At 48.4% G+C, this 71,716-nt stretch overlaps 3 protein-coding genes across 3 annotated transcripts; 2 read left to right on the top strand and 1 right to left on the bottom strand.

The window, feature by feature from the left end:
- Window positions 1–28,630: 28,630 nt before the first annotated feature.
- LOC125507319 (uncharacterized) lies at window positions 28,631–35,165 on the top strand. Its single transcript, XM_048671936.2, has 5 exons — window positions 28,631–28,870; window positions 30,282–30,325; window positions 30,414–30,534; window positions 30,715–30,901; window positions 33,668–35,165. The coding sequence occupies exons 1-5, from the start codon at window positions 28,631–28,633 to the stop codon at window positions 33,820–33,822; spliced, it is 747 nt and encodes a 248-aa protein (XP_048527893.2). The 3' UTR covers window positions 33,823–35,165.
- Window positions 30,916–33,654, top strand: LOC125510415 (noroxomaritidine synthase 1-like). The gene has a single exon (XM_048675586.2). The coding sequence runs from the start codon at window positions 31,142–31,144 to the stop codon at window positions 32,741–32,743; it is 1,602 nt and encodes a 533-aa protein (XP_048531543.1). The 5' UTR covers window positions 30,916–31,141; the 3' UTR covers window positions 32,744–33,654.
- Window positions 35,166–35,636: 471 nt separating the features above from the next.
- On the bottom strand, window positions 35,637–38,106 carry LOC147972692 (uncharacterized). Its single transcript, XM_087524430.1, has 3 exons — window positions 37,608–38,106; window positions 37,071–37,243; window positions 35,637–36,608 (listed from the first exon to the last, which is right to left on the bottom strand). The coding sequence occupies exons 1-3, from the start codon at window positions 38,104–38,106 to the stop codon at window positions 35,637–35,639; spliced, it is 1,644 nt and encodes a 547-aa protein (XP_087380556.1).
- Between the last annotated feature and the right edge of the window lie 33,610 nt (window positions 38,107–71,716).

Below are 71,716 nucleotides of genomic sequence, written 5' to 3'. Positions count from 1 at the left end.
GTGACATTCATCGCAGACATAACAACTCGGTACGGCGTGCCACACAGCATCATCACCGACAATGGCACGAATTTTGCCAAAGGAGCCTTGGCACGTTTCTGCGCAGCCCAAGGTATCCGGCTGGACTTAGCGTTCGTCGCCCACCCGCAGTCAAACGGCCAGGTCGAGCGAGCCAACGGCCTCATCCTCTCCGGCATCAAGCCCCGACTGGTCGTACCACTGGAGCGTTCAGCCGGCTGTTGGCTCGATGAGCTGCCAGCTGTCCTCTAGAGTCTGCGCACTACCCCAAACAAGTCAACCGGCTTCACTCCTTTCTTCCTCGTGTACGGTGCCGAGGCGATCATCCCAACCGACATCGAGTTCGACTCGCCCCGGGTAACCATGTACACGGAGGCGGAGGCCAAGGAAGCACGAGAAGACGGCGTCGACCTGCTGGAAGAAGGCCGGCTGTTAGCCCTCAGCCGGTCTGCCATCTACCAGCAGGGTTTGCGCCGCTACCACAGTCGGAAGGTCAGGCCAAAATCTTTCCAAGAGGGCGATCTTGTGCTCCGGCTGATCCAGCGAACAGCCGGCCAGCACAAGCTCTCGGCCCCTTGGGAGGGCCCCTTCGTCATCAGCAGAGCTCTAGGAAACGACTCCTACTACCTAATCGACGTGCAGAAACCAAAGGCACGAAAGAGAGACGACTCCGGCAAGGAGTCGGAATGACCATGGAACGCCAACCTCCTTCGAAGATTTTACAGCTGAAATGCAGTATGTATCACGCTAACTTTTGTACTAAATACGAGATAATAGGCCCCCCGAGGAGGGCTCGGGGACTGCCATCTTTTATCTATGAATGAAAAGTATCATGCTTATGACCTTGTCATTTCATTTACTTGTTCCGTCCGGCACCGGGTTCGACTAGTCGGCCCGGGGACTGGCCGACTGGAGTTATATTAGAAGTCCTACCCGCAGTCAGACAAGTAGGGTGCCGACACCCAGGCTTAGCTCTTGCCAAAGTCGCAGTTCGAAGAACTGGCTGTCCGGCTGGCAAGAGTCAAAAGCAGGAAAGGATGCCCACACGAAAAATGGCCAGGGACCAACGGACTAATATAACGAAAGCCGGTTTGCCGCCTACCACCGACCGACTACCAGAGTAGCCAGCCGGCCAGTTTCCATTCACTTCACTTCAATCCAAGAAAGCTCGAGTACTTGCCTCCCCAAAGAGGGAAGGCGACAAAGGAAAAAGCCTAAGGATAAAAAGCATACGCGAATGGAAACCAAACATGCACATAATAATATTTACATAAAAGACCTCCAAGAGGCCAGCATTCAACATAGTTTGGATACACCCCTAGTGGGTGGAACTGCGAAAGCTTAATAAAGATTGTTCAAAAGGCAACAAGCAGGAAAAATAAGGACGGCAGGTCAAGCTGGCGGAGCGACCGACGAGCCGGGCTGGTCGGCGGAGACGGTTGTGCCGGCTGAAGAAGTGGCCGGCTGGCGAACCTCGGCTTGATCACCGCCTCCTGCAGAGGGCGCGCTTCCACGCGCCTCGTTGCTGGAGGCACGGTCAGCCTGAGGCCGGCCGGTTGTTCCACTAGCCGGCTCGATGTCTTCACCGTCCTCTTCTTCGTCATCCTCGCCCTCGTCGCTGGAGGCGATCTCCTCTACCGAGTCCTCGCCCACCGCCGGGTTCAGCCCGAACCACTCCTCCGGCTGCGCAACGCCGTCATCATTGATTTCAGGTGCAAAAACGCTGATGTCGGTGCACTCGGCGATCGTCGAAGCACGCCGGGCGATAGCCGGCCGCACCTCCTCCAGCTCCGCATCGGCCTCCAGCCGCCAAGTGCGCAGCTGGTCCAGGTTCAGCCCTGGGTACCAAGCTCGAACAAACTCCAACGCCCGCCCGGCTCCAAGACGGGCCGACGACGCCTTCCAAGCTTCAAAGCGACCGACTGCGACCTCCAGCCAGTCGGCAGTCCGGCTTCGCGTGCGGGGGATCGTCTCGCCGGGCCAGAGGGCGGCCAACACCTGCGCCCCGGCACGTTGGAGCCGGCGAAGCATCCGGTGAGCCGGCTACAGCCGCGCTTGGACAGCCAAGAGCTGCTCCTCAAGCGTCTGATTCACGTCCGGCGCGATGTTGACCCCCGCCTGACGGCGCGCCTCGCGATGGGCCTCGATGGTTCGGGCGGCGAAGGCGGAGTAGCCGGGAAAGTAGTCTGCACAAGAAAAAAGGCAGCAGCACAAGTCAGGCCAAAAACCAGGCGGCAAGGGGCAGGAGAGGAGCGAGGAAGGCGGCTTACCGTCGATCAAGTCCTCGATGCGGCCGAAGCCTTCATCCAGCGCTCGCCGGGTCTCAGCCCAGCTCGCTGCCTCGGTCTCAAACTCTGCCTTCAGGGCAGCCTCGCTATCCCGCGCTTTCTGCAGGGCCGCCTTGTGGCTCTCCTCTTGGTCAGCCAACTTCTTGGCCAGGCAGTCATGCTCCTGGACCAAGTCAGCGTACTCAGCATCCTTGGTACGAAGGGCGGCCTGCGCTTCGCCGAGCTCCCTCCTCAAGTCAGCGTTGGCCCCTGAAGGCACGAAAGAAAAAAAAACCAATAAGGAAAAAGTCATCAAGGAAGATCCGACCCGACTGCGCAGCAGTCGGCCCGAATCTCGGGGACTACACCCAGTGGGTGCGATGACACGCCCCCACAGGAGACAGACAAGATCAAGCACTTACTTCGGCTGTTGGTCAGGTCGTCGGTCTTCCGACCCAACTCCTGAGCCTGGGAGTCAAAGGCGGCAGCACGGGAGTTATGATATTCCTGGAAGTTCAGACAGGAAGCAAAAATAAGGTAGTCATCAAGAAAGATCCGATCCGACTGCTCAGCAGTCGGCCCGAATCTTGGGGACTACACCCAGTGGGTGCACTGACGCGCCCCCACGGAAGAAATCAAGAGACCAAAGCGGCCAAGAATGAAAGACTTACCCGGATGGCGGCCCGCGTCGACAGGAACTCCTGGGTGTACTGCTGCAGCAGGGTGGCCTGAGCTTGAAGCCGGCTCCGGACCTCTTGAGCCGCCACATTCAGCTTGCCAGTCCCCCCGCTGGGAGTCCAGTCGGACGTGGCGGTGCTGGCCGCCTCCAGAGCCTCCGCCGACTGGCCGGCGCCCGCAACTCGGCGCGACTCCGGCGGAGCGGCGCCTCCCCCTGCGCGCCAATGCGTCACCGGCTGCACCTCGAAGCCGGCTCCTTCCTCCGGCTCACCCCCGGTCAGCTCCTCTGGCGCCACTGACGATTGGCCGCCTTGGCCCGCTCCGGTTGGCGCTGCCGGCGGCGCTCTCCCCACGAAGACCACGAGGTCCTCCCTCCTCTCCATCAGCGGCGGGTCTTGGACGATTTCCTCCGCCAGGGGCAATGGGGTGTCAGGGGCCACGGCTTGTAGGGGAATGGGGAGCAGCGGAGGCTGGTTACGTGAACCCTCCGCTTCCGTTTCCGCGGTCGCCGCCTCCGCCTGGGCCTTGGCTGCCGCGTCGGCCTGCTCCCTCGCCGCCTGGGCGGCCGCTTTTTCCGCCGCCTCATGCCCCTCCCGCGCCTCACGGGCGTTCCGCTCCGTGGCCTCCCTGAGGTCGGTGCGGGGGTCCACGCGGCGGGAGCCCGAAGACCCTCCAGTCGGCCCAACTACGGAGCCGCCCGGACCCCGCTCAAGGGAAAGCGGCGCCCTGTCCAGCGAGCGGGAAAAGGTTAGGAAGAATGTTCGAACAAGAGAGAACGATGAAAAGCATGCGACCAGGCAATCGACGACTTACACTGAGACCGCCTGAGGCTGCTTCACCGCCTTGCGGAAGCGGGCCGCTTTCGCGGCCGCCTCATCTCGTTTGGTCGCCGCGGTGGCGCCTTTGGACTTCTTCGGCCGACTGCCGAAGAGGGTTGACGCGGCCCGGCGCTTCTGTGTGCCGCCGCTGGCAGCCGGCGCGGTGGACAAGCCCGCGCCCTGATGGTCGGCCGCCGGCTGGCGACGCGGGGCGACTTCGGCTTCGGCATCATCCGGCCAGTCATCGAAGCTGGCGGTAAGCCCTGTGCCTCCGGTCTCGGCGTCGTCCCCCACGACGGCGTCTTCCATGGCGGCCGCCCCCAAATCCGGGTCGTCGACGTCGTCCACCGTGCGGTCGGGGACGTACTGGCGTTCTATCCCTGCTGCCCTGGTCGTCGGCGGAAGAAGGGAGTTCTGCTAAGAAGAACCGACCGATCAAAAGCCGGCCATCATAAAGCCGGCTACCAACCAAAAGAAGAAAGAGAGGAAAGCTTACCACGGGCGGAGGGTTGGCGCGAGAATACGGCACCTTGCCGTATCGCCAGTCCTCGGCGAGCTTGCAATTGGAGATATGATTTACCATGTACGACACCTCCGCATGAGGCATCTCCCTGGTGCTCAGCCGGCTTGGGTTGAAGCGGCCGCTCATCTGACACATCATGTGGGGCCGGCTTTGGAGAGGAAGTATCCGGCGCTCCACGAAGGCGGCCACCAAGTCGGCCCCGCTCAGTCCTTCTGACTGGATTATCACCCGAAGCCGGGAGACGGCAGCGTTCCCGGCCTGAGATAGTGACCTGGACCGGAAACTCCATGAGGGCTGCCTCCCAGCTGGCGGGCCGGCTACGTAAGCCGGCAGGTTGACGTGGTCTCCTTGCTGGGCGACGTTCTTCACGTAGAAGTACGACTTCTGCCAGATCTTCACCGACTGGATCAGGGGGATGGACGGAAACGGGTTGTTCTCGCCCGACCTTCTCATGGTGATGAAGGCCCCGCAGGGGGCGGGCACGCCTGCGACGACGTGCCGAGTTTGCTCTGGAAGAATTCCCCCCAGAGCTCCAGCGTGGGGAGCAGCCCCAAGAAACCTTCGCAGAGAGAGACGAAGGCCGACGGCAGCATCACCGTGTTGGGCGTGAGGTGATGCTGCTGAAGATTGTAGAACTCGAGGAAGGAGCACAGGAATCCACTCGCCGGAAGGCCGAAGCCGCGCAGGAAGTGCGAGCGGAAGACGACCCGCTCGCCCTCCTCCGGTGCCGGCGAGATCTCCGTCTCTGGCGCCAGGCGGACCCGCACGAGGTTGGCGTCGGGCAGGCGCCGAGTCTGGCGGAGGAACTCAACATGGTCCTCATGGACGTTGGAGCCGTCCCACGAGCTCGACAGCGCCATGGGAGCAAGACGATGTGGTGGCGCGGCGGCGCTGAGACGGGAGGCTGCGGCGGCAACGAGAGGAAGAAAGGAGGACGAGAAGGGGCGGAGCGAGAGAGAGCGTGCGAACCTCTGTCTCTCCCCCTCCTCCCCCTACTTATAGGCTCGCGTGGCGGAGCCGAGGAGGCGCGGCGTGGGGAAACGTGGGGATCGATCGTGCCCACTCCCCCACGTCCCGCGTTTATTGCGCCCTAACGGCGAAATAAAATCGCCAGGGGAAGGCGAACGGTCTACCTGGGCCGCAGAAGATCAGCGTTCGGGCCGAGGCCTAGGAGTGGCGGGCCCGGGCCTGCGGCGGCATCCCGTCGCGCGCGTGCGCTGGCAGGGTCTCACTACCACGTGGCCCGCGGGAGGGCCCGCGGTCAGCACGCGGGTCGACCACTTTCCCGCCTGCGAGACACGGGGCTCCCCGAAATCGGCATACACCAGCAAAGCCGGCTCTTCAGGGTAGGAAGCTGACCAAGCTTCTCGTCCCTTTGTCCGCCTCGAAGCTCGATCAGCTTCGGGGACTACTGTCGGAGTAAATAGCCATGGGTAGCCTAGCCGGCTTCCCCTGGCCCTTCTGAAAAAATTACGAGCCCGTCCGGCTCTCAAGAATCCAAGACATGGGGCCGCCTTCCCCTTGCTGGCTGTCACCCAGGCCGGCTATCGGAAGGCGGCCCGACTTTAGCCCTTGCAAAAGAAGCCACGGGAGGGCCGGCTTCGAGAAGCCGGCCGCGAGAAGGCCGACTCCAAGAAGCCGGCTCCCACAAAGCGGTCGAGACCGTACCCTCAAAGTTTGCATCCACCTAACGGCGATGTGACAGGGCGCGGCTAAAGTAAAGCCTGCCACCCCCAAATCCCGGAGCACGACCAGTACAGTGCGCCGTACGGGTGACCATGACCTGTCCGGCGCAACACTGTTGCCATGCTGACCCTGATGCCATCCACGATGGGCTGCCAGTACGGCCCACGGGCGGTGGGCCCCTTCGGGCAGAGAGACACCCGAAGGCGGCCACGCCTCCCCCAGTCGGCCCAAGACAGAGCCGGTTCCCCGCAGCCGGCTTGCCGCCTCCCTCGAAGGAGACGCCCCATTAAGGAGACAAGACGCGGTGAGGCTACAGCGATCGCCCGCTGGGCGGCGGCACTGTAGCCACGCCTACCTCGACGAAGCCCACGTCACCAAGATGGGGCAACAGTAACCAGCCACCGACCAGGTCCTGGACAGTGGGGCCTGCCTGTCGACCAAGGGGCCGGCAGCAGGCGGGACCCACCAGTCGGCGGGCCCCAGCAGCCGGCGCAGAAGCCGGCGAGCGCAGTCACAGATGGCTGGGCCCCGCGCCCAGTCGGATTACCATTGTACCCCTGGGGGTAGGCCTATATAAACCCCCCGGGGCACCCATGCAAAGGGTTGGACCCCCAGCTAGTTTTAGACACCACACAAGGAGAAGAAGCAAGCTAGTCGTGCCCTTCTTCCTCCTCCCACCGAACAGCTCAAGGAGCATTGTGTAGCTACTTGTCCATCTAGTGATCTTGCGGAGACCCCGCAGAGCAGCAGTAGGAGTGTTATCTCCACGGAGAGCCCCGAAGCTGGGTAAGATTCGCCGGCGTGCATGTCTTCGCCTCATCCCGTTTCCAGGCACCGGCGACGTCTTACTGGCTCCCACAATGATAAGCCACCCGTTGGCATATGTCGCACCTACCACCCGACACAAGGTGCAAGTTTAAAGAGCAATCATCAAAATCACGGAAACCTAGCAAATCACACAAAGTCTTTGGAATCGTGGAAACACTAGCACCCAAATCACACAAAGCATAGCATTCATGATCTTTAATTTTAATTTTAATAGTAGGTTCCCACTCATCATAAAGTTTTCTAGGGATAGAAACTTCCAACTCAAGTTTTTCTTCATAAGATTGCATCAAAGCATCAACGATATGTTTAGTAAAAGCTTTATTCTGACTATAAGCATGAGGAGAATTTAGCACGGATTTCAACAAGGAAATACAATCTACCAAAGAGCAATTATCATAATTAAATTCCTTGAAATCCAAAATAGTGGGTTCATTAATATTTAAAGTTTTGACTTCTTCAATCCCACTTTTAACAATTTTAGCATCAAGATCTAAAGACTCCGAATTTTTGGAACGCCGTCTAGGTAAAGGTGGATCATATTCAGTCCCATCATTATCGAGATTCATATTGCAAAACAAAGATTTAATAGGGGACACATCAATAACTTTTAGATCTTCATCTTTATTTTCATGGAAACTAGAAGAACACGCTTTTATAAAAGCAATCTTTCTTAGCACGCATCCTACCGGTTCTTTCTTTGCACTCATCAATGGAAATTCTCATGGCTTTGAGAGACTCGTTGATATCATGCTTAGGTGGAATAGATCTAAGTTTCAAAGAATCAACATCAAGAGAAATTCTATCAACGTTCCTAGCCAACTCATCAATCTTAAGCAATTTTTCTTTAATCAAAGCATTGGAATTCTTTTGCGAAGTAATAAATTCTTTAATATTAGTTTCAAAATCAGGGGGCATCTTATTATAATTTCCATAAGAATTGTTGTAGGAATTACCATAATTATTAGAGGAATTACTAGGATACGGCCTAGGATTGAAGTTTCCTCTATACGCGTTGTTACCAAAATTATTCCTACCAACAAAATTCACATCCATAGATTCATTATTATTCTCAATCAAGGTAGACAAAGGCATATCATTGGGATCAGAAGAAACACTTTTATTAGCAAATAATTTCATAAGTTCATCCATCTTTCCACTCAAAACATTAATTTCTTCTATCGCATGCACTTTTTTATTAGTAGATCTTTCAGTGTGCCATTGAGAATAATTAACCATAATATTATCTAGGAGTTTAGTAGCTTCTCCTAAAGTAATTTCCATAAAAGTGCCTCCCGCGGCCGAATCTAAAAGATTTCTAGAAGCAAAATTCAATCTGGCATAAAAAATTTGTATAATGATCCACAAATTCAAACCATGTGCAGGGCAATTACGTATCATTAATTACATCCTCTCCCAAGCTTGTGCAACATGTTCATGATCAAGTTGCTTAAAATTCATAATATCATTTCTAAGAGAGATGATCTTAGCGGGAGGAAAATACTTAGAGATAAAAGCATCTTTGCACTTATTCCACGAATCAATACTATTTTTAGGCAAAGACGAAAACCAAGCTTTAGCACGATCTCTAAGCGAAAAGGGGAATAGCTTCAATTTAACAATATCATTATCCACATCTTTCTTCTTTTGCATATCACATAAATCAATGAAGCTATTTAGATGGGTAGCGACATCTTCACTAGGAAGGACGGCGAATTGATCTTTCATGACAAGATTCAATAAAGCAATATTGATTTCACAAGATTCAGTATCGGTAAGAGGAGCAATCGGAGTGCTAAGGAAATCATTGTTGTTGGTATTGGTAAAGTCACATAATTTAGTATTATCTTGAGCCATCATGACAATCAAGCAATCCAACACACAAGCAAACAAGAAACGGGCAAAAAGAGGCAAACGGAAAAGAGAGGGCGAATAAAACGGCAAGGGTGAAGTGGGGGAGAGGAAAACGAGAGGCAAATGGCAAATAATGTAATGCGGGAGATAAGGGTTTGTGATGGGTACTTGGTGTGTTGACTTTTGCGTAGACCTCCCCGGCAACGGCGCCAGAAATCCTTCTTGCTACCTCTTGAGCACTTGTGTTGGTTTTCCCTTGAAGAGGAAAGGGTGATGCAGCAAAGTAGCGTAAGTATTTCCCTCAGTTTTTGAGAACCAAGGTATCAATCCAGTAGGAGGCCACGCACGAGTCCCTCGCACCTACACAAACAAATAAATCCTCGCAACCAACGCGATAAGGGGTTGTCAATCCCTACACGGTCACTTACGAGAGTGAGATCTGATAGATATGATAAGATAATATTTTTGGTATATGTTAAAGATGCAAAGTAAAATAAAAGGCAATAAATATAACTAAGTATTGGAAGATTAATATGATGGAAAATAGACCCGGGGGCCATAGGTTTCACTAGTGGCTTCTCTCAAGAGCATAAGTATTCACGGTGGGTAAACAAATTACTGTTGAGCAATTGACAGAATTGAGCATAGTTATGAGAATATCTAGGTATGATCATGTATATATGCATCACGTCCAAGACAAGTAGACCGACTCCTGCCTGCATCTACTACTATTACTCCACACATCGATCGCTATCCAGCATGCATCTACAGTATTAAGTTCAAGAGAACAGAGTAATGCTTTAAGCAAGATGACATGATGTAGAGGGATAAACTCATGAAATATGATATAAACCCCATCTTGTTATCCTCGATGGCAACAATACAATATGTGCCTTGCTGCCCCTACTGTCATTGGGAAAGGACACCGCAAGATTGAACCCAAAGCTAAGCACTTCTCCCATTGCAAGAAAGATCAATCTAGTAGGCCAAACCAAACTGATAATTCAAAGAGACTTGCAAAGATAACCAATCATACATAAAAGAATTCAGAGAAGATTCAAATATTGTTCATAGATAAACTTGATCATAAACCCACAATTCATCGGTCTCAACGAACACACCGCAAAAGAAGATTACATCGAATAGATCTCCACAAGAGAGGGGGAGAACTTTGTATTGAGATCCAAAAAGAGAGAAGAAGCCATCTAGCTAATAACTATGGACCCGTAGGTCTGAGGTAAACTACTCACACTTCATCGGAGGGGCTATGGTGTTGATGTAGAAGCCCTCCGTGATCGATGCCCCCTCCGGCGGAGCTCCAAAAAAGGCCCCAAGATGAGATCTCATGGATACAGAAAGTTACGGCGGTGGAATTAGGGTTTTGGCTCCGTATCTGGTAGTATGGGGTACGTAGGTATATATAGGAGGAAGGAGTACGTCGGTGGAGCAACAGGGGGCCCACGAGGGTGGAGGGCACGCCTGGGGGGGGTAGGCGCGCCCCTCTACCTCGTGCCCTCATCGTTGATTGCTTGACGTAGGGTCCACGTCCTCTGGATCATGTTCGTTCTGAAAATCACGTTCCCGAAGGTTTCATTTCGTTTGGACTCCATTTGATATTCTTTTTCTGCGAAACCCTAAAATAGGCAAAAAAAACAGCAATTCTGGGCTGGGCCCCCGGTTAATAGGTTAGTCCCAAAAATAATATAAAAGTGTATAATAAAGCCCAATAGTGTCCAAAACAGAATATAATATAGCATGGAACAATCAAAAATTATAGATATGTTGGAGACGTACCAGAGCCCGGGCGACATCTTCAAATTTGGCAACTTCCTCCCGATGAGCATGATGCTGCTAGGCGTTTTTATATATCTAAAGGGGCTTATCAACCAATCTTAAAGCCACATGAGTATGAATTTACTGGGACAGGGGCTGGCCGTAGGCGATTTCAAAGTGATTGGTTCACGAATCATTGGTGGTTGGAGTATTCACCTCTAAAAAATTGTGCCTATTGTTTGCCTTGTTTTCTCTTCTCAAAGAAGCCAATTGGGAAGTGTGGTTCAGATACGTTCACAGTGAGCGGATTTGATAAGTGGAAGAAAGTTAACAATGGAAATAATGTGCTTTTCTCAAGCATATGGGCACTACTCCCAGCTCGGCTCACAATTTTGCAGCTCGGTGTTATGAAAACTTGAGAAACAGAATTAATCATGTTGATGAGGTGATGAAAAAGCAAACTAAGAAGCGGGTTCTTAATGCAAGACTAAGGCTAAAGACTTCCATTGATGCCACGAGGTAAGCAAGAAGTATTTAATTTCGAACATTAAGAATTTCCTTATACTGGACATCTAATAATTATTCTATGTTGATTGCATCAGGTGGCTAATGTTTCAAGCATGTCCCTTCAGAGGAAATGATGAGTCTGAGGATTCCAAGAACCAAGGTAATTTCAAGGAAATGATTAAGCTTTTAGCTTATTACAACAAGGATGTACATGAAGTTGTACATAATGCTCCAAAAAAATGCAAAGTACACCTCAGCAACTATTCAAAAGGAAATTGCTAGCATATTTGCTGGAAAAGTGAAAACCTCAATTAAAGAAGAACTTGGTAATAGAAAATTTTCTATCTTGGTTGATGAATGTAGATATGAGTCTAAAAAAGAGCAGATGGCAGTAATTCTTCAATTTGCAAACATAGAAGGGGTGATAAGAGAACATTTTCTTGATCTTATTCATGTTAGAGACACTAGTGCTTTGACTCTCAAGAACACAATTATTGTCGTCCTAGTTGATAATGGGTTGAATGTGCAAGATATTAGAGGCCAGGGATATGACGGGGCAAGCAACATGAGGGGGCAGTGGAATGGGCTGAAAGCTCTAATTCTCAAAGAGTGCCTTATGCATACTATATCCATTGTCTTGCACATCAACTCCAATTGGCTCTTGTTGCTGCCTCAAGGGAGGTACATGAGGTCCATAATTTTTTTCAGCATGCAAATTTCATTGTAAATACAGTTAGTGCATCTCCCAAACGCAATGATGAGCTGTTAGAAAATCAGGCTGCTGAAATTGCTAGTGAGATTGAATTGGGAGAGCTTGACACAGGAAGAGGGGCCAATCAAATAGGTTCTTTACAAAGGGCCGGAGACACGAGATGGAGTTCCCACTACAAATCTATCAAAAGTTTGTTAAAGATGTTTGCCACAACTGTTACAGTGCTAAGAAGTGTAGCAGCTGATCGTTGAGCTACAAGGAACTCAAGAGGTGATGCCGGAGGTGCGTTGAAAATCCTACTAACATTTGATTTTGTGTTCATTCTACACTTAATGGAAAGAATCATGAAAATCACGGATGTCTTCTATCTCAAACTTCAACATAAATCTTTGGACATTGCAAATGCATTAGATTGTGTTTATAACACAAAGGTGTTGCTTGGTGAACTAAGAGAAGATGGATGGGACAACCTTTTTGAAGATGTGAAATCCTTTTCTGTGAAACATGAGATTGACATCCCGGACATGGATCAAAAGTATGTATCTTTTCCTATCTCTTTATGATTATATAAATTACAATGTAGAGATTTAGCCACTTACATACTTCTCATCAATGTTTAGATCATGCAACCAATTCTTATTTTTTAATATATATTAATTTTAGGTATGTTGATGTGACAAAATCTCGAAATAAACATGACAACACCACATTTATCCATCATTACAAAGTAGATGTGTTTAATGTTGCAATAGATCAACAAGTGATAGAGTTGAATGATCAATTTAGTTCTCAAGTTACTGAGCTTCTAGATATTTGTTCACCATTGAACCCGAGGCATGATGCCTTCAGCAAGTCAAAGATATGCAGACTAGTGGAGAAATTCTATCATGCAGATTTTTCTAGTCAAGAGAGAGATCGGTTGGAGTGTGAGCTACCACATTTCCAGCTTGATACATTCAACCATCTAGAGATCAAGAACTGCAAATCACTTGCTGATCTAACAAAAGGGATAGTTAAGACTGGCAAGTCTTCTGACTATCCAATGGTTGAGAGGTTGTTACGATTGGTGATAACTCTTCCGGTGTCAACTGCAATAGCAGGGCGAGCCTTTTCTGCAATGAAACTAGTCAAGACGCGGCTTCCAAGCAAAATGGGAGATGATCTTATTTGTCATTGCAGCTAGTTTACATTGAGAAGGAACTTGTAGCCAAGTTTAGCTCTGAAGAAATAATTGATATCTTCGATACGGGTGCTCGTAAAGCAGAATTCAAATTGATAGAAATGTAATTTATTCTTACTATTGAACAACAGAGATATATTTACTATCTAGATGTCCTAAATCCTATTACTGACTATGTTATCTTTTCATATATCCTATGATTCTTTTACGGCAAATATATCCTATGATTTTGAAGCTTTTGGTTCTTGCCCCCCCCCCATCTCAATTTTCTGGCTCCGTCCCTGCCGGTGATGACTATAGTTCGAGGAGTTCATGTATTCACTAAGTGTTAATGCTTTGTTCCGGTACTCTATTAAAAGGAGGCCTTAATATCCCTTAGTTTCCAATAGGACCCCGATGCCACGGGAGGGTAGGACAAAAGATGTCATGCAAGTTCTTTTCCATAAGCACGTATGACTATATTCAGAATACATGCCTACATTACATTGATGAACTCGAGCTAGTTCTGTGTCACCCTATGTTATAACTATTGCATGAGGAATCGCATCCGACATAATTATCCATCACTGATCAAATGCCTACGAGCTTTTCACATATTGATCTTTGCTTAGTTACTTTACCATTGCTACTGTTACAATCACTACGAAACCAATACTATTACTTTTGCCACTGCTACCGTTACTTCCATATTACTTTGCTACTAAATACTTTGCTGCAGATATTAAGTCTTTCAGGTGCGATTGAATTGACAACTCAACTTTTAATACTTGAGAATATTCTTTGGCTCCCCTTGTGTCGAATCAATAAATTTGGGTTGAATACTCTACCCTCGAAAACTGTTGCGATCCCCTATACTTGTGGGTTATCATCTATCGGTGGAACCGGTCTCATGAACGTGGTCATGTAAGGTTGCTCTAGGCCGCTTCATCCAACAATACCGTCGAATCAAAATAAGACATTGGTGGTCAGCAGTATGACTATCACCGCCCACAACCCTTTGTGTTCTACTCGTGCATATCATTTACGCATAGACCTGGCTCGGATGCCACTGTTGGGGAACGTAGCATGCAATTTCAAAAAAATTCCTACGCTCACGCAAGATCTATCTAGGAGATGCATATCAACGAGAGGGGAAGAGTGTGTCCACGTACCCTTGTAGACCGAAAGCGGAAGCATTTGTTAACGCGGTTGATATAGTTGAACTTCTTCACATTCCGACCGATCAAGCACCGAATGTACGACACCTCCGAGTTCTGCACACGTTCAGCTCGATGACGTCCCTCGAACTCTTGATCCAGCAAAGTGTCGAGGGAGAGCTCCGTCAACACAACAGCATGGTGACGGTGATGGTGAAGTGATCCGTGCAAGGCTTCGCCTAAGAACTACATGAATATGAACGGAGGCGTAAATTATGGAGGGGGCGCCGCACACGGCTTGGAACAATTGATGTGTGTCGTAGGCGCCCCTCCCCCATGTATATAAAGGAGGGAGGGGGAGGATGCCAGCCCTAGGCGCACCCAAGTAGGAGGAATCCTACTTGGGCTCCTAGTTGGATTCGGTCCCCCCCCTTTCCTTTTACCGGAGGGGGGGAAGGGGAGAGAGGGGGGGAGAAGGAAAGGGGGGCACCTCCCCCTCTCCTAGTCCTATTCGGCCTCCTTCCCTGTGGGCGGCGCGCCACCCCTTTGTGGGCTGGTGTGCCTCCCTCCTATGGCCCATATCTTCCCCCGGGGGGTTTCGATAACCCCCCCCTCCCGGTACTCCGATATGTACCCGATACATTCTGGAACACTTCCGGTGTCCGAATACTATCATCCAATATATCAATCTTTACATCCCGACCATTTCGAGACTCCTCGTCATGTCAGTGATCTCATCTGGGACTCCGAACAACATTCAGACACCAAATCACATAACTCATATAATACAAATCGTCATCGAACGTTAAGCGTGCGGACCCTACGGGTTCAAGAACTATGTAGACATGACCGAGACACCTCTCCGGTCAATAACCAATAGCGGAACCTAGATGTTCATATTGGTTCCCACATATTCTGCGAAGATCTTTATCGGTCAAACAGTAATGACATCATACGTCATTCCCTTTGTCATCGGTATGTTACTTTCCCGAGATTCGATCGTTGGTATCTCCATACCTAGTTCAATCTTGCTATCAGCAAGTCTCTTTACTCGTTCCATAATGCATCATCCCGCAACTAACTCATTAGTCGCATTGCTTGCAAGGCTTATTATGATGTGCATTACCGAGAGGGCCCAAAGATACCTCTCCGATACTCGGAGTGACAAATCCTAATCTCGATATATGCTAACCCAACAAACACCTTCGGAGATACCTATAGAGCATCTTTATAATCACCTAGTTACGTTGTGACATTTGATAGCACACAAGGTATTCCTCCGGTATCCGGGAGTTGCATAATCTCATAGTCAAAGGAATATGTATAAGTCATGAAGAAAGCAATAGCAACAAAACTTAACGATCATTATGGTAAACTAACGGATGGGTCTTGTCCATCACATCATTCTCTAATGATGTGATCCCGTTAATCAAATGACAACACATGTCTATGGTTAGGAAACTTAACCATCTTTGATCAACGAGCTAGTCTAGTAGAGGCTTACTAGGGACATAGTTTTTTGTCTATGTATCCACACATGTATCAAGTTTCCAGTTAATAAATTCTAGCATGAATAATAAACATTTATCATGATATAAGGAAATATAAAATAACAACTTTATTATTGCCTCTAGGGCATATTTCCTTCAGCAAGATAGAGGTGCTCGGAGGCAGGCGCATTGACCTGGAAAGTTCACAATTTCCCCAACTCCACTGGTGGTACTTGATGTAGATTAGATGTCAACTAGGCTGTCAAAATTCAGAATCATTGGTCGTCCTCGGCGCACGGGAGGGGTGGGGGACATGCTGCCTCATCATCAGAACGCATGGGTTGCGTGTGCATCGCGTCCATGGTGCGCCGCCGCATCGGATAGCTGCACGGTAGAGACAAAATGAGGGGGATTTGTGAGAAGTACGCACTAGGTACGCAGCTGCATCGGATCCCTAACCTCAGCTACCACCGACGAGCCTCTGGTGCATCTGCCGCCTGCTATCCTTGCCCGTCGTCGCCGCATGAGAGAGGGGGAGTGGGGAGAATGCGCGTGAGAGAGAGAGAGGGAGTGGGCCGCCTATTTTGTGGGGTCATATTGCCACGTTGTCGTGGACTGGTCAAAACCGCGCCTAGTCTGCACCCAGACCGGGTCCGCCGAGAGAAGGGACAGATTTTGTCTCATTTCGTAAGTTTGGGATGCACTTTGTCCAGTATTAGAGTTGGGGGACGAAAAAAAGACTCAACGAAGAGTTGAGGGACGAAAAGTATACTTTTCTCTATGTAATATGTAAGTGTTAACAGTTTGTCAACATTGTGTTGTAATGATATACCACAACTTACATGCAAAGCACGTGCAACTCACTATTACTTTAAAGTTGCTAATGATGGTGCCCTCAGTGGCACCACTGTGCCATGACAATTCACATTTTCTTAGAGTTGTCGACTTCCGCTTCTACTAGCTCGTTCAGATCCAACGATAGTCGGTCAATGGCACACACGTGCAGCTTCTATCTCCGATCTTCCTCTTCCTCCTCCTCCTCCCGCAAGACACATGTGCCGGCCATGTTAGAATCCCTTTCCAGGCTAGCGAGACATAAGGACCCAATCCAATCTGGAAAGGAATCCGCGAAAAAAGAGACAAGAAAGCAAAAACTTCTCGTGGTTCATGGCAAATTGAATTAGCTTAACAGAAAGCTCCCGTCTTTATAAAATCAACGATGATTGCACCGCAACAAAAATACAAAATCATTGTACTATAACAACAAACTAGATTGAATGGTCGAGAAATTCGAGCAAAGATTCCAATGACAAAACACAGGGGCATTCATCATGTTGCTTTGTTGCATCTTCTTGAGCGTGTCATTTGTGCTCCGCGCGGTCTCTAGCCATATCTTCAATAACCTACCCAGTGATTGATAATGGTGACTTGTTTGGGAAGTTGTCAGAATCATCTACATAGTAAATGCCACTACTATTTAGGAACAAGTCTTCTTTTCTTTGTTCACTTCTCTGCTGACAAAAAGGAAGTTTAGAATATTTAATATCTAGATCCATTGGGGAACAAGATAAGCTTCGGTAACCCACAAATAACTTGGCGCATATTGAAACAATAAAGCCCTTTCAAACCATGGGCATACCTATTCGTTATAAACAATGATAAACAACAACATCTAGGATGCCCATATAAGAAGATAACGGCAAACTGAATGTAATCTGATCACATACCTTAGAACTATTGTCAAGTTGATGAAAATAGGAGCGGCAAGGGCAGACTAAATACTCCAAAACCATCTGCATTATATTAAACTATATAAGGGCTATATCTTTGATACAGTCTTTGTCGTGCATGTTGTTGCTACTTCTTGAGCTTGCGTTAATTTTTCTCTTGAAGAGGAAAGGGTGATGCAGCAAAGTAGAGATAAGTATTTCCCTCGGTTAAGAACCAAGGTATCAATCCAGTAGGAAATACAAGCAAGTCTCCAGTATATGCACCTGCACAAACTAACAAACACTTGCACACAATGCGAAAAAGGGGTTGTCAATCCCTTCACGGTCACGAACAAGAGTGAGATCTAATAGAGATAGGTATAAAAGATAAATAAAATACAAAATAAAGTAAATATAAATAAATTGCAGCAAGGTATTTTTGGTTTTTTTGGTTTATAGATATGAAAATATATGATGGAAAATAGACTTGGGGCCATATGTTTCACTAGAGGCTTCTCTCTTGAATAAAGCATACGGTGGGTAAACAAATGACTGTTGAGCAATTGATAGGAAACGCATAATTATGAAGATATCTAAGGCAATGATCATGAATATAGGCATCACGTCCGTGACAAGTAGACCGACTCCTATCTGCATCTACTACTATTACTCCACACATCGACCGACTCCTGCCTGCATCTAGAGTATTAAGTTCATAAGAACAGAGTAACGCCTTAAGCAAGATGGCATGATGTAGAGGGATAAACTCAAGAAATATTATATAAACCCCATCTTTTTATCCTTAATGGCAACAATACAATACGTGCCTCGCTGCCCCTTCTGTCACTGGGTGAGGACACTGCAAGATTGATCCCATCACAAAGCACCTCTCCCATTGCAAGAAAACCAATCTAGTTGGCCAAACCAAATCAATAGATCGGAAAGAAATAAAAAGCTATCTAATCATGCATAAAAGAGTTCAGAGAAGACTCAAATAATATGCATAGATAATCTGATCATAAATCCATAATTCATCGGATCTCAACAAACGCACCGCAAAGAAGATTACATCGAATAGATCTCCAAGAACATCGAGGAGAACATTGTATTGAAGATCAAAGAGAGAGAAGAAGACATCTAGCTACTAGCTATGGACCCGTAGGTCTATGGTAAACTACTCACGCTTCATCGGAAGGGCAGCAAGGTTGGTGTAGAGGCCCTCCGTGATCGAATCCCCCTCCGGCGGAGTGCCGGAAAAGGCCCCAAGATGGGATCTCACGGGAATAGAAGCTTGCGGCGGCGGAAAAGTATTTTTTGTGTGCCCTCTGGCATAGGGGGAATATTTGAGGATTTATAGTGCGAAGATTAGGGTTGGAAGGGCTACGAGGGGCCCACAAGCCCTAGGGGCACGCCCCCACGGCTTGTGGCCGCCTCGTAGGTCTTCTGGCCTCCTCTCCGAGTCTTGTGGGTTTCTTCTGGTCCAAGAAAAATCACCGTAAATTTTTATTCCATTTGGACTCCGTTTGGTATTCCTTTTCTATAAAAGTCAAAAACAAGGAAAAACATAAACTGGCACCAGGCACGAGGTTAATAAGTTAGTCCCAAAAATAATATAAAATAGCATATAAATGCATATAAAACATCCAAAACAGATAATATAATAGCATGGAACAATCAAAAATTATAGATATGTTAGAGACGTATCAGTTGTTGCTTGATAATTACTAGGTTATAGCCTAGCAACTAGTTTGGCTCGCAAAAGTGCAGGAGTTGCGGCAAGCAGTAAGCTTTCCCCTTAGTGAAAAACCAAGGTATTAAATACAAATAAAACTTCACTTGTGCCCCAAAAAACACTAACAAGGGTGCCAACCATCCTGCCTTTGCTAGTTAAACAAGCTACTACCATCTCAGAAATCCTCGATCCGGCTGTTACAAGGCAGGATTTAAGCAGGTTTCACCAATTCTTCCCTTTTGAGGCTCGGTTTTAGGCTAGTTTCTTTGTTTTCCTTTGTCTGTTTTGCCTGTTTTTCACACCAACAAGCATCGGGGCTGTCACCCAAGGCATCCTAGTAACATGTGTCACGTGACTCAAGTCTAATTAGTGTGACGCATGCATCCACTAATACTTGATGCTCACTGGCGGTGTCCTGGACTAGGGGGTACTCACCACGTTGTCTCCCGGTCAGTTAGATTGGGCCAAGGACCCCCATGACCGTATACTCATGGGCCAGTTCAGACAGCTGCCACATACAAGGAAGATTCCACAAGACTTGGTGGTCAAGATAAGGACTCCTCCCCCACCGGCGTATTCGGCTAGGACTCTTGTTATCCTAGGCCTCTGGTGCATTATATAAATCGAGGTCAGGCTAGTCGATAGAAGATATACAACAATCATACCATAGGCTAGCTTTTAGGGTTTTAGCCTCTATGATCTCGTGGTAGATCAACTCTTGTAATACTCATATCATCAATATCAATCAAGCAGGACGTAGGGTATTACCTCCATCAAGAGGGCCCGAACCTGGGTAAACATCGTGTCCCCTGCCTCCTGTTACCATCGATCCTATACGCACAGTTCGGGACCCCCTACCCGAGATCCGCCGGTTTTGACACCGACATTGGTGCTTTCATTGAGATTTCCGCTGTGTGATCGGCAAAAGGATCAATGGCTCGCCCGCAGGTCAAATGCGACGTCGGCATCTTCGTCACCGGCTCGACTGGTCACCTTGGCTCGACCGAGGACCGTGCTCCATCTCCGATCGTCATGTTCGGACGGGGCCTTCTTCAACATCAACTCCGATCTCTATCATGATCATAGACCATGGAGCTCGAGGGCTCAATGTCAACATTGCCCTCGCGCGGCCGTGCTGTTTTTATGGACAGCGAACTTGTATTCGCCGTCACCACCTCCTCGAGCGTCGGTTTGACGATTGCTTCAATGGAATAGTACGGAATTACGTCTACAACAGCCATGCAAAATTTCATCGAGTTCCGATGGAGGAATCACCGACAATCTACGATATATCGGAGCCCTGTCAAATCTGGACAGGAATCTGGACGAGTTTAGGGCGTAGTCTCTAGAGCCCAGCTCGGAGGTCCTTTGGAAGATCCAACCATTCATCTACTGCGGAATTCCCATATCTACCACCCCTCCAAATTTCAGCTCAATCCGACCGTCCAAACTTCGGGAACCTTCCGATTAGTGCATCACTTTTCAGATCTGTTTTCTACGCGAAAACGAATCCGACCCGAGTTCGTCTTTTTTATGAACGAGATTTCGGACATCCTTTTTGAAGGAAATTTTGTATGGGATATTGTGTTTTGTTCCCGAACACATCCCACTAACTTTAAAATCTTTTAAACATGATCTCCACCATCATGCTGGTATCAAACCAGTCCGGCAATATTACTCCATGGCTACCGACCTGCACTAGACACGTCGTCACTTTGTTGAGCCGAGCTCAACTTCTTCAGATCATCATCTCGGTGAGCCGAACAGGAGTTCAGCATCACCAAGGATAAATCATCACCAACATCGCCGCCCCATGGAATACATGGAGTGGGAACACAGGCATCGCCGTATGGTCACTTCATCAAACTGGCATTGACCGCGTCACAAGTTACGACCTGCGTCGGCATGGCTGCACTGTTGCTTCTTCAAGCCGATGTCCATCACGCCGAACTGCTTCAACACCTCGACTAACATGGCAGCTGCAACGTCTCCTTACCGACCTGCTCCGTCTCCTCGGCTAGACCGAGGGCTTCACCATCTCTTCAACAACTTACTTCGGAGACTTCGGCGTCACCAGCCGACCAGCTTCATCACATTAGCTGGACCACGGGCTTTTCCTCGGCGAGCCAACCTTTGCCAGCATCGCCATGCCACCGCTTCATCACCCATCAGGCAATGGGTGTTCGGATCGAGTCCCATGTCTGGGAGTAACTTTTCTTCAGATTGCTACAACAGACAAATCAGGTGTTATTAATCCTAGTTTTTTTCTTGCCTAGGTTTATTTTCCCAAGGAATTATTACTCCGGTTTGTTTCATCATCTATACACAGGTCTATCAAATGGTGGCCGCATTAACAACGGTGGCATAACGGTTTGGTCAGTTTCCATATACAGTTCGACGCATGCCGCATCTGGAACTCAGACCGGCCTGCGAATTCGGGCTTGGCCACACCTTCACCGCGTCATGCTGATGCCCTGCATCGACATGACTTCGGCGCCAGGCCACATCTCTTTCAGTAAATTATTTTTGCAAAAAGCAATTATCCTTTTTGGACCGCACTATTTTATGTGTGTAGGTGATCGACTTTGACTGTGTCACGTGGTCTCTTCGGCAAGCCGATGCCGTCGTCCTAATTGGCGTAAATCGGCTCGCGCGATCACCTTGTTGGTCGTGTTGCCATACCGACGTGTTCGGTTGCCTCGGGGACTTCGGCATCGCCGAGAGAGCTCTACCTCATCGAGTGTTCGGCGCACAGGCCATATTTCTTTTATTACTCACTTTGCATAAATTATTGATTATGCAACAATTTTTTTTATTATTCCTATTATCTCCGGCTTGCACTATTTTCTGTGCACAGGTAGATAATCCGGGCAGCGCTGTCACCGCGGCGTACCGATGTACCACGTCACCTCGGCTGACCGGGGGCTTCGTCATCACTTCATTAACACACGCTGGGGGCTTCGGCATCACACTATCGGCCTGCTCCGTCGCCATGGTCGGGCTGGGTTTTCACCTCGCCCATCGACTATGCTGTGTCACCACTTCATCAAGCCGAGTTCTCTACTCGGACATCTCGGGACTGGCTTGGGGGCTGGGATCTCGTCCCGCCACAATCTCGGCATGCGTCATCAACATCGAGCACATTAACCAGCTAAGTCGCTTTCATGCTCAAAAACTTTCAGTTTTAAATTTTGTTCGGTTCGACCAAGCATTATACTTTTCGGCACAAAGTTGTTTGGGACAAAGTTCCTTGTCATAACTTTGTTTGTGACTCGCATATTCAAATACCTCGTTTACTTGGGGGCTTCCTTCATGGAGCTTTCCCTCTTGCATATGATTATACTTGTACGGCTTCGTTCCTTGTTCGTGTATTACGCCACAATATGCACCATATTGACTTAAGCGATTTGCAAGCTGGGTTGCCTCGCTCCTATGTTTACCCCTACATTCCCGATTGTTCGGCTAGGGAGTAAAGGGAGCACCTCTGCGATTGTCACGATCGGGTCATCTGAGCCGGACCTTAGACCGGGTGAAGCCAAAAGCTAGCGCTCTTATTGTTTTCAATTATGATCGGCACACAACGGAACTAATGAGTACAAAAAATCTATTGCACAAGTCTCATAGTAATAATGAGCACCGAAGAAAGGTATCGGTGGGGGTACTATTTTCTTCGAAGATGCTTCTTACACTTCGTCAGTAATATATCATAAGTTCCCTGAGCGTGCTTTGTCTGTTACAGCCTTATGGCCTGATTGCCTGGTTATCGGAAACACCGTCGATATTCTCGACAGGTGGAGTACATAACACTCTTTGGCCCTTGACCGAAGAGGAAGAAGCCGACGGTCGGTTAAGACGTGTATAAAGTTAGGGTGAACACATATATGATATAAGTACTTTGGTACATACATTCATTATACATAAAATTCTTTTACCCAAGTCACTTGGGGGCTCTTAAATTTATATGAGCCGTTTTATAATAAGTGTTCTTCTTCTTAGTCGTTGCAAAGTTTTTATTATTATTATTATTATTATTATTATTATTATTATTATTATTATTATTTATCACTCCTTTTTTCGACACGAGTGTGTGGTCACTAGCCGGGAGCCTAATTTCTCTCTCAAAGCCGCTAGAGTTTAGTTTGCTAAGCTGGTCTAACGAGCAACACTCCGCCTACGGGATAGGAGGCTGCAGCCGTAGGCTGGCCCGCTTGAAGTCTTGAGATCGGATGTGTCATATTAATGCACGACATAAGCAAAAAGTAAGACCAATTTTCGGATTGGCACCGAACACTTGATCTTGTTCGGATGTCAAGTTTTTACTGACGTTTTTTGGTTTTCCAAGCTTCTGGCACTTTTAAACTATTTGTGTGTTTTCAGCACAAGTCTCACAGTGCAACGCCGAACACCTTTAGAGATTCAGCAAAAACATTCTCGGATATTGCTAAATATGCATCGGTTTCGAATTGTGTCTTCAGTCAATAGTTGGGTTGCCCGGCTCCTGCGTTTGCCTCCTACGTTCCGCTTTGTTCGGCTAGGTGTGCAAAGGGAGAACCACTGCGATTTTGCTTCCAGCTCACAGGGTTAAGCACCTCAGTGGAGAAAGCCGAAAACTGACTGTCACAATAAGCGTAAACTGGTCAGCGATCCGATGACTATGTTAAATGATGGGCCATTCATAACATTGGCCGAAGTGTTTACGGCTTGACCTCGACTGTCGCCGAACACTACCGGAGGCTAGTAACTGGCCTCCCAAACTAAATCCTCAATATTTTGCTCTTACATTAGAGTCGAGGTTTCATGATCATGCTTAGCATGAAAACCCAAAGAAAGGAACCGATAGCGGGACTATTTTCTTTGGAAGACATTTCTTATGTTAAACAGTAATATAACATATATCTCTGCGAACCTTTGTTTATAAAACCGTATGGCCAGATTGCCTTGTTTGTCGTAAATCTTTGCCCTCATAAAGGCTTTATAAAGTAGTACAAACACTCCTCGGCTAGTGGCCGAGGAGGTGGAAGCCGATGGTCGATCAGCAAAGTTTTGTACAATGCGGATCCGAGCATTAATGACGTAAAGTACTTAGATACATAGAGTCATTACACATAATTTGTGATTTTACTATGGATATCGATCCTTAATTCGGCCACCCGTGCCCGCATTAAGGCTCGGGGGCTACTGGGCTTCCCGCTCATTATTTATAAATATTAAAGGGCACATCGATCCTATGATCTGGTGTTGCCACCCGACCAGTGTCTCGGGGGCTACTGCGTTGGCAATCCGGTGCAGAAAATTTAAGTGCAATATAGTTTTCGAGGAGATTATGATCCTCAGGTTGGTCGGCCGCTGTGATAGCCTGGCTTATTAGGGATGATAGACTACTCATATCAATAAGGAATTCCTTCTTTTCCGGGAGCCCATTCAGACAGAACTCCAAAGTTAAGCGTGCTCAGCTTGGAGTAGTGTCAGGATGGGTGACCGACCGGGAAGTTGCTCCCGGGTGCGCACGAGTGAGGACAAAGTGCGCAGAAAAGACTAGTATTGATCTATGGGGCCAGTCTAGATCTCGCCAGGAGTACCGACCACCGGCGGGTGTGTCCAGGGCGTTCCAAGTTGGTATCAGAGCCGACCCTCGCGGTTACACGGATGGTTGCGGACAGGTGCGTGGTCATGTTGTTCATGACGTTTGTGACCCGTTATGGCACCCGGCATGGCACACGTACCGGACTGGAAGCACAGACGTTTGTGCCAAGAGGGAACGTTCCTGTGGCCCGACGAGGACGTCGGTTCCTCTGAGTGGGGGTGTATGTGATAGCCTGGCTTATTAGGGATGATAGACTACTCATATCAATAAGGAATTCCTTCTTTTCCGGGAGCCCATTCGGACAGAACTCCAAAGTTAAGCGTGCTCAGCTTGGAGTTAAGCGTGCTCAGCTTGGAGTAGTGTCAGGATGGGTGACCGACCGGGAAGTTGCTCTTGGGTGCGCACGAGTGAGGACAAAGTGCGCAGAAAAGACTAGTATTGATCTGTGGGGTCAGTCTAGATCCCGCCAGGAGTAACGACCACCGGCGGGTGTGTCCGGGGCGTTACAGCCGCACCCAACCTAAGTCTCAAGGACTCTGCACACCGCTTTTTGTGTCCCGAAGTATTCTGCCGAGCTAGGAGTTGATCCTCAGACCGATTTTGCAAATCAACCTGAGTCTCAGCGGCTACTGGGATCAGCGGTCTTATGTCATCCTTCAGGTGCATCTTGGGTTTTAGACCGATACACACCTTGAGGGCTACTAGCTATATATCTCGGCAGAGAATAAATTGCACCAATAAAAAATATTGACAAAAATCGGCCCACAGTCGGGGTGGTGCACCACCTCGGAAGCAGTCCGGCATAAAGCTCGGGCGCTAGTGGCTGGCTCCATAGAGGGCATTTCTGGCATTGGAGCTCCTTCAACTTTTTTGAACCAAGGTGATTTATGACACCTCGGATATAGTCCGGCATTGGAGCTCGGATACAGTCTGGCGTTGGAGCTTGGACATAGTCCGGCGTTGGAGCTCGGATACAGTCCGGCGTTGGAGCTGGACATAGTCCGGCGTTGGAGCTCGGATACATTCCGGCGTTGGAGCTCGGAAGCGGTCCGGCATTGGTGCTCGGCTGCAAAAGATACCTCGAATGCAGTCCGGCGTTAGAGCTTGGACGCAAGAGGACACTGCCTCCTGGGAACAACTTCGAACCCGAGGTGTGGCATAAAAATAACAAGGCATTGATAAAGGCCGGAAACTTAAAGGGGCTCCTCGGATACCCGACGTGTAAACTCGTCGAATGCATTTCGGCGATCCTCAAGATCGAAGATGAGAAGATTTGTTGAACCAGTTTTCAAGACCGACAACCGAAGATGAAGAACAATTCGGAAGAATCGAGGAGTGTCCCCAACTTGAAGACCGGTTCAAGGGGGCTACTGACGGTGTCCTGGACTAGGGGGTACTCACCACGTCGTCTCCCGGTCAGTTAGATTGGGCCGAGGACCCCCATGGCCGTATACTCATGGGCCAGTTCGGACAGCTGCCGCATACAAGGAAGATTCCACAAGACTTGGTGGTCAAGACAAGGACTCCTCCCCCACCGGCGTATTCGGCTAGGACTCTTGTTATCCTAGGCCTCTGGTGCATTATATAAACCGAGGCCAGGCTAGTCGATAGAAGATATACAACAATCATACCATAGGCCAGCTTCTAGGGTTTTAGCCTCTATGATCTCGTGGTAGATCAACTCTTGTAATACTCATATCATCAATATCAATCAAGCAGGACGTAGGGTATTACCTCCATCAAGAGGGCCCGAACCTGGGTAAACATCGTGTCCCCTGCCTCCTATTACCATCGATTCTAGACACACAGTTCGGGACCCCCTACCCGAGATCCGCCGGTTTTGACACCGACACTCACTACCAGTAGAAGGATTGTCTTGCACTCTCTAGGTTGGGGATCTCTTCCATTGTGTTTGACGGATGATGCTGATGTATGCATGCCATTTCTCCCGTGTTTTCAGTTTCAACCTCAGTTGTTGTTTGCTTGCTTATCTGTGGAAGTTATGTCTTGTTTGTATGTGTTGTTTGTCGATGTGGTTCTCTAGTGTTGTTGTTCGTTGTTCTTGTCTGAATAAAAAGGCATGCAATGTCTGCATGCTTCTTACTATTATAGTTACTACCAGTAGACCACCATGTATGTTTTTAAGAGTGGGGTTGTGAGACAGTCATGTGAATGTTTGATTAGCATGGTGATGTAACGCGTTACTAGTACCCAACGACCAATCTCAAGCGATTATCTTGTCGATTAACACTATGCTTTTCTTCTTTAATCTTGGTCCTACCCCTGCTCTTCTATCTCATGCAGAACGGAGCATTCGATGTTGCCAATGTTGGAGATGATATACTATGTGAGTATTTGATCTACCGGACCGGGTACACGGGAACGGAACGGACAGGACGAAGCTAGATACAAATGTCTATGGTGTTAGCTTTTGTTGTAGTGGGGTCAGCCTATGTATACTGTAATAGTAGTTAGCACTTATTTGGTGAAGGATTTGCAAAATGTGACTGGTGTCAGCTAACACCAGTCCCTAGAGCGACAGAGGCTAGATTTAGTGGTGATTGATGCAGTAGATGGGACTAATACAGATTGTTCAACATGCATGGCACACCTTTATCGCGAGCGATTTTCTTTAAGGCCCCACGGTATGCGTCGGTCGGCTGATCTTTGGAAAACATCGACCGGGTCGCGAGCCGTTTGATGCGTGTGATGCGCACTGTGCGATCGTCCCTACCTCTGTCCATCTCTCGTTGCAACACAACTTGTATTGGAAATCCTATTTCAACACGACCCATGTTGCAAACCTCATTGCAACATGATCCATGTTGCAAAGCACCCCTCAGCACCTCCGTGAGTCCCCGGCGACGATTCACAACAACGCTAGCTAGCAACACTTTTTCGTCGTCCCCACGGCATGTCTTGTAGCACCACTTGCAACGGATGTCGACCACCACACACCACTCGCAGCAGCACCGGTTGCAACATCATAGACATGCAACACTGAGCACCGGCGGTCGGGCTCCCCTGCACTGGCCAGTCCTTGTAGCATTGGCGAACCGTCCTACAACATCGGTGGAACCGTTGTTGCACCCGTCTCCTGCGTGAACCAGTCAACGCACAGCCTGCAACACCAACAATTATTCAGCACGCACCCCTAACTCGGAGATTGGTATGGCTCCACGATCTGTATCACCGCAAGTCCCAGCATCGCCTCCGCTTTCACAACAATGACTCTACCGCGAGCCCTCCACCGGCGACATCCTCATCGCCACTCGCTGTAGTGCCACGCGGTTGGCAGCACACTAGCGACCTCTCGCGGTGGCACCCCCTTGCAGCATCGCCATGGTTTCATAGCGATGGCTCTGGTCGTGCTAGCTTGCAACATAGCGGCGGGATTGGGGGTGCTCGCAACAGCAATGGTGGTCCTGTAAGTACCAATGGTGATGGTGCTTCAATGGTGGATCTGTCATGTTTGACGTTTGTGTTTCCCGTGTTTTCTGTTTCAACGTTAGTTGTTGTTTGCTTTTGCTTATATTTGGAAGATATGTCATGTTTGCACGTGGTGTTTGTCGATGTGGTTCTCTAGCGTTTTTGTTCTTCGCCTTAATAAAAAGGACTGCAATGCGAAAATGCTCTTTAGAGCTCGGGCTCCATGGAGTCCGAGTTTGACTTGATCAAAATTCAAATTTTCATGTTTCAAAATTTTTTGAAAAAAAATACACACATACTTAGAGACATAAAGCATATGTGTGTAAATTTTCAGGACGAAACACCTTAAAATGAGTGCTACACAAAAAGAACAAATCTGAGGCTTTTTAGTAGATGCACTATTCATTCTCAAAGTCCATGAATTTTTCTTTTTTGCACAGATCGCATTTTACGGTATTTCATCCTAAAATTTTACATACATACACATAACATGCTTGTTTACTTGTATGATTTTTTTTCAGATTTTTTAAAAACTGAAAAGTGCGAATTTTGAATTTTTCAAAAAATCCGGCCATTCATGGAGGCCGAGCTCCAAAACGCCCCTGCATGTTTCTCACACCTTTGACGAGCAGCTCAGTGGGCCGTCAAAGGCGGCCTGCAGGCCCATCCATCTACACCAGCCACATTACCGGAGTAGCCCAATGAACTGATGAGTCAATCAGCCCAACAACCCTCTCTCTTCCCCCCTGCTGTTCCTGACGAGTCAAACACCCGAACAGCAGAACCGGACGCCCCGGCGCGCCAGCCGGATGGCGCGAAACTCAAGGCGGCGGCGACGGCGGCGGCGGCTTGTGGTACCGTGGAGCTGGCCTCATTAACATATGACCGGGTAAACTACGCCCACGGCATGGCTGGCGACCTCTCCTCCGTCCACTGGAAGTGCCACCAGGTCAGCTTCTGCCCGCCTGCTTGCACGCCAGGTGCTTGTGTTTATTCCCATCCGTTTCTAGCTGGAGTAGCAACCTAGTGACCATTGAATGACCGAGCGTGGACGCCCCCTCACGCTTGCTCGGCTCCCCTGCGTGCTCCCTCAATGCAAACATTGTTACCCAAACCTGCCCTTTGTTTTAGTGTTACTTTTTACACACAAAATCAAGTTAGTGTGTGTGAGCTCACCGTATGCATGTGTAAGCGAGTCATGCCGAGTTTAGCGCGTCAGCATTGCCATGCTGATCCCGACTGGTAGGCGTAGTGGACGCTGGATGACGGTGCATTCCCATGGTAGGGATGGCTGGAGTAGATTGGATTGTGATCCTTTTCCTTGGCATTTTCTGTTGAATTAAAGCTGACCAAGTTGTGTTTTGGGGTATGGATTGTGATCCAAGAAGAAGAAGAAGAAGAAGAAGAAGAAGAAGAAGAAGAGAAGAGGTAGGGTGGTAACTAGTAAGAGCTGCATCCACCCTTGCTTACCTTCAACATACTATGGGAATGGGATTCACATAAGAGTTTAAGCAACAGTCCAGCTGTGTTTTTGTCCAAAGCATGTAAAATCTGACCAAGTCCTGCCCAGCGGGCCTACTTTCAATCGGTATATATGCACATGTAAACAACATAGACAACTAGGTCATTCGATGCAAATCAAATTAAGACGTGCTTCTGTAAATACGGCTAGAGCGTTGCTGCCTAGGTACATGAACCATATTCGATGCAACTAGGTCATTCGATGCAAATCAAGTTAAGACCTGTGGGGAGTTACTGACCTATGTCTGGCTCCTTCTGTCCAACATGGGGATGGAGACCTTGCCAGAGAGACTGCTGAGGACGGAGCTTCCAAGCGGATAAGGAAATGCCTGCTCTGCTCCATTGACTTCCCAGGTCAGCACCACCACGGGAGAAGACATTGTTTGACAAACGATGCTTACATATGGAGTCGATTTCTCCCCCGTATTCCATCTTAATCGGTGCTTATTTGCTTTATCTGTGGAAGATTTGCCATTATGTTTCACTGTGATGTATGTATGTTTCCTAGTGTCTGTAAGTCTGAATAAGCTTGAGACATGAGAGCCACGCAATGTTTGTACTTTTCTATTTTGTTCCTCTTTTGTGGGGATACATTTCTTGTTACAATGTGTGTAAGGATGGTGTGGGGCATTTGATTGCCCTGTTAATATATTACTACCCAAATATAAGAATGTCTGTAACTACTATCGCAATGTCGCTCTAACTGAAAACAGAGTGTTCAGTGATGCCAAGTTTGGGGATTCTCTGCATCAGATAGTTGTGCTGAGCTTTTGCGCAGAACTGTTGACAGTCACCTACTGACCATGATTTTTTTCTTCTTCTTCTGTAAACTGTAATAGATGCATAATTGGTGGTGGCAGGCTAGCGTATATCCTGGCCTATGGTAAGTTCTCAGGTGTGTACATGCATTTTGTGCATCTGTTGGATCTTAAAAGATAGCCTGAACACAAATTTTGCTTGTATATTTTCAGTTTACAGATGGCTGGATCTGCTCCTCGATCTAGCAGGATGGACGTAGCTACCTACTTGATTCAAATCATTACTTTGCTTCCTCTGCTGGAACCTGGGGTTGAAGTTGGGATTCTGCATCTGGTTAGTCGATTGGACCAACATCTATTTTTAGTTTTGAGTTTTTTGCAAAGGAAACGATGCTAGCTTTGTTTTTGTCTGCATTTTAGTGGAACCGTCGGCTTTATTCATTCATTCAACCTAGTATTATCTGGTGAAAATGAAATACAAATAATGCTATCAGGTTTCATACATATATGTCAGGTCAGCCCTCAATCACAGGCCAGGGATGGCCATGGTTTTTCCGCTTCAGAGTTGAGCTGGATGCCCGTGCAGTGCACGAGTCTCCTGAACACAATGAGCATTCCGTGGTCTGTCGTCTGTTCCAGCAGCAACGTTCATACGTTGTTGTCCACTACTCCAGTGCAGCAGCAGCCCGAAAATAATGGAGGTACCATACGCATGACGATTTTAAATACCTTGTTCATATTGCATCGATTAATTGAGGTATATACTTACAAGTTTTATACTATTTCATGACGATACAGAACGCATGATATTCGTGCACAGAACGCATGCTATATCGTGCACCAAAACGTATGTGTACTGACCCGCAAAAAAAACTTATGTGTAGTGGCTGCTGCTAGTATGGTACCAATGGACTCAGAGGGAACAACTTGTCTATATATAAATGAAGCCATCGCCATGTCCTTGCATTTGCACCTTACATCCAAGTAGTCCTCCCCAAACCGCACTAGCGATAATAATGTCACTCATCTCCACAGCACTTGTGCTACTTGTTCCCCTAGGTCTTTACTTGTACATGTGGTCTAGTACTCGTAGTAGATCAAATGACCCAGCATCAGTGCTCCCCACAAAATGGCCAATAGTAGGCATGCTCCCTGGTCTCGTGGCCAACATCTACAACTTCCATGAGTACAGCTATGCGCTCCTCGCCGGATCAGGCCTCAACTTCAATGGGGACGGCCCGCCTGGGGCCGGGATGCGGTTCTTCATCACCTGCGACCCTGCCAACATCCAGCACATCTTCACAACCAACTACTCCAACTTCCCCAAGGGCGCCAAATTCGCCGCCATATTCGACATCATGGCTGGTGGCTTCTTCACCATCGATGGCGAGCTGTGGCGCTTGCGCCGCATGAAGTTCGTGGGCGTGATCAGCAGCCCACGGTTTGCTGACCGTGTGGCAGCTCATTGCCATGACAAGGTGAAGAACCACCTCCTCCCGTTGCTTGCCCGCATGGCGAGCACCAGCACTTCATTCGACATGCAAGAAGTAATGGCGAGGTTAATGTTTGACATCACCGCCATGACAGTCTTTGGCGTTGACCCTGGCTTCCTGTCCTTGGACATGCCTCCGATTGACGCCTCCCTTGCCATGGACACAGTCATGGAGGTGGGATTTCTCCGACACACCATGCCGGCCTCTTTGTGGAAGACATTGAGGTGGCTAAATATTGGTCCCGAGAGAAGGCTCCACGAAGCGAACAGAGTGCTCCGCAGGTTTGTCGTGGATACGATGGAGAGGGGGAAGACCAACGGAGGCCAATATGAGGATGAAGAGGTTGTGGGGGATATTTTATCTCTCTACATCAATGACCCAGACTATGCTGACGATGACTTGCTCTGTGGGACACTCATTAGCTTCATGCTCGCTGGGAGGGACACAATCGGCACAACTCTGCCATGGATATTCTACAGCCTCGCCCAGAACCCTAATGTCGTGTCAATCATCCGTAATGAACTCTCACCTATTGCAGCGCACAAAGTAGCCCATGGCATGGGTGCCACGGTCATCTTTGAGCCGGAGGAGACCAAATCTCTGGTCTATCTGAGAGCCACCTTGTATGAGACTCTCAGGCTATACCCACCAGCGCATATGGAGCGCAAGACGGTGGTTGCCGATGATACCATGCCAAGTGGACATGAGGTGTACGCCGGTGATGCCATCTACATCTCTCTCTACTCCATGGGAAGAATGGAGAGCTTGTGGGGTAAAGACTGCCTTGACTTCAACCCAAACAGATGGCTCTTGGAGGATAGCAACAAGATCAAGTACGTGCCATCTAACAAGTTCCTGGCCTTCAACTCGGGCCCAAGGATGTGCCCAGGCAAGGAAATCGCAGTTGTGCAGATGAAGACCATCATTGCCGCAGTCGTGTGGAACTTTGACCTGGAGCTGGTGGAGAGCCAGAGCATCCAACCAAAGCTATCTTGTTTACTGCAGATGAAAAATGGGCTCATGATGAAGCTGAAGAAACGAGAAGCGTAACACAAACTTTCTTTTGTTGACCAGGGTTTGGGATTTCCCAGCATGTGTGCCACAATTGTCTTAGAATGCGTGTGTGGTGTACGTGTGTGTCCATATACATATTTTCGCTTTCATGTCGGACAACTTTATTCACGGCAACGGGTGGATTTTTTTTATGAATAATTGCCTGAGAAATCAGCTATGGCTTGGATGGTGCAAATGTTCTTGGAAATCATGTAGAAAAAAAAAATACCGGAACATCATGATAATAATGTAAGATTATCCAAGTAAATGACCGAAAATTTAAGGAATTCAGTACATATATTTTTGGTAGTGAATGGGTGTGTGCATCGTATGATGCAGAGGCCGAGACGATGCCTCCTTATTGAGAAAAAAAATATTTGTTGTAGCAAGCTGAACTGTTTGTTTTTCTTGCCAGGCACACAGACATATATTTTTCAGCGTATGCCTCTCTCCATGTATTTTTTAGTACTATAGTTTTTCTTTTAATTATATATTTGTTACTCTGAAAATACTTTTACCATCTATATCATCAATCTATTTGCAAATCTCAAGCACCAAATTCAATTAAGAATTGCACAAGGATGTTTTGGTGGCATATGTAAGGAGTTTTTAATTTTTTTTGGCTATATCGGTCAATTGCCCGCGCCTTGTCTTTAGTGTCTTTAGTACTGTAGTTTTTTTGGCCATACCAGCTTCCCTCGCCAACTGCCGGTCTGTTGGGTGCGCTAGCTTCTGGCTGGAATTGACTGGCCATGCTGGAAGCCTACTGAGAGCGTATTTGGTCTGTTTACCTGGTGGGATTCTTTGCCCGCGATAATTGGCACAACCGGAAGACATGCGTCTTGATTTTCTTCAATTGCAAAAACTTTGTTGATCAAATTTGGTCCATGAAGCCCTGCAACTCATATTTTGCCATTACAGAGCTGATTCTTAGGTATGTGAAGAAAGGGTGGGAAGATCAAATCAAGGACCCGGGCAGTTACTGGAAGTTCAACGATCGCAGGGGGGCAGTGGATGCTTCATACGAACAAGTGCGACCAAGATCTGGGTTGCAGCTTAAGGAGGCCATTCGATGAGTGTTCTTCTCTGGCACACCACCATGGATTTCTGCTTCTACTACATTACATGGGCACATCAGCAGATCGCCGATGTACCACTGTTCGGTGTGTTCACGATGCCTCTGGTGAAGGCCGTGGGTGTGCTGTCTGGTGCGGAAGATCTCCTCACCACAGTAGATCCTTAAGGATGATAAGACAATCCATGGAAGGTGATTGAGGCCTGTGGGTGGATATGTTCTGCTTCTCCTCGGCCAGTAGCAGTAGGTGTCGAGGGTACCTACACGGCAAGAGTTTGGGCACCATGGAGGGGAGCTGCTCACATATACTCCTATTTGGCTCCTGTCGCTCATGGGGATGGAAACCTTGCCCGAGAGGCTGCAGATGACAGAGCTTTCGAGTGGACAAGGAAATGCCGGCGCTGCTCCATCAACTTCCCAGGCCAGTACCGCGAAGCCGTTTTTGAAAATTGATGTTTTTCTATTCTGCATTTGCTTATTTTTGGAAGCTTTTTGTAGTTCATACATTGTGGTGTTCCATTTGTCGCTGTTCCTCTTCTTCGGAACCGGCGACGGTAGCGCCCGTGGGTGTCGCGATCTTTCCTGAAATCATCATTGTGGAGGTGTGGTCACCCCTCTCCCCGCGGCCTTGGCTCCGGAGGGAAACCTCTGATCATCTGGATCGGGTGATGGAGGCGTCCTAGCGCCTTTCTCCTCCTTGGGGGCATCGTCTTGAAGCGGACTGCAACTAGGAGACCGATGGTTGTTGGTGGCTGGTTCGTCGAGGCCAGGGGGTGTCAATGTCTGTTTGGCAATGATGATGGCGCCAAGATGAGTTGGGGTCATGGCTCGGGCTCTGGTAGTCGGTCTATCTGGCGTGTCCGATGCGCTCTTCCATGGTTGCTTGGTTGTTGTGGAGTCGAAGCTGCGGTGGATTGTGTCTAGGTGGTGACGGCACTCGGCGGTCGTTCGCGGAGGTCTTGGCCGGCGCAAGCCCTGCATATTTCCCTTGCAAAGATTGTCGTCAAAGTCGAAGCTGTCGTTCGCTGGCGCGTGTGGCCATCTGTTGGCATGTGGCCAGGTTGGCTGGTGGTGTCCATTTTCTGGGCTGAGTTGTACCGGTTTTAGCCCGGTTTTCCGCAAATTAACCTGGCAATTCTTACTCTTATCAATGAAACGGCAAGTCTTTTGCCTCGTTTAAAAAAAAAATTAACTATGTGAATTTGTGATCTGTCAGTCGACATCTCAGAGCGAACAAGATCCACGGCCTCATGAAGCTGCTGCTGCCCGCGCATATACATCTCGGCGTCAAGATATACTTCCAGCTGAATAATAATTATCTGAGCAAAGCACTAGTCCAGTTTGATGCCTGGCAGTCTGTTGGGTGATGTGTTGTTTGAAGTTTGAACTACTACGGCAGAGAATAACCTGCTAAACTCACCGCAAAAAATAAAAGAATAACCTGCAAAACTATTGCTTTTTCTTCTTTGTGTCTGTATTACCAGTTCACCGTTCCACTCTGATCTGATCTGATCTGATCTGCTGCCGCACAATTGTGTGGAGCTTGGATACATAACAGCTTTTGGTTCATGTCTACAGCTCGCGCTGTTTTTTTCTACAGGAGATGTGAAGGAAGACTCTGGCCGACAGTATTCATGTTATGATTACACTGATCCTCTCTTGGTTTAGCTCTTTGAAGTAGTAGCTTAGGTACAGAAGATTACAAGAATTGGTAGGAGTTCTTCGGTGCAGGATGAACACAAGAACAAGTGGAAGGGAAAGTAGGTACTGTTCACCGTGATCCTCTGGATGACTCGCCTCTGGTACTCGCCTTGCTTAAATAGCGTGGCCCTTCGGGTGTAGCTGGTTGGCCCAGTCCGGCCCAGTGAAGCGGGGGTTGGTCCGCGGTACACGCTTGGCCCGTGTACCGCGCGTGTCGTTGGCGCTGTGGTGGGTGCCTTTCCTGGCAGGGGCGCTAACATCCCCTTCTCCTTGTGATGAGGCTTGACCCCAAGCCTCCGCTTTTGGGAAGCGAGCTTGAAGCGCCAATTTGTCTTCCCAGGTGTCCCCCATGGATGATGGATCAGACCAGCGCACCTTCACTTGCTCCAGCATAGTGCCGTTGCTTCTGTTGCGCCACCTCGTCTCCAGAATTGCCATGGGAACAGCAAGTTCATCAGCACAGATAGGGAGATCGGAGTGCACTTGCATACCAGGGAGGATCGCCTGACGTAGCTGGGATACATGGAAGACGGGGTGCACTGTCGCGTGCGCCGGGAGCTGAAGTCGGTAGGCCGCGTCGTTCACCTTGGCGATGATTGGAAAGGGGCCATAGAACTTGAACGAAAACTTGTGGTTTGCCCTTGGGGCCACCGACGTTTGAATGAACGGCTGGAGCTTCAAGAACACTTGATCACCTACTTCAAAGGTTCGCGGTGAGCGCTTCTTGTCTGCCTGGTACTTCATGTATTGCCTCGCTCGATTTAGATGTTGTTGCAGCAGATTTTGAATCACTGCCCTCTCCTCCAACCAAGTGTGCAGGGCCGGGACGGAGCAGGCATTTGCAGAGGAGAGGCCCCAATGGCGAGGTTCGTGGCCAAATAAAGCTTTGAAAGGAGTCATTCCAATGGCAGAGTGGTGGGAGGAGTTATACCAGAATTGAGCCAATGGTATCCAGAAACTCCATCTTTTCGGGCAAGCATGCGTGAAGCAGCGCAAGAAGGTCTCGATGCATTGGTTGACGCGCTCCGTTTGGCCATCGGTCTGTGGGTGATTCGCCGTGCTCAATCTCAACTCGGTTCCTGCATACTAGAATAGCTCTTGCCAAAAATGATTGGTGAAAACCGGATCGCGATCTGAGATCTGATACAATAGCTCCTAGAAATCCATGAACTCTGTAGATTTGCTGCATATAGAGCTGCGCCACCTTCGCAGCCGTGTATGGGTGTGACAGAGGCAGGAAGTATGCAAACCTTGTCCGTTTGTCCACGAGGACCCACAAGCAATTGTACTTGCCTGATTGGGGAAGTCCAGTCACAAAGTCCATTGTGATCATCTTCCAAGGTTGCCGCGGAATAGGTAAAGGTATGAGTAGTCCAGGTGATGCTGCACGGTCTGGTTTTGCTTGTTGACATGTCTGACTGCATTTGACATAGTGTTGCACTTGCAGCTTCATCTTGGGCCATGCAAACAGTTGGCGTATCCGACGATATGTGGCCGAAAACCCTGAATGACCCCCCATAGGGCTGTCGTGAAACGCCGCCAATATACGCTGTTGTATGACAGTGCTTCCTCCGAGCCAAATGCGGCCGCGGAATCGAAGGAGCCCCTGGTGCAATGAGAATCTTCCTTTGGGATCGTCGCGGACCGCCAATTGTTCAAGTAGCCATTGGGCTTGGGGATTACTGTTGTAACTGCTTGCAATATCCTCGAGCCACGCTGGTCTACAATAGGATATGGTTGCTAGTGATTCAGAGAAGTTGGCTCGTGACAGGGCGTCTGCGGGTGAGTTTTCTTTCCCCTTCTTGTAACGGATAGTGTAGTTCAGTCCCAAGAGCTTAGTAAAAGCTCGTTGCTGCCAGGGAGTCGTGAGCCGTTGTGTTTCCAAGTGAATAAGGCTGCGTTGATCTGTATGAATTGTGAACTCCGAGTGCTGCAACTATGGCCTCCATTGGTCAGCCGCTACGATGATCGCGAGATATTCTTTCTCATATGTCGATAGGCCTTGGTAACGAGGGGATAGAGCTTTACTCATGAATGCGATAGGGTGCCCATTCTGATGGAGGACTGCTCCCACTCCTTTATCACTTGCATCGGTCTCAATAGAGAACGGCATAGAGAAATCAGGCAGGGCGAGCACGGGGGCCGATATCAACTGCTGCTTGAGAAGTTGGAAGGCTGTGTCGGTGTCGTGTGTCCAAACAAATGGGACCCCTTTCTTCAGTAATTGGAACAGGGGCCTCGCGATGATGCCAAAGTTGCGCACGAATCGGTGGTAGTACCCTGCAAGCCCCAAGAAGCTACGCACTTCCTTGACATTGGCAGGTGTTGTCCAGCGTTGAACTGCTTGGATCTTGGTTGGTTCTGTAGCCACCCCTTGAGCACTGACCACATGCCCCAAATATGTGAGCTGTTCTTGACCAAACGCACACTTGGATCGCTTAACTTTCCAGTGATCACGCCTCAGCAGCTGAAGAACCTCTTTCAGATGTTGCTTGTGATCTTCCAAGGTCTTGCTGAAAACCAGAATGTAGTCAAAGAACACCAAGACACATTTTCTGAGCAGGGGATGCAAGGTAGTGTTCATTGCGCCATTAAATGTTCCTGGTCCACCAGCCAGTCCAGCGCCCATCACCTTGAACTCGAAATGCCCAAAGTGAGTCTAGAATGCTGTTTTAAATTCTTCGCCTTCTGCCAATCGTATCTGATGATATCCCGCTCGGAGATCAAGCTTAGAGAACCACGGAGTCCATAAAGTTCGTCCAGCAATTCTTCAATGACCGGAACCGGGTACTTCCCCACGATGGTGAGAGCATTGAGATATCTGTAGTCAATACAGAGACACCAAGTGCCATTGTCGGTGTCAAAACCGGCGGATCTCGGGTAGGGGGTCCCGAACTGTGCGTCTAGGCCGGATGGTAACAGGAGGCAGGGGACACGATGTTTTACCCAGGTTCGGGCCCTCTTGATGGAGGTAAAACCCTACGTCCTGCTTGATTAATATTGATGATATGGGTAGTACAAGAGTAGATCTACCACGAGATCAGAGAGGCTAAACCCTAGAAGCTAGCCTATGGTATGATTGTATGTTATGATTGTTGTCCTACGGACTAAAACCCCCCGGTTTATATAGACACCGGAGAGGGTTAGGGTTACACAAGGTCGGTTACAAAGGAGGAGATATCCATATCCGTACTACCTAGCTAGCTTGCCTTCCACGCCAAGTAGAGTCCCATCCGGACACGAGACGAAGTCTTCAATCTTGTATCTTCATAGTCTAATAGTCCGGCCAACGGAGATAGTCCGGCTGTTCGGAGACCCCCTAATCCAGGACTCCCTCAGTAGCCCCTGAACCAAGCTTCAATGACGATGAGTCCGGCGCGCAGTATTGTCTTCGGCATTGCAAAGGCGGGTTCCTTCTCCAAATACACCGCAGAAGAATTTGAATACGAGGATAGTGTCCGACCCTGCAAAATAAGTTCCACATTCCACCGTAGAGAGAATAATATTTTCGCAGATCTAATTTGCTGGCTTGTTTTGACAGCATGACGTTGCGTCATGGCCCAGTGATTATTCGAACCGTTTCTTTTAACCAGCCCCGCACATAACGCGAGGCAGTTTTTCGACACGTCTTCTCAAAGCAGAGATCTCTTGGGGAACGTAGTAATTTCAAAAAAATTCCTACGCACACGCAAGATCATGGTGATGCATAGCAACGAGAGGGGAGAGTGTTGTCTACGTACCCTCATAGACCGACAGCGGAAGCGTTATGACAACGCGGTTAATGTAGTCGTACATCTTCACGGCCCGACCGATCAAGCACCGAAACTACGGCACCTCCGAGTTTTAGCACACGTTCAGCTCGATGACGATCCCCGGACTCCGATCCAGCAAAGTGTCGGGGAAGAGTTCCGTCAGCACGACGGCGTGGTGACGATCTTGATGTTCTACCGTCGCAGGGCTTCGCCTAAGCACCGCTACAATATTATCGAGGAGTATGGTGGAAGGGGGCACCGCACACGGCTAAGAAAACGATCACGAGGATCAACTTAGTGTCTAGAGGTGCCCCCTGCCCCCGTATATAAAGGAGCAAAGGGGGGGTGTGGCCGGCCCTAGGAGGAGGCGCGCCGGAGGAGTCCTACTCCTACCGGGAGTAGGACTCCCCACCTTTTCCTAGTTGGATTAGGACTTGGGGGAAGGAGGAGAGGGAAGAAAGGAAAGGGGGGCGCCGCCCCCCCCCTCCTTGTCCAATTCGGACTTGGGGGGGAGGGGCGCGCGGCAGCCCCTAGGCCTCCTCTCCTCTTCCTCCACTAGGCCCATTAGGTTACCGGGGGGTTCCGGTAACCTCCCGGTACTCCGGTAAAATGCCGATTTTACCCGGAACACTTCTGATGTCCAAACATAGGCTTCCAATATATCAATCTTTATGTCTCGACCATTTCGAGACTCCTCGTCATGTCTGTGATCACATCCGGGACTCCTAACAAACTTCGGTACATCAAAATATATAAACTCATAATGAAACTGTCACCGTAACGTTAAGCGTGTGGACCCTACGGGTTCGAGAACAATGTAGACATGACCGAGACATGTCTCCGGTCAATAACCAATAGCGGAACCTGGATGCTCATATTGGCTCCCACATATTCTACGAAGATCTTTATCGGTCAGACCGCATAACAACATACTTTGTTCCCTTTGTCATCGGTATGTTACTTGCCCGAGATTCGATCGTCGGTATCTCAATACCTAGTTCAATCTCGTTACCGGCAAGTCTCTTTACTCGTTTCGTAATACATCATCTCGCAACTAAGCAAGGCTTATGTGATGTGTATTACCGAGAGGGCCCAGAGATACCTCTCCGACAATCGGAGTGACAAATCCTAATCTCGAAATACGCCAACCCAACATGTACCTTTGGAGACACCTGTAGAGCTCCTTTATAATCACCCAGTTACGTTGTGACGTTTGGTAGCACACAAAGTGTTCCTCCGGCAAACGGGAGTTGCATAATCTCATAGTCATAGGAACATGTATAAGTCATGCAGAAAGCAATAGCAACATACTAAACGATCGGGTGCTAAGCTAATGGAATGGGTCATGTCAACCACATCATTCTCCTAATGATGTGATCCCGTTAATCAAATGACAACACATGTCTATGGTTAGGAAACATAACCATCTTTGATTAACGAGCTAGTCAAGTAGAGGCACACTAGTGACGTTTAGTTTGTCTATGTATTCACACAAGTATTATGTTTCCGGATAATACAATTCTAGCATGAATAATAAACATTTATCATGATATAAGGAAATAAAATAATAACTTTATTATTGCCTCTAGGGCATATTTCCTTCAGTCTCCCACTTGCACTAGAGTCAATAATCTAGATTACACAGTAATGATTCTAACACCCATGGAGCTTTGGTGTTGATCATGTTTTGCTCGTGGAAGAGGCTTAGTCAACGGGTCTGCTACATTCAGATCCGTATGTATCTTGCAAATCTCTATGTCTCCCACCTGGACTAGATCCCGGATGGAATTGAAGCGTCTCTTGATGTGCTTGGTTCTCTTGTGAAATCTGGATTGCTTTGCCAAGGCAATTGCACCAGTATTGTCACAAAAGATTTTCATTGGACCCGATGCACTAGGTATGACACCTAGATCGGATATGAACTCCTTCATCCAGACTCCTTCGTTTGCTGCTTCTGAAGCAGCTATGTACTCCGCTTCACATGTAGATCCCGCCACAACGCTTTGTTTAGAACTGCACCAACTGACAGCTCCACCGTTTAATGTAAACACGTATCCGGTTTGCGATTTAGAATCGTCCGGATCAGTGTCAAAGCTTGCATCAACGTAACCATTTACGATGAGCTCTTTGTCACCTCCATATATGAGAAACATATCCTTAGTCCTTTTCAGGTATTTTAGGATGTTCTTGACCGTTGTCCAGTGATCCACTCCTGGATTACTTTGGTACCTCCCTGCTAGACTTATAGAAAGACACACATCAGGTCTGGTACACAGCATTGCATACATGATAGAGCCTATGGCTGAAGCATAGGGAACATCTTTCATTTTCTCTTTATCTTCTGCAGTGGTCGGGCATTGAGTCTTACTCAATTTCACACCTTGTAACACAGGCAAGAATCCTTTCTTTGCTTGATCCATTTTGAACTTCTTCAAAACTTTGTCAAGGTATGTGCTTTGTGAAAGTCCAATTAAGCGTCTTGGTCTATCTCTATAGATCTTAATGCCCAATATGTAAGCAGCTTCACCGAGGTCTTTCATTGAAAAACTCTTATTCAAGTATCCCTTTATGCTATCCAGAAATTCTATATCATTTCCGATTAGTAATATGTCATCTACATATAATATCAGAAATGCTACAGAGCTCCCACTCACTTTCTTGTAAATACAGGCTTCTCCAAAAGTCTGTACAAAACCAAATGCTTTGATCACACTATCAAAGCGTTTATTCCAACTCCGAGAGGCTTGCACCAGTCCATAAATGGATCGCTGGAGCTTGCACACTTTGTTAGCTCCCTTTGGATCGACAAAACCTTCTGGTTGCATCATATACAACTCTTCTTCCAGAAATCCATTCAGGAATGCAGTTTTGACATCCATCTGCCAAATTTCATAATCATAAAATGCGGCAATTGCTAACATGATTCGGACAGACTTAAGAATCGCTACGGGTGAGAAGGTCTCATCGTAGTCAATCCCTTGAACTTGTCGAAAACCTTTTGCGACAAGTCAAGCTTTGTAGACAGTAACATTACCGTCAGCGTCAGTCTTCTTCTTGAAGATCCATTTATTCTCAATTGCTTGCCGATCATTGGGCAAGTCAACCAAAGTCCACACTTTGTTCTCATACATGAATCCCATCTCAAATTTCATGGCTTCAAGCCATTTTGCGGAATCTGGGCTCACCATCGCTTCTCCATAGTTCGTAGGTTCATCATGATCTAGTAGCATGACTTCCAGAACAGGATTACCGTACCACTCTGGTGCGGATCTTACTCTGGTTGATCTACGAGGTTCAGTAGTATCTTGTTCCGAAGTTTCATGATCATCATCATTAGCTTCCTTACTAATTGGTGTAGGTGTCACAGAAACCGGTTTCTGTGATGTACTACTTTCCAATAAGGGAGTAGGTACAGTTACCTCATCAAGTTCTACTTTCCTCCCACTCACTTCTTTCGAGAGAAACTCCTTCTCCAGAAAGTTTCCGAATTTAGCAACAAAAGTCTTGCCTTTGGATCTATGATAGAAGGTGTATCCAATAGTTTCCTTTGGATATCCTATGAAGACACATTTCTCCGATTTGGGTTCGAGTTTATCAGGTTGAAGCTTTTTCACATAAGCATCGCAGCCCCAAACTTTCAGAAACGACAACTTTGGTTTCTTGCCAAACCACAGTTCATAAGGCGTCGTCTCAACTAATTTTGATGGTGCCCTATTTAATGTGAATGCGGCCGTCTCTAAAGCATAACCCCAAAACGATAGCGGTAAATCAGTAAGAGACATCATAGATCGCACCATATCTAGTAAAGTACGATTATGACGTTCGGACACACCATTACGCTGTGGTGTTCCGGGTGGCGTGAGTTGCGAAACTATTCTGCATTGTTTCAAATGTACACCAAATTCATAACTCAAATATTCTCCTCCACGATCAGATCGTAGGAATTTTATTTTCTTGTTACGATGATTTTCAACTTCACTCTGAAATTCTTTGAACTTTTCAAATGTTTCAGACTTATGTTTCATTAAGTAGATATACCCATATCTGCTTAAGTCATCTGTGAAGGTGAGAAAATAACTATATCCGCCACGAGCCTCAACATTCATCGGACCACATACATCTGTATGTATGATTTCCAACAAATCTATTGCTCTCTCCATAGTACCGGAGAACGGTGTTTTTGTCATCTTGCCCATAAGGCACGGTTCGCAAGTACCAAGTGATTCATAATCAAGTGGTTCCAAAAGTCCATCAGTATGGAGTTTCTTCATGCGCTTTATACCGATATGACCTAAACGGCAGTGCCACAAATAAGTTGCACTATCATTATCAACTCTGCATCTTTTGGTTTCAACATTATGAATATGTGTGTCACTACTATCGAGATTTAATAAGAATAGACCACTCTTCAAGGGTGCATGACCATAAAAGATATTACTCATATAAATAGAACAACCATTATTCTCTGATTTAAATGAATAACCGTCTCGCATTAAACAAGATCCAGATATAATGTTCATGCTCAACGCTGGCACCAAATAACAATTATTTAGGTATAATACTAATCCCGAAGGTAGATGTAGAGGTAGCGTGCCGACCGCGATCACATCGACTTTGGAACCATTTCCCACGCGCATCGTCACCTCATCCTTAGCCAATCTTCGCTTAATCCGTAGTCCCTGTTTCGAGTTGCAAATATTAGCAACAGAACCAGTATCAAATACCCAGGTGCTACTGCGAGCATTAGTAAGGTACACATCAATAACATGTATATCACATATACCTTTGTTCACCTTGCCATCCTTCTTATCCGCCAAATACTTGGGGCAGTTCCGCTTCCAGTGACCAGTCTGCTTGCAGTAGAAGCACTCAGTTTCAGGCTTAGGTCCAGATTTGGGTTTCTTCTCCTGAGCAGCAACTTGCTTGTTGTTCTTTTTGAAGTTCCCCTTCTTCTTCCCTTTGCCCTTTTTCTTGAAACTAGTGGTCTTGTTGACCATCAACACTTGATGCTCCTTTTTGATTTCTACCTCTGCAGCTTTCAGCATTGCGAAGAGCTCGGGAATTGTCTTATTCATCCCTTGCATATTATAGTTCATCACAAAGCTCTTGTAGCTAGGTGGAAGTGATTGGAGAATTCTGTCAATGACGCAATCATCTGGAAGATTAACTCCCAATTGAATCAAGTGATTATTATACCCCAGACATTTTGAGTATATGCTCACTGACAGAACTGTTCTCCTCCATCTTGCAGCTATAGAACTTATTGGAGACTTCATATCTCTCAATCCGGGCATTTGCTTGAAATATTAACTTCAACTCCTAGAACATCTCATATGCTCCATGACGTTCAAAACGTCGTTGAAGTCCCGATTCTAAGCCGTAAAGCATGGCACACTGAACTATCGAGTAGTCATCAGCTTTGCTCTACCAAACATTCATAACATCTGGTGTTGCTCCAGCAGCAGGCCTGGCACCTAGCGGTGCTTCCAGGACGTAATTCTTCTGTGCAGCAATGAGGATAATCCTCAAGTTACGGACCCAGTCCGTGTAATTGCTACCATCATCTTTCAACTTTGCTTTCTCAAGGAACGCATTAAAATTCAACGGAACAACAGCACGGGCCATCTATCTACAATCAAACATAAACAAGCAAGATACTATCAGGTACTAAGTTCATGATAAATTTAAGTTCAATTAATCATATTACTAAAGAACTCCCACTTAGATAGACATCCCTCTAATCCTCTAAGTGATCACGTGATCCAAATCAACTAAACCATGTCCGATCATCACGTGAGATGGAGTAGTTTCATTGGTGAACATCACTATGTTGATCATATCTACTATATGATTCACGCTCGACCTTTCGGTCTCCGTGCTCCGAGGCCATATCTGTATATGCTTGGCTCGTCAAGTATAACCTGAGTATTCCGCGTGTGCAACTGTTTTGCACCCGTTGTATTTGAACGTAGAGCCTATCACACTCGATCATCACGTGGTGTCTCAGCACGAAGAACTTTTGCAACGGTGCATACTCAGGGAGAACACTTCTTGATAATTAGTGAGAGATCATCTTAAAATGCTACCGTCAATCAAAGCAAGATAAGATGCATAAAAGATAAACATCACATGCAATCAATATAAGTGATATGATATGGCCATCATCATCTTGTGCTTGCGATCTCCATCTTTGAAGCACCGTCATGATCACTATCGTCACCGGTGCGACACCTTGATCACCATCGTAGCATCGTTGTCGTCTCGCCAATCTTATGCTTCCACAACTATCGCTACCGCTTAGTGATAAAGTAAAGCATTACAGCGCAATTGCATTGCATACAATAAAGTGACAACCATATGGCTCTTGCCAGTTGCCGATAACTCAGTTACAAAACATGATCATCTCATACAATAAAATTTAGCATCATGTCTTGACCATATCACATCACAACATGCCCTGCAAAAACAAGTTAGACGTCCTCTACTTTGTTTGTTGCAAGTTTTACGTGGCTGCTACGGGCTTAAGCAAGAACCAAACTTACCTATGCATCAAAACCACAACGATAGTTTGTCAAGTTGGTGCTGTTTTAACCTTCGCAAAGACCGGGCGTAGCCACACTCGGTTCAACTAAAGTTGGAGGAACTGACACCCGCCAGCCACCTGTGTGCAAAGCACGTCAGTAGAACCAGTCTCGCGTAAGCGTACACGTAATGTCGGTCCGGGCCGCTTCATCCAACAATACCGTCGAACCAAAGTATGACATGCTGCTAAGCAGTATGACTTATATCGCCCACAACTCACTTGTGTTCTACTCGTGCATATAACATCAACACATAAAACCTAGGCTCGGATGCCACTTTTGGGGAACGTAGTAATTTCAAAAAAATTCCTACGCACACGCAAGATCATGGTGATGCATAGCAACGAGAGGGGAGAGTGTTGTCTACGTACCCTCCTAGACCGACAGAGGAAGCGTTATGACAACGCGGTTGATGTAGTCGTACGTCTTCACGCCCCGACCGATCAAGCACCGAAACTACGGCACCTCCAAGTTTTAGCACACATTTAGCTCGATGACGATCCCCGGACTCCGATCCAGCAAAGTGTCGGGGAAGAGTTCCGTCAGCACGACGGCGTGGTGACGATCTTGATGTTCTACCGTCGCAGGGCTTCGCCTAAGCACCGCTACAATATTATCGAGGAGTATGGTTGTAACACCCCAGATATAACTTTCCCAATTTGTACTCCAACTCTTGCCATTTCCGGCATTAAGTTATATTTATTTCTCGGGTCCGGGTCTTTGTCTCCGTGTGTTATTTTTGTTGTCATGCATCTCATATCATGTCATCATGTGCATTGCATTCTCATACGTGTTCATCTCATGCATTCGAGCATTTTCCCCGTTGTCTGTTTTGCATTCCGGCGCTTCGTTCTCCTCCGGTGGTCATTTCTAGCTTTCTTTCATGTGTGGGGATTAAACATTTCCGGATTGGACCGAGACTTGCCAAGCGGCCTTGGTTTACTACCGGTAGACCGCCTGTCAAGTTTTGTACCATTTGGACTTCGTTTGATACTCCAACGGTTAACCAAGGGACCGAAAAGGCCTCGTGTGTGTTGCAGCCCAACACCCCTCCAATTTGGCCCAAAACCCACCAAACTCTGCTCCATCTCCTAGAGCGTTCGATCACGATCGCGTGGCCGAAAACCGCACCTCATTTGGACTCTCCTAGCTCCACTTATGCCTATAAATAGACCCCCCCCCCACCGTTTTCGGATCTCCTCCTCTCCCCGAAACCCTAATTTCATCTCCGTGCGCCGGACACGTCCGCCCGGCGCCGGACACGTCCGCCACCGCCCCCTCGCCCTATCCCGTCGCGCCATGTGGCACTCGCTACCTCGCCGCCGCCGCGGCCCGGGAGGCCCAGATCGGGCCCCCGCGAGCCCGAGCCGCCCCCGCGCCTCCCCGCCTCGATCGACGCCGCCTCCCTCGGCTCCGGTGGGCGCCGCCGCCGCGGGCCACCGCCGCCGCCGCCGCGGGCCACCACGCCGCCGCCCGCGCCTCCTCTCGCCGCCCGAGGACGCCGCCGCCCCGCCGACCACCGCGGCACCCTCGTCGCCCGAGCCGGCCTCCCTCTCTCCGGCCGCCTCGCCATCAAACTCCGGCCGACGCCATCTCCGGTGGTGAACAGTGCTCCCTCCGGCGAACTCCGATAACCGTGCAGATCCAGATCTGGAAAATTCGACGGTTGACTTTTATCCCCGAAACCCTAATTTTTGTGCTAACTTTGACCGGTGATATCTCCGCATCCGTAGCTCCGTTTTGGACATATAGTATATCAAAATGTTCGTCTCGATGAGTACATCATTTCATTCCATTGCATCATTTTCATTTGAGTTCATCTTGATGCCCGAAATGCTATTAGAAGGAGGCTTCGTGAGTTAATTGTCAGATCTGCTAGTTCATCTTAGACTTTTGTCTTTTTTGCCATGATTAATGTGTGCATGCTATGCCCGTGAGTTCTTCACATGTTTTGTTAAGGGTTTTGTTATCTTTCCAGAGGTGCAACCCATGCATTTTTGTGATGTGTGTGGTGACTTGTGCAAGCTTGCAAAGTGAGGCACCCGGTAAATCTGTTTTCAGGGACTTAGTAGTTTTCACTAAGTCTGGGATTATTTAGTTCATGATACCATATGTCCAAGCTGTTTCCTAGTGATCCGTGCCTCTTTTGAGGATGATCAGTAAAGGAGTTTTGTTAATATTGTTATGCTCTATCCATCCATGCCTTTGTTTGCAATTATGGAGCACCCTAGCTTGATTCAATCGAGCTCTACTTTTGCTTCGTTGTGAATCTGGGCAGATCGTCAACTCGTTTGCGATTTTGCCAATGCTATTGTAGTTGATCCGTGCATGCTATGCCATTGTTCTTGCCATGTCTAGCTAGCATTTTGTGCCTTCTTAATGGATGTATGCTTGCCTTGCCATGACTTGCACCGTAGTGAGTGCATCGAGCTCGTTTACATGCCTTCATGAGTTATATTTCAGCATGTCTCAGTTTTCACTAAGTCTGAAAACTGATTGTGGTTTAGCTATGTTCGTGTGCTTGTTAGTATATTTTGTGATCCCTTTTGGCCCCAGGTCACTTAGGGTCTTGTGTTAAGATTGTTGAGTAGCTCCATGCCATGTTCTTCTTTGTCCTAATCAGGTCCTGTAGCATGTTATTTTGCTGCTCAGAAGAGGGCTTCATGATCTGAAATTTCAGACAAGTGTTAATTTCACTAAGTCTGAAATCTGTTTTGCATTTACGTTTTTGCCATGCTTGTTTGAACCTCTTAATGGATGAATTGGCCGTGGCTCAGTGCTAGTATTTTTATAAGCATCTTCAATGCTTCCCTGCCATGTATTTTGTTGTCATGTTTGGTGGCTGTAGCATGTTCATCTCATTGCATTTAGATGCCTACTTGCTGTAAATCACAGACCGGTGTCATATTTGAATCGCTTGCCATTTCCAAACCGTAACTCCGATTCCGGCGTTCTTTCTATCGTTTTCAAGCGATTTCATCCCATCTTTCCAGTGGCACACTTGGTTTTCCAAGTTGAGGCCAGGTTCATGCATTTCCTGTCATATCTTGCATTTTGCATCCCGCAACGCATCCCGCATAGCATATCGTCATTGCATCTTATTGTTTGAGCTTGCACGTGGTTGATTGTATCCTTGTTGCTTGTTTGTCTTGTTTGGGTAGAGCCGGGAGACGAGTTCGCTAACGAGGAGCCCGTTGAGTTTGCTTTTGAGGATCCAGTCAACTCTGACAACTGTGCAGGCAAGATGATCATACCCTTGAAATCACTACTATCTTTGCTATGCTAGTTTGCTCGCTCTTGCTATGCCAATTCTACGATGCCTACCTTTTGCTTGTCAGCCTCCCAATTGCCATGTCAAACCTCTAACCCACCATGTCCTAGCAAACTGTTGATTGCCTATGTTACCGCTTTGCTCAGCCCCTCTTATAGCGTTGCTAGTTGCAGGTGAAGATTGGAGCCGTTCCTTGTTGGAACCATTTTTTTTCTTGTTGGGATATCATTATATTGCTATGTTATCTTAATGCATCTATATACTTGGTAAAGGGTGGAAGGCTCGGCCTCTCGCCTAGTGTTTTGTTCCACTCTTGCCGCCCTAGTTTTCGTCATATCGGTGTTATGTTCCCGGATTTTTGCGTTCCTTACACGGTTGGGCTATAATGGGAACCCCTTGATAGTTCGACTTGATTAAAGCTTTTCCAGCAATGCCTAACATTGGTTTTACCATTTGCCACCTAGCCTCTTTTTCCCTTGGGTTTCCGGAGCCCGAGGGTCATCTTATCTAAACCCCCCCCCCCCCCCGGGCCAGTGCTCCTCTGAGTGTTGGTCCACCTGTCAGCTGCCGGTGGCCACCAGGGGAAACTCTGGGCTGGCCTACTCGTACCTAGGACAATCTGAGTGTGCCCTGAGAAAGAGATATGTGCAGCTCCTATCGGGATTTGTCGGCACATTCGGGCGGTGTTGCTGGTCTTGTTTTAACCTGTCGAAATGTCTTGTTGTACCGGGATACCGAGTCTGATCGGAACGTCTCGGGTGGAGGTCTATTCCTTCGTTGACCATGAGAGCTTGTCATGGGCTAAGTTGGGACCCCCCTGCAGGGATTGAACTTTCGAAAGTCGTGCCCACGGTTATGGGCAGATGGGAATTTGTTAATGTCCGGTTGTAGATAACTTAAACATAAACTTAATTAAATGAATCATCCATGTGTGTTACCGTGATGGCCCCTTCCCGGCGGAGTCCGAGAAGTGGACACGGTGTTGGAGTAATGCTTGCGCAGGTTGTTCCTCTAGATTCTCGCTCGCGCTTTGCCTTCTCTTCTCGCTCTCTTTTGCGTATAAGTTAGCCACCATATATGCTAGTCGCTTGCTGCAGCTCCACATATATTTGCCTTACCCCTTCCTATAAGCTTAAATAGTCTTGATCGCGAGGGTGCGAGATTGCTGAGTCCCTGTGGCTCACAGATACTATTACTCCAGATGCAGGTCCAGGTGTTTCCGCTCCAGGTGACGAGTACGAGCTCAAGTGGGAGTTTGACGAGGACTCTCAGCGTTACTATGTGTCTTTTCCTGATAATCAGTAGTGGTGCCCAGTTGGGGTTTGATCGGGACCGTGTCGCATGTTGGGTTTTCTTCTATTTTGGCGCCGTAGTCGGGCCATGAGTGTTTGGATGATGTATGTTATTTATGTACTTTGATGTGACGTGGCGAGTGTAAGCCAACTATGTATCTCCCCTTTTATCCTATATATTACATGGGATGTTGTGATGATTGCCTAACTTGCGACATTGCTTTCAATGCGGTTATGTCTCTAAGTCATGCCTCGACACGTGGGAGCTATAGCCGCATCGAGGGCATTACAAGTTGGTAATCAGAGCCTTCCCCGACCTTAGGAGCCCCATTGCTTGATCGTTTTTAGAGGCCGAGTTGTGTCTAGAAAAATGTTTTGAGTCATTTAGGAATTATATATTGGAGAGCTTTGGAATTCTTTTTACTTCCCAGTCTCCTCATCGCTCTGGTAAGGCATCCTGACGTAGAGTTTTGACTCTTCTCTTCTCAAATTTCACTAAAAAAAATTTAGGATCACGCGGGTATCTTGGAATCGTTCCGATGGCTTATGATGAGAACATTGTCTTGGTGCCTCCTGTCAGGGGTTTAGTGGAAGTGTCCCGGGGAGTTGAGCTCTCAGGTGTTGTCATCATAATTTTATCGTTACAATTCTGGAATACTTGAGATATGTTCGCCGACATCGAAAATCTCTTTTATGCAGTTCGTTGGTGAGATAACCTCGACGCCACCCAGCACTGGGGCGGGAGTTCGGGAGTATCGCCATAACTTGTATAACGGATGCTTTTCGAAGGTTGAGGTAGATGGTTTCCGAAGGTTTCTTGGTTATGTGTTGAAGGATGGATACAGCTGGATGTAGGATTTGCTAGTTTGGGTGAGATATTATGCTTCCCCTGTATCCCCAACACCTGATTGCATAACCGGAAAGGTTCGGGAGTTTCATAGGTGGGAATTCTAGTAGCTCTAGTTCTTCTTCCACGGATATTGGTTTGAAATTGGGATTTCTTACCGATTATTCGTTCTTGATCCGTACCTTGTTGATTTATTTCTCTACCTTAATTCTACGTGGCTTCTCAATTTATGGATATGTGACCATTTCAAGAGGAATGCATTCGTTCATTTTGTTCGGATGTGAAGACTATATGTTGCAATTCTCATTCCGTTGGATTCAGCTTCAATATTTATCTATCTATGTGCTAATGGTGGTCAACCTCTTCAGGATGGCTCCTCCAACGCACACGACTCCGAATCCTGATCCGCCACCACCTCCACCTCCTCCAGAGGCATGGCAAGCTGTGATGGCCGCAACCAATGCAAACACACAGCTGATCATGCAAATTCTTCAAGAGTGCAATCAAGGCAGTCAAGGGAATCAAGGCAACAATCAGAATCATTTTGCTACACTGAACCAGTTCCTTGCTAATGGACCAAAGACGTTCAGCAATTGTGTTGAGGCTTCCGATGCTGACGATTGGCTTGTGGATCTGGGTAAGCATTTTGAATGCAGCAACGTCAGGCCTGAAGATTTCGTCAAGTTCGCTTCCTTCCAACTCAAAGATCAAGCTACAGAATGGTTCCAGCAGTACAAGGACTCCAGAGGTGGACGTGTTATCACTTGGGATGATTTCCGTCGAGATTTCCGAGCTCATCATATTCCCCAGAGCGTGGTTGAAAGCAAGCGTGAGGAATTCCGCAATCTGAAGCAAGGCTCTTTGTCTGTCTATGACTACAACAAGTTGTTCCAGATGCTCGCCCGCTTTGCCAAGCAGGACGTCCCTGATGAGAAGAGCATGATATATCAGTTCAGGGGTGGTCTCAGAGAAGATATTCAGCTCGCTCTTGTTCTCTTTGAGCCCTTGAGATACGATGAGTTCTACAACATGGCACTGAAGCAAGAGGCTGCTCAGTTGAGGTGTGATGCTTCCAAGAAGCGAGTCAGAGATGTTACTCCTTCTTCCTCTACTCAAGTGGCCAAGCAGCAGAAGTTTTGGCTTCCTCCTCCTCCGTTCCGTCAGCCGTATCAGCAGAAGAGCAAAGGTGGCAGTGGTTCTTCCCACCCACCCAACCCTGGCTTGCAGAACAAGACTTCGTCTCAAGCTCCAAGATCGAGTGCTCCGTACCACCGTCCTCTTTCTGAGGTCACGTGCAACAAGTGCCAACAGAAGGGTCACTATGCCAACAAGTGTTTCAACCAGAGGCGTCTTCCTCCTCCTCCTCCTGTGAGATCGGCAAGTACAGCAGTGGTCAAGCATAACCCCAAGCATGCCAAGGTCAACTTGATGAATGCAGCTCAGGCAAAGGATTCATCAGATGTCATCATGGGTAACCTTCATGTTAATGATATTCCTGCAAAAGTACTTTTTGACACTGGTGCATCGCATTGTTTCATCTCGAGACCGTTTACATCTAGGCATGAATTGGCTTCACGAGTTTTGCCTAGTCCTTTAGCAGTTGTCTCTCCTGGTAAGCGCATGCATGCTAACTCCATCGTTCCGGGTGTTTCTATCACTTTGGGTGACTACAAATTTCTGGCTTCTCCTACGGTCCTTGGTGACTCGGATATTGATCTTATTCTCGGAATGGATTGGCTTTCTAAGCACAAGGCTCAGCTTGATTGTGCAGCCAGGAAGATTCAATTGACTCATTCGTCTGAGGATGTAATTGTCTTTGCCGCTCGTGATGATACCATCCGTCTGTTTTCTCTCAATGAGAAGGGTGAACTGGATGCTATCTCGCAAATTCCAGTCGTTTCAAATATCAAGACGTCTTTCCAGAAGAGCTCCCAGGAATGCCTCCGCACCGGCCAGTTGAATTCGTTATTGATCTTGAGCCCGGCACGGAACCTGTGTGCAAACGTCCTTACAAGCTCGGACCTGAAGAGTTGAAGGAGCTGAAGAAGCAACTCGATATGCAAGAGAAAATGGGTCTCATCCGGCCTAGTTCTTCTCCATGGGGTTGTGGTGTTCTTTTTGTGAAGAAGAAGGATGGAACGGACCGACTTTGTGTTGATTACCGTCCAGTGAACAAGAAGACCATCAAGAACAAATACCCACTTCCCAACATCAATGAGCTGTTCGAACAACTCAAAGGTGCCCAAGTATTCTCCAAGCTTGATCTCCGTATGGGCTATCATCAGATTCGCATTCGTGAAGAAGATATTCCCAAGACAGCATTCAGAACAAGTTTTGGTTCATATGAATACACTGTCATGTCTTTTGGCCTCGCCAACGCTCCTCCGACGTTCTCTCGCATGATGAACTTCATCTTCAACGCCTACACCAATGACTTCGTTTTGGTCTATCTCGACGACATTCTGGTTTTCTTGAAGAACAAGGAAGATCATGCCAAGCATTTGCGTTTGGTTCTTGATAAGCTCAGAGAACATCAGTTCTACGCCAAGTTCTCCAAGTGTGAATTTTGGCTTGATGAGGTTCTTTATCTTGGTCATATCATCTCTGCCAAGGGCATTGCCGTGAATCCTGAGAAGGTGTCTGCAATTGTGAATTGGGAACCTCCTCAGAACGTGAAGCAACTCCGCAGTTTTTCTCGGTCTCGCAAGCTATTGCCGAAGATTCGTTGAAAACTTTTCCAAGATCGCGAAGCCTCTCTCTAATCTTCTTCAGAAGCACGTCAAGTACGTTTGGTCTCCGGAGTGTGATATTGCTTTCAACACTTTGAAAGAGAAATTGATCACTGCTCCAGTTCTGACTCTGCCTGATGAATCCAAGCCGTACGAGGTCTTTTGTGATGCCTCTCTCCAAGGTCTTGGCGCAGTATTGATGCAAGAGAAGAAAGTTGTTGCTTATACATCTCGCCAGTTGAAGCCTAATGAGAAGAACTACCCCACTCATGATCTCGAGTTGGCGGGAGTTGTGCATGCTCTTTTGACTTGGAGACATCTTCTATTGGGAAGAAAAGTGGACATTTTCACTGATCACAAGAGTCTCAAGTACATCTTCACTCAGCCTAATCTCAACCTCAGGCAAACTCGATGGGTCGAAATGATTCAAGAGTATAATCCGAGTATTGAGTATACTCCAGGCAAGGCCAATGTGATTGCTGACGCTTTGAGCATAAAGGCTTACTGCAACAGTCTGATTCTTAAGCCTTATCAACCCGAGCTTTGTGAAGCCTTCCGCAAACTTAACCTGCAAGTTGTTCCTCAAGGTTTCCTCGCCAACCTTCAAGTCTCTCCTACCTTAGAAGACCAGATTCGCCAAGCCCAGCTTCTTGATGCTATGGTGAAAAAGGTGAAGATTGGGATTGCCAAGAGCCAGTCCAAGTACAAGTGCATGACAAGGACACTCTCTTCTTCGAGGATCGAATTGTTGTACCCAAAGGTGACCTCCGTAAAGTGATCATGAATGAGGCTCACAATTCTCTCCTCTCCATACACCCTGGGGGTACGAAGATGTATCAGGATCTCAAGCAAGCTTATTGGTGGACTCGAATGAAGCGCGAGATCGCTCAATTCGTGAACGAATGTGATGTCTGCAGAAGAGTGAAGGCAGAACACCAAAGGCTAGCTGGTCTCCTCCAACCTCTTGCCATTCCAGAATGGAAGTTTGACCACATTGAAATGGACTTCGTGACTGGGTTTCCAAAGTCCAAGCGTCGCAATGATGCTATATTCGTTGTCATCGATAAACTCACCAAAGTGGCTCACTTTCTGCCTATCAAAGAGTCGATCACTGCAGCTCAATTGGCGGAACTCTATACCTCTCGAATTGTCTCTCTGCACGGTATTCCTCAGGTGATATCTTCAGACCGTGGCAGCATCTTCACCTCCAAGTTTTGGGATTCTTTTCAGAAGGCCATGGGCACCAACATCCGCTTCAGCACTGCTTTCCATCCTCAAACAAGCGGTCAAGTCGATCATGTCAACCAGATTCTTGAATATATGCTCAGGGCTTGTGTGATCTCCTTCGGCATGAAGTGGGAGGATTGTCTTCCTTATGCTGAATTCTCCTACAACAATAGTTTTCAAGCAAGTTCGGGCAAGGCCCCATTTGAAATTCTGTATGGCAGGAAGTGCCGTACCCCTCTCAACTGGTCTGAAACCGGTGAACGTCAGCTGCTGGGTAATGACTTAATCACAGAGGCAGAAGAAATGTGCAAAGTCATTCGTGATAACCTCAAAGCAGCCCAATCCCGCCAGAAGAGTTACTATGATAGTAAGCACCGTGATTTGGCTTTCGAGATCGGAGATCATGTTTACCTCCGCGTCTCTCCTATGAAAGGTACTCGTCGCTTCGGTATCAAAGGGAAGCTTGCCCCTAGATACGTGGGACCTTTCAAGATTGTCACCACGAGAGGCGACCTCGCCTATCAACTCGAGCTTCCTTCAAACTTTGCAAATGTTCATGACGTGTTCCATGTCTCTCAGCTTCGAAAGTGCTTCAAGACTCCTGATCGCACCGTCAACTTCGAGGACATTGAGCTCCAAGAAGATCTCTCTTATGAGCACCCAGTCGCTATTCTTGAAGAGACTGAACGCAAGACTCGCAACAAGTTAATCAAATTTCTCAAAGTCAAGTGGTCACACCATTCCGACCGTGAAGCTACCTGGGAACGTGAGGATCACCTCCGTTCTGAGTACCCGACGTTCTTTCAGTCCTAGATCTCGGGACGAGATCTTTTCGTAGTGGTGGAGTGTTGTAACACCCCAGATATAACTTTCCCAATTTGTACTCCAACTCTTGCCGTTTCCGGCGTTAAGTTATATTTATTTCTCGGGTCCGGGTCTTTGTCTCCGTGTGTTATTTTTGTTGTCATGCATCTCATATCATGTCATCATGTGCATTGCATTCGCATACGTGTTCATCTCATGCATTCGAGCATTTTCCCCGTTGTCCGTTTTGCATTCCGGCGCTTCGTTCTCCTTCGGTGGTCATTTCTAGCTTTTTTTCGTGTGTGGGGATTAAACATTTCCGGATTGGACCGAGACTTGCCAAGCGGCCTTGGTTTACTACCGGTAGACCGCCTGTCAAGTTTTGTACCATTTGGACTTCGTTTGATACTCCAACGGTTAACCGAGGGACTGAAAAGGCCTCGTGTGTGTTGCAGCCCAACACCCCTCCAATTTGGCCCAAAACCCACCAAACTCTGCTCCATCTCCTAGAGCGTTCAATCACGATCGCGTGGCCGAAAACCGCACCTCATTTGGACTCTCCTAGCTCCACTTATGCCTATAAATAGACCCCCCCCCACCGTTTTCGGATCTCCTCCTCTCCCCGAAACCCTAATTTCATCTCCGTGCGCCGGACACGTCCGCCCGGCGCCGGACACGTCCGCCGCCGCCCCCTCGCCCTATCCCGTCATGCCACGTGGCACTCGCCATCTCGCCGCCGCCGCGGCCCGGGAGGCCCAGATCGGGCCCCCGCGAGCCCGAGCCGCCCCCGCGCCTCCCCGCCTCGATCGCCGCCGCCTCCCTCGGCTCCGGTGGGCGCCGCCGCCGCGGGCCGCCACCGCCGCCGCCGCGGGCCACCGCCACCGCCGCCGCGGGCCACCACGCCGCCGCCCGCGCCTCCTCTCGCCGCCCGAGGACGCCGCCGCCCCGCCGACCACCGCGGCACCCTCGTCGCCCGAGCCGGCCTCCCTCTCTCCGGCCGCCTCGCCATCCAACTCCGGCCGACGCCATCTCCGGTGGTGAACAGTGCTCCCTCCGGCGAACTCCGATAACCGTGCAGATCCAGATCTGGAAAATTCGACGGTTGACTTTTATCCCCGAAACCCTAATTTTTGTGCTAACTTTGACCGGTGATATCTCCGCATCCGTAGCTCCGTTTTGGACATATAGTATATCAAAATGTTCGTCTCGATGAGTACATCATTTCATTCCATTGCATCATTTTCATTTGAGTTCATCTTGATGCCCGAAATGCTGTTAGAAGGAGGCTTCGTGAGTTAATTGTCAGATCTGCTAGTTCATCTTAGACTTTTGTCTTTTTTGCCATGATTAATGTGTGCATGCTATGCCCGTGAGTTCTTCACATGTTTTGTTAAGGGTTTTGTTATCTTTCCAGAGGTGCAACCCATGCATTTTTGTGATGTGTGTGGTGACTTGTGCAAGCTTGCAAAGTGAGGCACCCGGTAAATCTGTTTTCAGGGACTTAGTAGTTTTCACTAAGTCTGGGATTATTTAGTTCATGATGCCATATGTCCAAGCTGTTTCCTAGTGATCCGTGCCTCTTTTGAGGATGATCAGTAAAGGAGTTTTGTTAATCTTGTTATGCTCTATCCATCCATGCCTTTGTTTGCAATTATGGAGCACCCTAGCTTGATTCAATCGAGCTCTACTTTTGCTTCGTTGTGAATCTGGGCAGATCGTCAACTCGTTTGCGATTTTGCCAATGCTATTGTAGTTGATCCGTGCATGCTATGCCATTGTTCTTGCCATGTCTAGCTAGCATTTTGTGCCTTCTTAATGGATGTATGCTTGCCTTGCCATGACTTGCACCGTAGTGAGTGCATTGAGCTCGTTTACATGCCTTCATGAGTTATATTTCAGCATGTCTCAGTTTTCACTAAGTCTGAAAACTGATTGTGGTTTAGCTATGTTCGTGTGCTTGTTAGTATATTTTGTGATCCCTTTTGGCCCCAGGTCACTTAGGGTCTTGTGTTAAGCTTGTTGATTAGCTCCATGCCATGTTCTTCTTTGTCCTAATCAGGTCCTGTAGCATGTTGTTTTGCTGCTCAGAAGAGGGCTTCATGACCTGAAATTTCAGACAAGTGTTAATTTCACTAAGTCTGAAATCTGTTTTGCATTTACGTTTTTGCCATGCTTGTTTGAACCTCTTAATGGATGAATTGGCCGTGGCTCAGTGCTAGTCTTTTTATAAGCATCTTGAATGCTTCCCTGCCATGTATTTTGTTGTCATGTTTGGTGGCTGTAGCATGTTCATCTCATTGCATTTAGATGCCTACTTGCTGTAAATCACAGACCGGTGTCATATTTGAATCGCTTGCCATTTCCAAACCGTAACTCCGATTCCGGCGTTCTTTGTATCGTTTTCAAGCGATTTCATCCCATCTTTCCAGTGGCACACTTGGTTTTCCAAGTTGAGGCCAGGTTCATGCATTTCCTGTCATATCTTGCATTTTGCATCCCGCAACGCATCCCGCATAGCATATCGTCATTGCATCTTATTGTTTGAGCTTGCACGTGGTTGATTGTATCCTTGTTGCTTGTTTGTCTTGTTTGGGTAGAGCCGGGAGACGAGTTCGCTAACAAGGAGCCCGTTGAGTTTGCTTTTGAGGATCCAGTCAACTCTGACAACTGTGCAGGCAAGATGATCATACCCTCGAAAGCACTACTATCTTAGCTATGCTAGTTTGCTCGCTCTTGCTATGCCAATGCTACGATGCCTACCTTTTGCTTGTCAGCCTCCCAATTGCCATGTCAAACCTCTAACCCACCATGTCCTAGCAAACCGTTGATTGCCTATGTTACCGCTTTGCTCAGCCCCTCTTATAGCGTTGCTAGTTGCAGGTGAAGATTGGAGCCGTTCCTTGTTGGAACCATTTTTTTTCTTGTTGGGATATCATTATATTGCTATGTTATCTTAATGCATCTATATACTTGGTAAAGGGTGGAAGGCTCGGCCTCTCGCCTAGTGTTTTGTTCCACTCTTGCCGCCCTAGTTTCCGTCATATCGGTGTTATGTTCCCGGATTTTTGCGTTCCTTACACGGTTGGGCTATAATGGGAACCCCTTGATAGTTCGACTTGATTAAAGCTTTTCTAGCAATGCCCAACATTGGTTTTACCATTTGCCACCTAGCCTCTTTTTCCCTTGGGTTTCCGGAGCCCGAGGGTCATCTTATCTAAACCCCCCCGGGCCAGTGCTCCTCTGAGTGTTGGTCCACCTGTCAGCTGCCGGTGGCCACCAGGGGCAACTCTGGGCTGGCGTACCCGTACCTAGGACAATCTGAGTGTGCCCTGAGAAAGAGATATGTGCAGCTCCTATCGGGATTTGTCGGCACATTCGGGCGGTGTTGCTGGTCTTGTTTTAACCTGTCGAAATGTCTTGTTGTACCGGGATACCGAGTCTGATCGGAACGTCTCGGGTGGAGGTCTATTCCTTTGTTGACCGTGAGAGCTTGTCATGGGCTAAGTTGGGACCCCCCTGCAGGGATTGAACTTTCGAAAGCCGTGCCCGCGGTTATGGGCAGATGGGAATTTGTTAATGTCCGGTTGTAGATAACTTAAACATAAACTTAATTAAATGAATCATCCGTGTGTGTTACCGTGATGGCCCCTTCCCGGCGGAGTCCGGGAAGTGGATACGGTGTTGGAGTAATGCTTGCGCAGGTTGTTCCTCTAGATTCTCGCTCGCGCTTTGCCTTCTCTTCTCGGTCTCTTTTGCGTATAAGTTAGCCACCATATATGCTAGTCGCTTGCTGCAGCTCCACATATATTTTCCTTACCCCTTTCTATAAGCTTAAATAGTCTTGATCGCGAGGGTGCGAGATTGCTGAGTCCCTGTGGCTCACAGATACTATTACTCCAAATGCAGGTCCAGGTGTTTCCGCTCCAGGTGACGAGTACGAGCTCAAGTGGGAGTTCGATGAGGACTCTCAGCGTTACTATGTGTCTTTTCCTAATGATCAATAGTGGTGCCCAGTTGGGGTTTGATCGGGACCGTGTCGCATGTTGGGTTTTCTTCTATTTTGGCGCCGTAGTCGGGCCATGAGTGTTTGGATGATGTATGTTATTTATGTACTTTGATGTGACGTGGCGAGTGTAAGCCAACTATGTATCTCCCCTTTTATTCTATATATTACATGGGATGTTGTGATGATTGCCTAACTTGCGATATTGCTTTCAATGCGGTTATGTCTCTAAGTCGTGCCTCGACACGTGGGAGCTATAGCCGCATCGAGGGCGTTACATGTGTGGAAGGGGGCACCGCACACGGCTAAGAAAACGATCACGAGGATCAACTTGTGTGTCTAGAGGTGCCCCCTGCCCCGTATATAAAGGAGAAAAGGGGGGGTGTGGCCGGCCCTAGGAGGAGGCGCGCCGGAGGAGTCCTACTCCTACCGGGAGTAGGACTCCCCACCTTTCCCTAGTTGGATTAGGACTTGGGGGAAGGAGGAGAAGGAAGAAAGGAAAGGGGGGGCGCCGCCCCCCTCCTTGTCCAATTCGGACTTGGGGGGGGGGAGGGGCGCGCGGCAGCCCCTAGGCCTCCTCTCCTCTTCCTCCACTAGGCCCATTAGGTTACCGGGGGGTTCCGGTAACCTCCCGGTACTCCGGTAAAATGCCGATTTTACCCGGAACACTTCCGATGTCCAAACATAGGCTTCCAATATATCAATCTTTATATCTCGGCCATTTCGAGACTCCTCGTCATGTCCGTGATCACATCCGGGGCTCCTAACAAACTTCGGTACATCAAAATATATAAATTCATAATGAAACTGTCATCGTAACGTTAAGCGTGCGGACCCTACCGGTTCGAGAACAATGTAGACATGACCGAGACATGTCTCCAGTCAATAACCAATAGCGGAACCTTGATGCTCATATTGGCTCCCACATATTCTATGATGATCTTTATCGGTCAGACCGCATAACAACATACTTTGTTCCCTTTGTCATCGGTATGTTACTTGCCCGAGATTCGATCGTCGGTATCTCAATACCTAGTTCAATCTCGTTACTGGCAAGTCTCTTTACTCGTTTCATAATACATCATCTCGCAACTAACTCATTAGTTGTAATGCTTGCAAGGCTTATGTGATGTGTATTACCGAGAGGGCCCAGAGATACCTCTCCGACAATCGGAGTGACAAATCCTAATCTCGAAATACCCCAACCCAACATGTACCTTTGGAGACACCTGTAGAGCTCCTTTATAATCACCCAGTTACGTTGTGACATTTGCTAGCACACAAAGTGTTCCTCCGGCAAACGGGAGTTGCATAATCTCATAGTCATAGGAACATGTATAAGTCATGAAGAAAGCAATAGCAACATACTAAACGATCGGGTGCTAAGCTAATGGAATGGGTCATGTCAATCACATCATTCTCCTAATGATGTGATCCCGTTAATCAAATGACAACACATGTCTATGGTTAGGAAACATAACCATCTTTGATTAACGAGCTAGTCAAGTAGAGGCACACTAGTGACGTTTAGTTTGTCTATGTATTCACACAAGTATTATGTTTCCGGATAATACAATTCTAGCATGAATAATAAACATTTATCATGATATAAGGAAATAAAATAGTAACTTTATTATTGCCTCTAGGGCATATTTCCTTCAAGATCGTGTCCCCTTATTACGGGATTCTCATCAATACGGGCGTGGGTAACCCAACCGCACCATCAATTGTGGCGCTTGGGGGATAAGCGAGTTTTACCAGGCAAGTGGGGACGCTTAGTTTCGTCCGCCCATATAAAGGGATAAGGATTCACCTTTCCATCCATGCCTTCTTCCTCCCTTACCCATCCGTTTTCGCACACTCGTGCTCTAGTGCCCAAGTCCGCACTTCCCACCTCGACCTTCTCCAATCATGTCCGGAGCGGGAGGCAAGTGGATGGTCTCCTCCGTCACGGAGGGAGACATCAAGAAACTGAGGAGAGCCAGATACCTGCCCGACGACATCGCGCACCGGCTCCCAGATGAGGGGCAGCTCATCCCCACCCCCAGGCCCCATGAGAGGGTGGTATTCCTCACCCATTTCCTCCGCGGACTGGGATTCCCTCTCCATCCCTTCGTCCGGGGGCTCATGTTTTATTACGGCCTAGATTTCCACGATCTGGCCCCGAACTTCATCCTCAACATCTCGGCGTTTATCGCCGTGTGCAAGGCCTTCCTCCGCATCAAGCCCCACTTCGGCTTATGGCTGAATACCTTCAATGTCAAGCTGAAGGTGGTGGGCGGCCGCCAGGTGGAGTGCGGAGGCGCCATGGTGGGCAAGATGCCCAACATAACATGGCTCGAGGGCTCCTTTGTGGAAACCATAAAGGGGTGGCAATCGGGGTGGTTCTATATCACCGAGCCGCGCGACCCCGCATGGGTAGCGGCCCCCGAGTTCCGATCTGGCATCCCCATGCGGCTCACCTCCTGAAAAGAGAAGGGCCTATCCTGGGGTAGTTCGAAAGAGCTGACCGGACTCCAAACATGTATTCAAAACATGGTGGACAAGAAGCTCAAGCTTGTCAACATAGTCCAGGTTATGCTCATCCGCCGGATACTCCCGTGCCAGCAACGGGAGTTCACCTTGTGGGAGTTCAATCCGGCGTAGCATCGAACTCTGAACAGGCTCTTCGACACGACTCATGAAGACCCCTGGAGGGTGTTGTTCAAAGGTGTCGAGGTCCCTCCCCCTATTACTTAGGATCGCGGATTCGGCGCGAAGCGCCAAGCCAGTGCGGTAAGCTGCTTTACCTTTCACAGGATACTTATTTTTTTATATAGATTGACTCTATGCGGGATCTAAACTCCCGTCCCTTTGACAGGACTGGCAGAAGATGGCCAGACAGATCGACTGTCCGGCTCCTTTGCCCGAAGGCCCCGCAGACGCTCTTCTAGCGAAGATGCTGACTCCGGGCCCTTATAAGGTGCCGGAGAAGACCATGAAGGCCAAGGGAACCCAAAAGAGTTCCCGACACTAGGCGTCATCGGACTCACCGTCCGATTACTCTGCGGCACTCTTCCCCCGAAGACGAGGAAGAAGAAGAAGATGCTCCCCCACCGACTGGGGGAGACAAGAAAAGGAAGGCCGCCCCAACTGGGGAGGCCGGAGGGTCCAAGAAGGGAAGGACTCCTTCCGGACAGTTCCACCGCCGCCGATGAAGGCGAAGGCGAGTGGTTGCCCAGGGTCAAGCCCCCGGGAAGATCGTAAGTATTCAGATACCAGAGTAACTCCTAGGATTCCTTTGTCGCACTGCTTTCTCTAACGCCGAACGCAATTATGCAGGCCGCCACGAGCCAGTATTGATGTATCATCGGACGGCTCCTTGGGCTTGTCGGACATGGATAGCGATCCAGTCCCGACCGCCGCCTCCCCTCATCCTGTCGACGACGCCGAGGTGTTGTCTCAAGAGGCACCGGATCGAGGGGAGACAGTCCTGGAGGCGCCTCAAGGCGACCTTCCGGACTCCGGGAGCCGCGGGGACGGGGCCTCCGAGAGCTCCAAGTTCGGCCCTCAGCCGAACACCATGGCGGACTCTCCAGCGGTTCCGGGCTCGGACAGGCGGCCTCCTTCTAAGAGGGGCAAGACGCCTGTGCCGGTGACCTCTGTCCATCCAGAGGAACCGGACAATCTGCTAGAAGCGCTTCGCAGCGCTTCCATCGACGAGGAGCACTGCACTATCATGAGTGCGGTGATCCAGAAGGTTCAGTCCGCCAAGAGCGGATTGACTGGAGTCTATGCCAGCCTTCTAACAGGCTTTGAGGTAAGTGTTTTAAAATATAGTGGAAATATTACCGCATAGACAGTAGCCCCTGATGCTTTGTTCGGTGTTCACAAAGAAAAGCCAAACAGAGGATCAAATAATTGTTGGGGAACGTTGCAGAAAACAAAAAATTTCCTACGGTTTCACCAAGATCCATCTAGGAGTTCATCTAGCAACGAGTGATTGGATTGCATCTACATACCTTTGTAGATAACGCGCGGAAGCGTTCAAAGAACGGGGATGAGGAAGGCGTACTCGACGTGATCCAAATCACCGGAGATCCTAGCGCCGAACGGATGGCACCTCCGCGTTCAACACACGTACGGTCAGCATAACGTCTCCTTCTTCTTGATCCAGTAAGGGGAAGGAGAGGTTGAGGAAGATGGCTCTAGCAGCAGCACGACGGCGTGGTGTTGATGGAGCTGCAGTACTCCGGCAGGGCTTCGCCAAGCACTATGGAGGAGGAAGATGTGTTGGAGAGGGAGAGGGAGGCACCAAAGATGTGGTATGAGAGGCCCTCCTTTCCCCACTATATATAGGGAGTCCAAGGGGGGGCGCCGGCCCTAGGAGATCCAATCTCCCAGGGGGGTGCAGCCAAGGGAGGAATCCCTCCTCCCCAAGGCACCTAGGAGGTGCCTTCCCCCTTCGGGACTCTTCCCCTCTTGAACCCTAGGCACATGGGCCTCTTGGGGCTGGTGCCCTTGGCCCATATAGGCCAAGGCGCACCCCCTACAGCCCATGTGCCCCCCCGGGGCAGGTGGCCCCACCCGGTGGACCCCCGGGACCCTTCCGGTGGTCCCGGTACAATACCGGTGACCCCGAAACTTGTCCCGATGCCCGAAATAGCACTTCCTATATATAATTCTTTACCTCCGGACCATTCCGGAACTCCTCGTGATGTCCGGGATCTCATCCGGGACTCCGAACAACATTCGGGTTACTGCATATACATATCCCTACAACCCTAGCGTCACCGAACCTTAAGTGTGTAGACCCTACGGGTTCGGGAGACATGTAGACATGACCGAGACGACTCTCCAGTCAATAACCAACAGCGGGATCTGGATACCCATGTTGGCTCCCACATGCTCCTCGATGATCTCATCGGATGAACCACGATGTTGAGGATTCAAGCAACCCCGTATACAATTCCCTTTGTCAATCGGTATGTTACTTGCCCGAGATTCGATCGTCGGTATCCCAATACCTCGTTCAATCTCGTTACCGGCAAGTCACTTTACTTGTACCGTAATGCATGATCCCGTGACCAGACACTTGGTCACTTTGAGCTCATTATGATGATGCATTACCGAGTGGGCCCAGTGATACCTCTCCGTCATACGGAGTGACAAATCCCAGTCTTGATCCATGTCAACCCAACAGACACTTTCGGAGATATCCGTAGTATACCTTTATAGTCACCCAGTTACGTTGTGATGTTTGGTACACCCAAAGCACTCCTATGGTATCCGGGAGTTACACGATCTCATGGTCTAAGGAAAAGATACTTGACATTGGAAAACTCTAGCAAATGAACTATACGACCTTGCGCTATGTTTAGGATTGGGTCTTGTCCATCACATCATTCTCCTAATGATGTGATCTCGTTATCAATGACATCCAATGTCCATAGTCAGGAAACCATGACTATCTGTTGATCAACGAGCTAGTCAACTAGAGGCTTACTAGGGACATGTTGGTGTCTATTATTCACACATGTATTACGATTTCCGGATAACACAATTATAGCATGAATAAAGACAATTATCATGAACAAGGAAATATAATAATAATGCTTTTATTATTGCCTCTAGGGCATATTTCCAACAATAATATCGCAGGAGTCTAATATAAGTGTGTCAACATGCATATGCAGGCTTCGCTGCTGGCGTCCACCGCACTAACTGCGGAGGTCGCCGTACTGAAGCAGGCCTCGAGGGGTCCAAGAAAGAGCTCGGCCTTGCCAAGAGGCGGCTCGAGGAGAACAAGGGTAAGTAATACCCCGTCTATAGATATGTATATATAAAGAAGGACGCGATTGCAAAATGACAGGATCATCGTATGTTTGTCAGGGGCCACGACCGAGGTGGCGACCCTGAAGCAAGCGCTAACCAAGGCCGAAGATATAGCGGCCAAGGAGCGCACCGAGCGAGAGAAGCACGAGGCTCGGGTGGGCGAGGTGCAGCAAGAGCTCCAGGCTCTCGTGACAAAGCACGAGGCGTTGGAGCTTGACTCGAAGACGCGAGAGTCTGAGCTTGCCGTGGCCCTTGAGAGCGCAAAGAGTGCCAAGGCCGAGGCCCAGAAGGCCCTCCAGGAGATCGACGCAATGAAGAAGATAGCGGCGGCTAAGGCTTTCTATATGCAAAGCAAGCATGTAAAAGTAAATTACTGATTACTTACCCGGATCCAGAGCTCTTCAGGAGCATTCGCAGATTTGCCCCGTAGTGTGTCCGATGCCGCACAATTTTACCAGGCCAAGGACGGAAGCTCGACGGAGAAGTTGTTCTGGTCTCAGTATGCTGAGGCCGAACATCCGGTGCTGATGAGCGACCATCTGAAGAAGATGGTCGAGCTACATAAGGCGGCCGATCAGGCCATGAAGGGCTTTATAGTCCGGCTGTGGCCTGGCGACGCCCTTCCGAACAGCTTCTTCGGCCTGGTGAGGCGGCTTGTGGATGCCTGCCCACGGCTGGAGGTCGTCAAGCGATCCGTCTGCATTGAAGGTGCACGCCAGGCTTTCGCCCGTGTGAAATTGCAGTGGGTCAAGCTAGACGCCATGAAGCTGATCAAGGAGGGGCCGCCGGAGGGCAAGGAGCACCGCCACCCCGAGATGCACTATGAGGGTGTTCTGCCGGGTGCCCGTCTTATCGCGGATGAGTGTTCAAAAGATGTAATATTTGAGTAAACTCGCTCGTTTTATCCTGTATTTATGAAAACATGTTTCATGTGCGCTATGCAACGCTTGTTTGAATTTAAAATATTACCTTCTGTTTGGCTGTTTATCCAATCTGAGAGATGGCTAATCCTCGGCTTCTGCCCCCATGCCACGAGTGCTGGGGTGTTCGGGATAAACCTGAGCACTTTTGTTCCCATATTTGGGTCCTTCGAGGGAGGTGCTCAGCACAACGAACAAGGCAACCGGACTAATAATGCTTTATCACTCTCACTTAGCCATAGAATTCTATAATTTTAAATTTCGGCGAAGCCCCTGGTATTCGGAAGGCCGAATTCGGGGCGCGATACACGCCTGTAAGCCGGACTGGGCCGGCCCCTCGCCCTAAGCGGCATAAGTCTTTAGGGACTCGAAAAACCTCGCCGAACAGCGACTAGTCTCTCGCCTTATCATGACAGTCAGTTTTAGCTTTCTCTACTGAGGTGCTCAGCCCGGCAGAACCGGAGCACAATCGTAGTAGTTCTCCTAGCGCTACCTTAGACGATAGAGCGGAACGTAAGGTACCAAAACATAGGAGCCGGGCAAACCCAACATTTGACCAAAGACATGATTCAGAGCTAATGCATATAATGCTATAAGTTCGGGGTGCCGCACTTGTGAAAGTGTTCGGACTTTTCACACCGCATTGTGGGGTACGTAAGCCCCTGGTCTATTGGCCGTACCAGAGTGTACGGTTGCAAGGCGTCATTAATGAACACATAGATATATATATAACAAGAATGTGATAATAGTCGTAATGTCATGCATTGCTTATTAAAAAATTGCGTTAAAGCAGAGTGATACAGATAGTGTGATAAGCAAAGAGTAGGACTATGTCCCTTCCAAGGGCAAGCTGAGGAATGATATTAAATTGAATATTTCACTCGTTAATGTAATCAACCTGGGAATTCCGTGGTATAACGTAGCTGTCTGCCTCCTTGGTTGCTGCATCATGTGTTCGGCCACAGTGCTGCCGGACAGTGTTTCCAGAGATTAAGGTCCTGAAAGAAAAAATAAAAATAACCGAACGGGAAGCCCCTAGTGCGGTTTAGGCCGCGTTTTGGGGCGTGCCGCGGTTGTGCCCCCTCCCCACCTGTGCCCATGGTATTTTTAATGCGTAATTATGTACGCGCGGCACGAGTTTTGCCGCTGGCCTGGGATTGGGGTGGCCTCTGTATTGCTACGCAAGCTCAGATCGCGCCAGGCGGTCTATTTGCTGATTGCCCCAAGCGCGCTTGAAGGTGTCCGGGCTTTGAAGCGCCGAACTGGTTGATTGCCTTGAGAGGTTGCTTTGCGCTTCTGCTGCGAGGGCCGTGGTGTGATCCTCTGTTCGGAGAGAGCGCTCTGTGTTTCCATTGACTGTAATAACTCCGCGAGGTCCTGGCATCTTGAGCTTGAGGTATGCATAGTGCGGTACCGCATTGAATCTAGCGAATGCGGTTCGCCCGAGCAGCGTGTGATAACCACTGCGGAACGGGACTATATCGAAGATTAACTCTTCGCTTCGGAAATTATCCGGGGATCCGAAGACCACTTCCAGTGTAACTGAGCCTGTGCAATGGGCCTCTACACCTGGAATGACGCCCTTAAAGGTCGTTTTTGTGGGTTTGATCCTTGAGGGGTCTATACCCATTTTGCGCACTGTGTCCTGATAAAGTAGGTTCAGACTGCTGCCGCCGTCCATAAGGACTCGAGTGAGGTGAAATTCGTCAATGATTGGGTCTAGGACCAGTGCGGCGAATCCGCCATGATGGATACTAGTGCGGTGGTCCCTGTGATCGAAGGTGATCGGACAGGAGGACCAAGGGTTGAACTTTGGGGCGACTGGCTCCAACGCATATACGTCCCTGAGCGCACGCTTCCGCTCCCTCTTGGGGATGTGGGTTGCGTATATCATGTTCACCGTCCGCACTTGCAGGGGAAACCTCTTCTGTCCTCCAGTGTGCGGCTGCCGGGGTTCCTCCTCGTCATCGCTATGCGGCCCCTTGTCCTTGTTTTCGGCAATTAACTTGCCGGCCTGCTTGAACACCCAACAATCCCTGTTGGTGTGATTGGCTGGCTTGTCTGGGGTGCCATGTATTTGACACGAGCGATCGAGTATATGGTCCAAGCTGGACGGACCCGGCGTACTTTGTTTGAATGGCTTTTTCCGCTGACCGGGTTTAGAGCCTTTGAATCTGGCATTGACTGTCATATCCTCAGTATTTTCGCTGTTAATGCGGCGCTTATGCTTGTTGCGACGTGACCTGCTATTGCCGTCCTTGGTATCTGAGGTACCATGGTTCTTTGATATGTTATTACTGCGAGCCGGCCAGCTGTCTTCTCCCGCACAAAAGCGGGTCATGAGCGTCGTGAGAGCTGCCATAGATTTCGGCTTTTCCTGACCAAGGTTCTCGGGCTAGCCACTCGTCCCGGATGTTGTGCTTGAAAGCCGCTAAGGCCTCCGCATCCGGACAGTCGATGATTTGATTTTTCTTTGTAAGGAACCGAGTCCAGAATTGCCTAGCCGACTCTTCTGGCTGCTGAATTATGTGGCTCAAATCATCGGCGTCTGGTGGTCGCACATAAGTGCCGTGAAAGTTGTCGAGGAATGCGGCTTCCAGATCTTCCCAACAGCTAATGGAGTCCGCTGGCAAGCTGTTAAGCCAATGTCGCGCTGGTCCTTTGAGCTTTAGTGGGAGGTATTTGTGTTGGGGAACGTAGTAATTTCAAAAAAATTCCTACGCACACGCGAGATCATGGTGATGCATAGCAACGAGAGGAGAGTGTGATCTACGTACCCACGCAGACCGACTGCGGAAGCGTTGACACAACGTAGAGGAAGTAGTCGTACGTCTTCCCGATCCGACCGATCCAAGCACCGTTACTCCGGCACCTCCGAGTTCTTAGCACACGTACAGCTCGATGACAATCCCCGGGCTCCGATCCAGCAAAGCGTCGGGGAGGAGTTCCGTCAGCACGACGGCGTGGTGACGATCTTGATGTTCTACCGTCGCAGGGCTTCACCTAAGCACCGCTACAATATGATCGAGGTGGAATATGGTGGCAGGGGGCACCGCACACGGCTAAGGAACGATCTCAAGGATCAACTTGTGTGTCTATGGGGTGCCCCCTGCCCCCGTATATAAAGGAGTGGAGGAGGGGAGGGCCGGCCCTCTCTATGGCGCGCCCTAGGGGAGTCCTACTCCCACCGGGAGTAGGATTCCCCCTTTCCTAGTCCAACTAGGAGTCCTTCCATGTAGTAGGAGTAGGAAACAAGGAAGGGGTGCAGCCCCTCCCCCTAGTCCAATTCGGACTAGGACTTGGGAGGGCGCGCGGCCTGCCCTAGGCAGCCCCTCTCTCTTTCCCGTATGGCCCAATAAGGCCCAATACTTCTCCCGGCGAATTCCCGTAACTCTCCGGTACTCCGAAAAATACCCGAATCACTCGGAACCTTTCCGAAGTCCGAATATAGTCGTCCAATATATCGATCTTTACGTCTCGACCATTTCGAGACTCCTCGTCATGTCCCCGATCTCATCCGGGACTCCGAACTCCTTCGGTACATCAAAACTCATAAACTCATAATATAACTGTCATCGAAACCTTAAGCGTGCGGACCCTACGGTTCGAGAACAATGTAGACATGACCGAGACACGTCTCCGGTCAATAACCAATAGCGGGACCTGGATGCCCATATTGGCTCCTACATATTCTACGAAGATCTTTATCGGTCAGACCGCATAACAACATACGTTGTTCCCTTTGTCATCGGTATGTTACTTGCCCGAGATTCGATCGTCGGTATCCAATACCTAGTTCAATCTCGTTACTGGCAAGTCTCTTTACTCGTTCCGTAATACATCATCCCGCAACTAACTCATTAGTTGCAATGCTTAAGTGATGTGCATTACCGAGAGGGCCCAGAGATACCTCTCCGACAATCGGAGTGACAAATCCTAATCTCGAAATACGCCAACCCAACATGTACCTTTGGAGACACCTGTAGAGCACCTTTATAATCACCCAGTTACGTTGTGACATTTGGTAGCACATAAAGTGTTCCTCCGGCAAACGGGAGTTGCATAATCTCATAGTCATAGGAACATGTATAAGTCATGAAGAAAGCAATAGCAACATACTAAACGATCGGGTGCTAAGCTAATGGAATGGGTCATGTCAATCAGATCATTCACCTAATGATGTGATCCCGTTAATCAAATAACAACTCTTTGTCCATGGTTAGGAAACATAACCATCTTTGATTAACGAGCTAGTCAAGTAGAGGCATACTAGTGACACTCTGTTTGTCTATGTATTCACACATGTACTATGTTTCCGGTTAATACAATTCTAGCATGAATAATAAACATTTATCATGAAATAAGGAAATAAATAATAACTTTATTATTGCCTCTAGGGCACATTTCCTTCAATTTGATGGCGTGTAAGTCATCACCGCGGGCCATGTGGATGTGGAGGAGGAAGTCCTCAATTCATACTGCGGGATCTGTTGTGCCGTCGTATGGTTCAATGTTTACAGGTTTGAAACCTTCTGGGAATTGATGTTCCATTACTTCGTCTGTGAAGCATAAGGGGTGTGCGGCGCCTCTGTATTGGGCTATATCTCGACGCAGCTCGAATGGGTCTTGCCCGCTGTGTTCGGCCCGGCCGGATTTGCTTTTACTGTATCCGGCGTGACGTTTGTCGTCTCGTAGAGTGGTGCGCCCTCGTGATCCGTAGATCGATCTTGAATGCTTTCCTTGTCCTCCAATATGTCTCGCAGGTCTGGCGTATCTCCCCATGCCTTTTTATTTGAATGGCGTTGGGGTGGAGGCTGAGCTTTTGGCTGGAATGCCTATCTATCGCGGCCACGAGGTGGCCGATCAGCCGTATCATACGCTTCTTTCTCCAGTCGGGGTAGTAACCTGCGCCTTGGGTAACTCTTGGAGGGGCGCTCGAGTTTATATTCCTCGG

The sequence above is a fragment of the Triticum urartu genome, chromosome 5A (genome assembly GCF_056163025.1).
Source record: "Triticum urartu cultivar PI428250 chromosome 5A, HENAU_Tu73, whole genome shotgun sequence".
NCBI lineage: Eukaryota > Viridiplantae > Streptophyta > Magnoliopsida > Poales > Poaceae > Triticum > Triticum urartu.
This window is presented reverse-complemented; position numbering and strand designations above follow the sequence as displayed.

What these genes read in the sequence shown, in the direction of transcription:
- LOC125507319 (XM_048671936.2), top strand. Translation starts at nt 28,631, where the DNA reads ATGAGTCAATCAGCCCAACAACCCTCTCTCTTCCCCCCTGCTGTTCCT. An exon ending in TCCACTGGAAGTGCCACCAG is followed by an intron (nt 28,871 to 30,281) that starts GTCAGCTTCTGC and finishes AAACTGTAATAG; the next exon opens with ATGCATAATTGGTGGTGGCA. An exon ending in GCAGCCCGAAAATAATGGAG is followed by an intron (nt 30,902 to 33,667) that starts GTACCATACGCA and finishes TTGCCATTACAG; the next exon opens with AGCTGATTCTTAGGTATGTG.
- LOC125510415 (XM_048675586.2), top strand. Translation starts at nt 31,142, where the DNA reads ATGAAGCCATCGCCATGTCCTTGCATTTGCACCTTACATCCAAGTAGT.
- LOC147972692 (XM_087524430.1), bottom strand. Translation starts at nt 38,106, where the DNA reads ATGAACACTACCTTGCATCCCCTGCTCAGAAAATGTGTCTTGGTGTTC. An exon ending in CTCTATTGAGACCGATGCAA is followed by an intron (nt 37,244 to 37,607) that starts GTGATAAAGGAG and finishes ATCCTATTGTAG; the next exon opens with ACCAGCGTGGCTCGAGGATA. An exon ending in AAGCACTGTCATACAACAGC is followed by an intron (nt 36,609 to 37,070) that starts GTATATTGGCGG and finishes GAGCTATTCTAG; the next exon opens with TATGCAGGAACCGAGTTGAG.